General features: G+C 41.1%; 3 protein-coding genes and 5 non-coding genes across 9 annotated transcripts; 5 read left to right on the top strand and 3 right to left on the bottom strand.

The window, feature by feature from the left end:
• Window positions 1-10,546: 10,546 nt before the first annotated feature.
• LOC112430336 (uncharacterized) lies at window positions 10,547-12,932 on the top strand. 2 transcript variants are annotated; one of them, XM_076888804.1, is made up of 2 exons: window positions 10,547-12,077; window positions 12,765-12,932. In XM_076888804.1, exons 1-2 carry the CDS (start codon window positions 10,688-10,690, stop codon window positions 12,914-12,916), a joined length of 1,542 nt encoding a protein of 513 aa, XP_076744919.1. In that variant the 5' UTR covers window positions 10,547-10,687; the 3' UTR covers window positions 12,917-12,932. The 2 variants fall into 2 exon arrangements, 1 of the variants encoding a protein (XP_076744919.1); XR_013100417.1 differs by lacking the exon at window positions 10,547-12,077 and adding an exon at window positions 12,483-12,675.
• Window positions 12,933-45,975: 33,043 nt separating this feature from the next.
• On the bottom strand, window positions 45,976-53,257 carry znf346 (zinc finger protein 346). The gene is made up of 7 exons (XM_004561785.3): window positions 53,135-53,257; window positions 51,475-51,578; window positions 50,642-50,737; window positions 49,761-49,908; window positions 49,444-49,671; window positions 49,216-49,315; window positions 45,976-47,640 (listed from the first exon to the last, which is right to left on the bottom strand). The coding sequence occupies exons 1-7, from the start codon at window positions 53,190-53,192 to the stop codon at window positions 47,439-47,441; spliced, it is 936 nt and encodes a 311-aa protein (XP_004561842.2). The 5' UTR covers window positions 53,193-53,257; the 3' UTR covers window positions 45,976-47,438.
• Window positions 53,258-55,697: 2,440 nt separating this feature from the next.
• trnav-aac (transfer RNA valine (anticodon AAC)) lies at window positions 55,698-55,770 on the top strand. The gene has a single exon. It is a non-coding gene; the product is annotated as a tRNA-Val (tRNA).
• Window positions 55,771-56,440: 670 nt separating this feature from the next.
• trnav-cac (transfer RNA valine (anticodon CAC)) lies at window positions 56,441-56,513 on the top strand. The gene has a single exon. It is a non-coding gene; the product is annotated as a tRNA-Val (tRNA).
• A 699-nt stretch (window positions 56,514-57,212) lies between these two features.
• trnav-aac (transfer RNA valine (anticodon AAC)) lies at window positions 57,213-57,285 on the top strand. The gene has a single exon. It is a non-coding gene; the product is annotated as a tRNA-Val (tRNA).
• A 1,608-nt stretch (window positions 57,286-58,893) lies between these two features.
• trnav-aac (transfer RNA valine (anticodon AAC)) lies at window positions 58,894-58,966 on the top strand. The gene has a single exon. It is a non-coding gene; the product is annotated as a tRNA-Val (tRNA).
• Window positions 58,967-62,793: 3,827 nt separating this feature from the next.
• Window positions 62,794-62,866, bottom strand: trnav-aac (transfer RNA valine (anticodon AAC)). Its single transcript has one exon. It is a non-coding gene; the product is annotated as a tRNA-Val (tRNA).
• A 3,148-nt stretch (window positions 62,867-66,014) lies between these two features.
• On the bottom strand, window positions 66,015-69,874 carry LOC101476753 (15-hydroxyprostaglandin dehydrogenase [NAD(+)]). The gene is made up of 7 exons (XM_004561784.6): window positions 69,595-69,874; window positions 68,145-68,268; window positions 67,949-68,055; window positions 67,570-67,666; window positions 67,369-67,445; window positions 66,323-66,480; window positions 66,015-66,211 (listed from the first exon to the last, which is right to left on the bottom strand). The coding sequence occupies exons 1-7, from the start codon at window positions 69,685-69,687 to the stop codon at window positions 66,076-66,078; spliced, it is 792 nt and encodes a 263-aa protein (XP_004561841.1). The 5' UTR covers window positions 69,688-69,874; the 3' UTR covers window positions 66,015-66,075.
• Between the last annotated feature and the right edge of the window lie 1,787 nt (window positions 69,875-71,661).

The raw sequence follows: 71,661 nt of genomic DNA, 5'->3' as shown, positions 1-71,661 counted from the left end.
GGCAACATTTTAATCCATCGCTAAGAAGTGATTCAGCCGCAGCGCTCTGTGGACATGGGAAGCACAGCGGGTGAGCAGTTTGTGGTGGATAGATATTTCAGCTTGCAGGAAATCCAGAACCGCTGTAGGGTTATTTTGCGATTCAACCGAATCACTTGTCAGTCAGATCACGCAAAGTCAAAATAATTTATTCGATAAATACATTGCTTTGACCTCTGGATACATACCTCTGTTACTCACAGGCATGTTTGAGGGATTGAGGAAACTGAATATTGACGTCTGGTATCCCTTTCACCCTTTCCTAATTCACTATAATTCAGTCAATAAAGTTTAGAGGTAGATTACAATGTGCCAAAATATTTTCTGTAATTCAAGGCAGGAAACACAGCATCAGTATTTCAACATTAAGTGGCTTTCAGTCTAAAAATTACACAGTGCTCTTGGGTTACGTCTCCGCAGACTTACACATTTGTTCAAGCAAGCCTTAGTGTCATTTTTTTTGCTGACTGAAATTCCCATGTCAGAGTTTTCCCCTCAATTATTATGGATTGTCTTCCTCAACAGATGAAGATTTTCACATGCTTATGTTTTAAAGCAATAGCATTGTGCTCAAAGAAAAGTGTGACTCTCAAAAACCCCTTCATTTAAATCCTGTGCATAGCAAATACAAGTAAGGTAATAAGCACATCAGATGACCACATGGGGTACCGTTCCTGTGAGCTAACAAAGACTTTGGAGTAAACAACATAAAAGCTTGAATCCATCCTGCCTTGTGTCAGTGGTTCAGGCTAGTGGTGGTGTAATGATGTGAAAGAGTGAAATCAAATCAAAACATGTTATATTTTAGATTCTTCAAAATAGCCACCCTTTGCTTTGATTACTGCTTTACACACTCTTGGCATTCTCTCCGTGAGCTTCATGAGGTTGTCACCTGAAATGGTTTTCCAACAGTCTTGAAGGAATTCCCAGAGATGCTGAGCACTTGTTGGCCCTTTTGCTTTCATTCCACGGTCCATCTCATCCCAAACAATGGGTTTTGGTTAAGTGACTGTGGAGGCCAGGCCAGCTGGCCCAGAACTCCATCACTCTCCTTCTTGGTCAAATAGCCCTGGAGGTGTGTTTTGGGTCATTGCCCTGTTGAAAAATAAATGATGGTCCAACTAAACGCAAATCAGATGGGCTGGCATGAAGCTGCAGGATGCTGTGGTAGCCATGCTGGTTCAGTGTGAATTCAATTTTGAATAAATTCCCAACAGTGTCACTAGCAAAGCATCCCCACACCATCACACCTCCTCCATGCTTCACGGTGGAAAACATGCATGTAGAGACCATCCATTCACCTTTTCTGCATTCTGCGATCTTTCAATTTGGACTCATTGGACCCAAGCACTGCTTTTCCTTAGTAGTGATTTCTTAGTAGCTATTTGACCATAAAGGCCTGATTCATGTAGTCTCCTCTGAACAGTTTATGTAGACACATGTCTGCCACTCAAACTCTTTGTGGCATTTATCTGGGCTCTAATCTGAGGTGCTGTTAACTTGTGGTTTCTGAGGCTGGTGACTCAGATGAATTTATCCTCAGCAGCAGAGGTGACTCTTGATATTTCTTTTCTGGGGCGGTCCTCATGTGAACCAGTTTCATCTTAGCGCTTGATGGTTTTTGCAACTACACTTGGGGACATATTAAAATTTTTAGCAATTTTCCAGACTGATTGATCTTCAGTTCTTAAAGTAATGATGGACTGTTGTTTCTCTTTACTTAGCTGATTGGTTCTTGCCATTTCAGGTAACTACATCATGAAGCTCACTGAGAGAAGACAATCTAAAATAATGTAAAGACATATTTATTTATATTTATATTTTTTTTCTTTGCTACATAATTCCATATATCTTGCTTTAAATATTTGATGTCTTCAGGAGGTCATCTGCCTCCATCTCATCCTATCCCTTGAATCCTCCTCTGTCACACAGTTACAATCTGCATGAGCAGACTGTGTGAGCTGTGAATTGTGGACCCAAACACAGACACAAAGAGAAGCGGAGCTCGACTTAAGTTTCAAACGGAAAACGGGCCTTTATTATGGCTGATTACAAGAAGGCAAAACTAGACCTGACAAAGACAGACTAAATACACACAGGAGGTGATCAGGGGAAGTGGAAACACATGGAGAAACAGCTGACAAAAATGAACATCATGACGCCACAGGGAAAAGTGACAATTATGCACAATGAACATAGAAATAAGACTTTCAAAATAAAACAGGAAACATGACGAGATGCAGACATGACAACACAAGCTAGATAACATAAGACATGTAGACATGAAACACATGAAGGGAGACTTAAACACAGGGGTGAAGACACAAGGGAATTTAATGAACAATGAACTATAACAGCAACCTAGGCATAATAGAAATGAACTAGATAAGCTAAAATGAAACTAGAACATAAATGAACAACAAAATACAATGAAACTCAAAACACTGGGTCGCACGACCCAGGACCATGACACACACCAACTTGCATGCCCTCCTTCACTACATCTGTGAATCTTCTCTCTGGTCTTTCTCTTTTCCCTGACAGCTCCATATTCAACATCTTTTGTCCAATATATCCACTATCCCCTCTCTGCGCACTCCTTCCTCTCTCATATGCTTCCTCTAGATTCAGGAAAACGGTGCATCTTGTTCTGACCTTCTCTATACTTCTCCATCAACACTCTCAAAACAAACATCCCATCTGTAGAGCTCTTTGCTCCTTACGGATTGTGTTTATGGTTTACAAAAAGCCAAGATCTATAACAAGGCACCGACCACTCCAACTTGAGCAGGAGACATCATTTTTCCTATTGACTTGGCTCAATTAAATGAATCCATGTTGTAATTTCTAGTGAAATGGAGCACACGTGCTTTCTCAGTAGTGTTAATAAAAGTGAAAATGTTACATAGTGTAATTTGAACCCTGCTCTGTGCGTTCTCCTTAATCGCTCTCTCTCAGGTAAAGCGACTGTGACTGTTATCAGGCTAATTATCAGATCTGATCTTCCTCTCCACCTCACTACTCCTGCAGGAAAACAGGAAGGCAGGATTAGAGCGACGCGCTGCGCTGAGATCCGGAGAGGCCGGACTGTGCTCACTCTCTCTTTCATTCACACACACACACACACACACACACACACACACACACACACACACACACACGGAAAAAGAGAGACTTTTAATCACTTGATTAACAGTCTAAACAATTGCTATCAAATGCAATCTCTCTCAATCTACCGCACACCCTCATTAAATCCATTAAGTGTTCATGAACAAACAAATAGGACAAACAGCTCGAGGAAAACTCTGAAGGACTGTGAATCTAATAAAAATCATGGGGTGAGGAGGACAAAGAGAGAGCCAAGAAACAATAAGGACCTGAGTTTGCAGCCAAGAGCACCGCAGTAATGTTTACGACCTGCATTAGGGTTCAGACCCAGTCATTATAAAGAAGAGGTACTCATTATGGCCCTTTATGGGAGGAAACAAATAGTCTCCTGTGACTCACATTTTAGTTGAAATGCAAAGATGCAAAACAAAGTGTAAAAAAAGTTGTGGCCGCAGTTGGCCGAGAAAACACGCAAAGTTATCTTGGACAGATATCTGTGACCTTGAGCACGGTAATTGAGCGGAAAGGGGGATGTAAAACATCCGCTGGTGGGGTTTAGTGAGACTGTGTACACATACACAGACACACACAGCCACACACACACGCACACACAGAACAGCAGTGGCAATAGTGTTAGTCCCAAGCTGGCCTCTGTCTGGCATTATCTCATAGCCTGAGCACTCCCGCTCCTCTGAGGCCGGCCAGCTCTGCACACAGAAGCATTACGTGCATCTGCCTCACATTAATCGGCAAATTATGGCAAAACTGCGCGTCAAAAGACATTACTGAGGGTGAGGTGGTGGGATCCACACACACACCCACAAGATACAGCCTTACACTTTTCTGCACTCGTCTTTGCACCCACATTTAAAGTGGCTTTTTTGCAGTTGAGATTTTGGTTTATAATGTTTTTATTATATTTTGATTAATAAGAACATATCTTTCTATATATGTTCAAAAATAATAGTAAAATAAAGCCACAAGTGCAACCCCTCCACTCTCCATGTTCACAGCCACCTACTTCACGGGGGGCCCTTGTGACGCTTGTTGTCATGGATACCATTCAAAGCTATGACCACCACGTCCATGGGCAGCTAATAAGAAATTCACATGACCTCATCCCCGTGCAGGTGTTTTCTGTGCCATTTCTTTACACTGACTGCAAAGTGAAAACAGTGAGCAGGAAGCTACAGATTAGTCCTGGATAATGATGTCACTAAATTCAGTGAGGGATGACGTTTCTGCAGAGAAGTTCCTAAAAAACACTGTAAGGGATTCCTTTTCTCACGTGGGCCCTTTAGAAAAGTTTGCATCAACAGCTCCAGGGATTTCCGGGGGACTTCTGGACTCGGTGACTATAAACCCTTGTGGATTATCATGAGATTCATTGTATCACAGCACACGCAGCAGTCAAAATAAAAATATTACAGCTATGAACTCAGAGTTCTGTGTTAAGGTGTTCCGCTTGGCACTGTGGGTGGTGACATTTAGTCTGGCTATTGGGGCTTTCTCTGAGACCCACAGAGTGTGTATAAAATGCGTGAAGTCACTCATTGGTTGGTGACTCCCGTCTTGCAACCTTGAGCTGCCGCTCGCCATCTTGATGTTTTGAAACTGAAGGTGAAGAGAGAGGTGAATCTAGCTGTGAAACCCAAGGATGCTGCAAGTTCATATGGTAGCCACTTGCCTCTTGTACTTTACACTAACAGTACCATATTCTGTATTAGGTGGGACTATGATTAGCAAATGAAACTCATGTGGTATTCAACAACTGTGAAATACTGACATTTGGTTAGGAACTGTATTTTATAAAATTTTAATATCCATCCATTAGCACTTAGATTCCCGCTACAACCTCAGCAAGAGTTACCCAGGAGGGATCCTAGTCAGATACCCAAACCACCTCAACTTTCAACAGCGTGAACGAGAAGAGGCTCTACTATGAAGGAGAGAGAGCCAAGACACCCTTTAGAGGAATCTCATTTGTATTTTGATCACATTCTTTCAATCACTCAGCCGGAGCTCGTGGCCAGAGGTGAGGGTTGGAACCTGTAGATAAAAAAAAAATCTGCAGGTTTAGGCACTGAAAGTAGAAATTCAAATTGTGCATTAAATGCACACATTAAACAGCAAAATTCTCTCCAATTGCAGCAAACCTCTCACATGCTCTCTGGTTACCATGGTTACATGCATATCATGCTATGAAATTCCCAAATGTGGCACAATCTGTCAATCCTGGCTCTCTCCTCCATATAGATGACATTTGACGTCTTTGCCCCCCCCCCACCTGCCCTTAATGATGAGTTTGACAGTATATATATTAATAAAGATGCAATCTGACAACAATTTGAATAGGTTTCAGATTTTTCTGAAGGTATACCTAGCAAGCTCTAAAGGCAGCAATCACCTCTATAACTTCAGATGCACAATCGGCCAATTTGTCCTGCAAGCAGATCTGAAATATGGTAGAAACCACTCAGTTTAGAAAAGAGAAACAAGGATTATCCCAAGAAGGCATTAAGGGGTGAAAAGTTAAACTTTGAAAAGGTGCACACTGGTTAATAGTTCAACTATTTGTAGTGCAAGTCAGTTAATTTTAGTTTCATTAAAATGGTATTTCTTTACTACTATGCTAGAGTCACGATGCTGCATTGCTCTTTAGTCGAATTTTTGGTATTTCGTTTCCATCTTTGCCACTTTTCATGTCAAACTTTGAAGGGATTTTAAGTGCAACATGCAAAATCTTTGTGTTATTTATGTGTATACATCTTTAAATTTAATGCAGCAGGCCGTGGTGTCTTTTCTGGCTTTGCCTCTGCTCTCTCATCAGAACAAATATCCAGTGTCTCTGCCTAACCGCTGAATGTACTCAGTGGTCAGATCCCCCCCTATTCCCTCCCATTTCCCAGATATTTCTGTAATGAATAAACTTTCTCGCTTCTGACATTCACGCTCAGTTTGTGTTTGTCAGCACTTATGGTTTACCCAGCATCCCCCAGGGTCATGACTCACTGACTCATGTAGGTTTTGAAGCATCACTTTGTTGGGCAAGTTTTCGGATGACACCAACCGACCCAAGAGAGGCTCTTTGTTAGCATGTCAGAGTTTAGATATTAATGACTTGAGGTGGAGGGTAAACATGAGGACGTAACACATTTCAAAGAAACAGGTGTGGTACCAACATAGAGAATACATAATGAGTAAATGCAACTGTACATGTAACTGATCATCTTTGTGATAATTTCTCTGAGAACTGCTGTTGTTAAAATAATTTATTATATTGTTATATAATATGTTCTGTAGAAATGTTATATAATAAGAAAAATCCCTAAAAAGAAAAGTACCACATTGAAACTTGAGCTCAGCATCTCTCTTGCTCCACATCTCAGTTGTTGTATTCATAGACAAGTATTTTCACGTTAAGGCTCTCTACATCTTTTTTAACACCTATTTTGCAGATTCTTCCTCTTTTTTTATTAACAGGCTTTTTTGGCGCTCACAAGCATGCTTTCATGAGGCTTTGTTTTAAATAGGAAACATAAATTCTAATCCTATATGCAAAACTAGAATTAATGAACAGACTACGAACAGTTCAATCCCATGAAAAACTAATTATACCCTTACTGCTCCCAGTGTTGGGGTTGATTTTATTTTTAAATATATTACACATTACTTGTTGTTTCTCTTGAAATGAATGTAGTACATTACTCACCAGAGAAAGCTTTTTATTACACTGCTCCTTTTTACCTTTTTTGTCACATAATTACCACTTAACAATGTAAATCTGAGGCTACAGCCCCACAAATTCCTATCCTAATGAGGACACATACAATATTTCTTTTAGTTTTTAGGTATGACCATAAAACAATGTTGAAAACCAGTCTAAAGAGACAGTGATTTTGTTTTAAAAACATGAACTGAGGCTGTAGCCTGACTACAGCCTTTGTTACCTGTTGAAGGTCACGATCTGGCTGTTTGACTGGGATCAGCATGGGTTCTGGGTCCTTGGCTAGGTTTGTGTTAGCATGCTGTCTGTGCAGAGGCTTGCAAAGAGCCAAAGTTGTTTCTGTCATTGGATGCAGTTTGCATTTCACCTTCAATCAAATAGTAATGTCCTCAACGTCACTCCTCAAAAGCTGTAGACCACGCCATCCTCTTGCTCACCAACTGAAATTAGCTGGCTGTAGCACAAGAGAACAGAAGGAAAAATACAGTTTTTTTGATTTCTTTGTTACTGCTGACTTTGAACTTTTCAAATATTAAGAAAACTTAGTGATGAAAAGTGCAGTTAAACGCCTTTAAACTGGTAGAAGGGGGAGACACAGTGGTCTGGCACACTCAAGATCAAACTGGGCTGTCTGTGGCCCACAATGTAAAATGAATTTGACATCCTTGGCATAGCGCAATACATACACTATACATCTAGTTAGTACAGACATGCAGTGTTTTTATATTATCACTCCACAAAGTTATAATGCTAAAATGCCTTTTGAAAAGAATGGAAATGTCACCAGCTTAGCCAAACTTAAGCTAAAGTCAGTGTTAATTATTTGGTATCAATACTGATGTAATATAAAACAGAAACACATGATTATTTCTTAATTTTTTTTGTTGTATGTTTAACTTTGTTTTCTATTTCTGTGGGGTAGTGCCACTGGTGTTTTCTTCATCAGAAAAACTTCACTTCCCTCTCTGTCTCCTGCCATCTTTAAAGATTATAAATCCAGACCTACTTGGCTTCATATTTCACCCTCTCATTTACTCCCCAACAACACTTGTTGCTCATTTCCTGCAAACTTAGAAACGAGCTTTAATTTGCCTCGTAAAGGTTAAATGTGGAATGTATGCAATGCATGCGTGCCTGTTTGGATGTTTTCATGCCATCCAAGAACCGCAGTGAACACAAACTGCGATAATGATTTTAAGAGAGAGTGAGACAGGAAACCATGGAGAAAGTGAGTGCAATGAGTGAATGATGGACTGACAGATGTGGAGCAAAATAGAAAACTGGAGAGCAGCCAGAGTTTACGCTCTTTAGCTTTTCCTGATGGTGTTCTTCAGGAAGAAAACATTAAATGGGACTATTATTTTCATGAAAAGTTCCACATTTTTATTGTGTGACTGCACTAGAGAAAGTTTAGAGTAAGTCTGTTTAATGACTTGTTGCTAAAAGCTATTCTAGCGCCTCCAATCATGTAAGTGTAAACCTGCTAAGTGACTAGTTTGTCTCGTCATCAAATCAAAATTCATACAGGGAAGCACAAATTGCAGTCATTACACTATTTACACCTCAGTCAAGGTTCCATTAGTGATATAGGCTGTTTACATATATAGTCGCATAAAATGCAGTCATTAAGGAAACTAACATGGCCTCATTTGCCTACTTTGGCAATAACTAAATGCAAAAATACTGTATGAGGATAACTTTTTTCACCTAAACTCTGCTCAAAGGTTATTTGGTCCCATTTTTAATACTAGGCAAAAATAATTGGAACAATGTAATCTAAAACACATGTGTTTCTGACTTTACAAGCTTTATCTTTTAGCATTAGCCTAGCCAAAAATACAGCCTTATATTGGGCTTTCATCTAAAAACGTTCTCTATGAGCTGCATGAACAAACAAACACTTTAGAAAAGAAAGAAATTTGATCTACTGTTGTTTGTATTTTGTGCTGTTGTCTTTAGGAAACCAGTTTTAACTTTTTCTTCACAACCCCCCCCCAAAACTTTTTTTGGCTAGCTAGCTTCTTTTTTTTAGCAACCTCTAAAATTCTGCAGACCACACTTATGGATAGCTGTGGAGACATTTGAATCTGAAGGAGCAGGTGGCCCCACAGTTATAGCTGTGTGACTATATAAAGAAACCACTGCCAGTTTTTGTAAATCAAACCCAAGAGTAGAAAAAACTACCAGAAACCAGATTTAGAGCAGTCTTAAATTTTAGCTATTACTGAAGATATTTCTAGATACCCTGAACTCCATATGTTCAATTTTGGCCTTGTAAATTTACTGTAGATAGTCATTTTAATGACTATCTACAGTAAATTTATATCAAAAAACAATAACAATGCACAATTTCTACACTGAATACTGTCTAATCTATCTAAACAGCCACATGCCATGAAACAGATATTACAGTGACAGCTTTGGTTAGTTTCCATTAAGACACTAGGATGACTATATGTTTTACTTTAAAAACAAAAAAACTAGTGCTGTCAAAATTAACACGTTAGCACAAATTAATCCACCATCACGGTCAACGCAATTAAAATTTTTAATGCTATTAATGCATCTGGAGCAGAATGACTCAAAATCCCTGAAATTTTTCCGTCAACTCATTTCGGGCAGTTTGTCCAAGTAGTTACCTTCGCACTTGCGCAAATGGGCAGTTGATCTGGTAGTGACAGGGAGCTGAACCAATCCACTCAATATGGAAGATGATAAATGCACATTGGTCCTCTCGATGGGAAATTTGAGTATTAAAAAAATAACAAGACTGAACAATAAATCTGATTAAACATTTTAATTGTTTGACAGCACTAATATATATTATATATTAGTGTATATGTACCTATTTGTCACGGACCCAGTTCCAGGGATTCGGTGTCCGTGAGCAGTGTGGACTACTATTGTAGTTATTATTATTATTATTATTATTATTATTATTATTATTATTATTATTATTATTATCATTATTGTGGTTGTTGTTATTATGGTTGTGTCTGCTGTCCTGTTTTTCCGTGTTGGTGTACTGTCAGGTGTTTAGGGGTGTGTGCTTGTGTATGTGAGGGTGCGGTCGTGGCAGGCACTTTTAGGCCTGGTGGGTGTGGCCCTGCCAGCTGACCGGTCCCACCCAGGAATCCACACACACCTGGCGCCGATCAAGCCTCGTCAGAGGAGCTTCAAAACAGTGTGGCTGAGAGCTCCTCGACGCTGGATCGTTGAGTGACTTCCCGTCAGTCTTAAGTGTATTGTGCAAGGTTAGTGCAAGTCTACTGTTAGGTTTTGTACTCACGGCTGCCTTTGGTATGCGTGTTTCCTCAGGAGGAATTGTGGCGACCAGGAGGCAGCACACGGAGAGTACACAGGGAACGGAGACAGAGCACGGGATAAAGGAGAAGACACGGAACGGGAGTTGGGATCGCACGGGGGGATTTATTGTTGTTCGGATTGTCACCACTGTAAATAAACACTGTTGCACTGTAGAGTCCTGCATTTTGGGTCCTCCTTTCCCCACATCCCCACGGTCTGCCAGCGAGACCGTGACAGAACGATCCAGCCATTATGGGCCCAGCGGACTCAAGGACCGTCTCACAGGAGGAATTGCTCGCCCAGCTCTGGAAATACTGTCGGAGCATTATCCAGGCGGCAGATCCACATCAGAGGCACTTACAGGTCGTATTTTTTGATTCCTTCTTATCATCAATCACCTCATCTGTGAGCTTTTTGGACATTAAGAGACTAATTTCGATTATAACCACGCTGAGGGAAAGTTCCTGTTTTGAGCTGTTTGGTTTGGGCTGTCCGGGCGAGGAGGATATGGCAACCTCCCTGGGAGCCCTTGCTGCCTATTTCTTTTTTCATAGGCTGATAGCCTCCCCGCCGTCGCTTGCAGCTCGCTTGTTGGACCCTCCATTGCGGGGGAAACGTTTCACACGCCCTCTGCACCTCACCACATCTCCACTCACCTCTGCGGCACCTGCTGAGTCAGCAGACCAAGGACCGGCAGCTCAAAATCACACAGCTGCTCTCCTGTCCGGCCGGCTGGTGGAACCTCAGCCTGATACGCTGGCCCCGGCATCGTTAAAGAAGCGACGCTTGCGCCGCCGGCGTGCCTCACCGCAGTCAGACTCTAAAACTTTCCAACAGCCGGCTGTGGTGAGTCATATGGACAATTCATCTTCATTCACCTCATCTGTTTATTCACGGGACTGTGTGAAAGCTAACCTCGTAGCACAGCCAGCTGCCCAGCCTGTAGCCGTAGCACAGCCAGCTGCCCAGCCTGTAGCCGTAGCACAGCCAGCTGCCCAGCCTGTAGCCGTAGCACAGCCAGTCCAGTCAGCCTCTCGTCTTCATCCTCAGTTGGAGGCTGATATGCCTGCTGGAACTACCCTGCCATTATGTCACCCGCCTGTTTCTACATCGCTGTCCAGTCTACCACGAGTAGCTGCCGCACCATTATCACCTCCGCCCTTTGCAGCTACTTCTCCACCAGCGTCCCATCAGACTGCAGCGACCGCAGAACTCTCGACTTCACCATCCACATCACCCGCTCGACCGTCATCTTCGCCACCTGCAGCTTCCGCATCGCCATCTTCACCTCCGGATCAACGACCATCTATACCCGCGTCGCAGCCGGAGGAGCGGCTCAGCGAGCGGGAGGAGCCCGCGTCGCCAGCTGTGGAGCTCAGCGAGCCGGAGCAGCTCAGCGAGCAGGAGCAGCTCAGCGAGCCGGAGGAGCTCAGCATGCCCGAGCGGGAGCTCAGCGAGCGGGAGGAGCCCGCGTCGCCAGCTGTGGAGCTCAGCAGGCCCGAGCCGGAGGAGCTCGGCGAGCCGGAGGAGCTCGCTCAGCCGGAGGTCAGCGAACCGGAGGGACCTCCACGTCTAGCGCGGCCTCCACGCCATCCACGTCCAGTGCGTCCACGTCAGCGACCGGCGCGTCATAGACCATGTGCCACGCCTCGCTGTTGCTCACCGGAGCAGCGACGTTGCCATCGGACCCGTGGCAGGCCACCAGAACCGTTCCGCCGCCACCGGACCCGTGGCAGGCCGCCGGAGGAGCAGCGCCGCCGCCACCGGACCCGTGGCAGGCCACCAGAACCGTTCCACCGCCACCGGACCCGTGGCAGGCCGCCGGAGGAGCAGCGCCGCCGCCACCGGATCCGTGGCAGGCCGCCTGAAGCGTTCCGCTTCCATCATGGGGTTGGAGGTAGGCCGCCCGAACTGTTTTCCCACCACTGCCTACCCATAGCGAGTTTTGCCTGCTTGCGGTCCACTGGGTCGGCCGCAAGAACTGTTGTTCCCACCATGGCAGTGGTTGGACATTTGAACTGGGGTTTTGGGGCCCTCCGTCCGGGACCCCCCGCCGCCCGCCCGGGGTTGGTTGTACTGTGGTTTTTGTTTTTGGGTCGTCGGGTGCCGACCCTTAGAGGGGGGGTACTGTCACGGACCCAGTTCCAGGGATTCGGGGTCCGTGAGCAGTGTGGACTACTATTGTAGTTATTATTATTATTATTATTATTATTATTATTATTATTATCATCATTATTGTGGTTGTTGTTATTATGGTTGTGTCTGCTGTCCTGTTTTTCCGTGTTGGTGTACTGTCAGGTGTTTAGGGGTGTGTGCTTGTGTATATGAGGGTGCGGTCGTGGCAGGCACTTTTAGGCCTGGTGGGTGTGGCCCTGCCAGCTGACCGGTCCCACCCAGGAATCCACACACACCTGGCGCCGATCAAGCCTCGTCAGAGGAGCTTCAAAACAGTGTGGCTGAGAGCTCCTCGACGCTGGATCGTTGAGTGACTTCCCGTCAGTCTTAAGTGTATTGTGCAAGGTTAGTGCAAGTCTACTGTTAGGTTTTGTACTCACGGCTGCCTTTGGTATGCGTGTTTCCTCAGGAGGAATTGTGGCGACCAGGAGGCAGCACACGGAGAGTACACAGGGAACGGAGACAGAGCACGGAGCACGGGATAAAGGAGAAGACACGGAACGGGAGTTGGGATCGCACGGGGGGATTTATTGTTGTTCGGATTGTCACCACTGTAAATAAACACTGTTGCACTGTAGAGTCCTGCATTTTGGGTCCTCCTTTCCCCCAGAGATGGGCAGTAACGCGTTACTTGTAACGCGTTACTGTAATCTGATTACTTTTTTCAAGTAACGAGTAAAGTAAGGGATTACTATTGCAAAATCGGTAATTAGATTACCGTTACTTTCCCGTAGGAACGCTGCGTTACTGCGTTACTAAAACCGTGATTTTTTTTGCGAGAATGTCTCATGACAGTGACCTAAGCAAGTGCGACGTTGGTGACAGCAGCTGTGTGCAGATCAACAATGGATAATATATCGAGTGCGGGAGAGAGTATGAGCGTGCAGCGTTTAAAGTGTGGAAGTACTGACCTTACTTTGAGTTTGATTCCATAAAAAGTGACAAAAACATTAGTGTCCATCGTGCGTGGGAAGAAAACTCCTAAACTTCCAAGCAAGCACCGAGTAGCTACGACGTGATGGGAAACTCACAGAGACACTCGCGCGGATTCTTCAACTGACCGCAGCACACCTGCACCAGGGTAACCCTCCGCCTGCCCTGCTCCTGCTTTACAGGTGAAAATAGAGCAAAAGGACCGCTGAGTCTTTGACTTTATTTATTTTCTGCTGTGTTTTACTTGCATCTGTTTGAAAGAGTGAGTGAAAACACAAAAAATATTTTATTTTATGTGCTGGAATGTGTAGAAAATAGGTTTAAATGTTAAACTAATTTATTCAAGTCAGAGAATGTTGCATATAATTAAATGTTTTGCTTGATGCATAAAGTTAAAAGATTAAAACTGATAAAACAAGTTAAAAAAAGAGACTTTTCCATTTGATTACATTTTGTATGATGGATTATGTAGAAAAAGTAGAATTGGGCTGAAAGATCTATCACTTTATCACCTCTTCAGGTTGTAAATCGTGTTTTTAAAAAGTAACTAAGTAACTAAGTAACTAAGTAATTAATTACTTTTGAAAATAAGTAATCAGTAAAGTAACGGGATTACTTTTTTGGGGGAGTAATCAGTAATTAGTTACTGATTACTTTTTTCAAGTAACTTGACCAACACTGCTTTCCCCACATCCCCACGGTCTGCCAGCGAGACCGTGACACTATTAGTATATAGGTTTTATAAAAAGTTGTATTTCACAGGAGAGAACCTGTGCTAAAAGATGGAAGAAAACTATTCAAATGCTCTTTGAATTTAAGCACACATTCTTTGTGTTTATTCTGCATTTACTTCATTATATTGCATAAATCTCAGTTACAAGCTTAAATACAAAGTTGAAAAACTGCAATTGCAACCAGGCTTTTGATCAGTTAATTGCGATTAATTACAGAAACATGTGCAATTAATTAGGGTTTTTTTATTATTCTTTTGACAGCACTAAAAAACAAGTGGAAGCCTTGTGGCTTGAAAAGAAAAACTATCTATCTTCATTGACCTCTTGAGGCTTCCCACAAATTCCCACAAACTAAAATGCTAGCCTTTACACACAAAAAAAGCATACAGTTAGGTTAATAAGGTTTTGCACAATGACATGTTGTTTTGTCATTTTGCCTCTGTACACCACAATACGTTTTAAATCAACCAGTCGAGATGTGGTTGAAATGTAATCAGCTTTAATCAAAGGGCTTTAACAAAATTTTCACATGAACTATTTTGGAATTACAGCAATTTTCTTCTTTAGACATTAGAGCATTCTTGATTTACCAGGATGTTTAGAAAGCGGTTTTCTTCACCATGGAAACAATTCTGTCATCATCCACTTTGGTCATATGCCTTCAGTAGTCTTTTAGGCCTTTTGATGTTGCTGAGTTGGGCGGTGCATTTTAAAGAATGTACCAGATTTTTTTATTTGGTCACTTCTAACATTTTCACTATCAGCTTTTATCTGCTTTATTTGTCATCTAATAATGAGGACTTAAATGCAATTTCAACCAGGTATCAAAATCTCACCTCAGAATATTTACAAAAATCCAAATTGGCCACATGATAATCAGCTCTTAATAGTTGTTTTTTATTTAATATACTGAAGACCATCTGGTAACATAGGAGTGTTGATTTTGTTCCTATTTAAACTTGTTAATGGTTAAAACTTTGACTGTTTCCTGGATAATGAAAATGTCATTTTAATCTAAACATATGAAATTTAATTTGACCTTTTTTCACAAGTTATATATTCTATGTGTGGCCTTCAGCTCCTTTTGCATGCAGACAAACACACATCTACACACAATTGCATACACAAAACCGTCATTCATGGTAAATCGTCGGGTGGTGTAAACTGATCCCACCCAGATACACTCAGCCTTTTAGGAATTTAACAGGACTGTGAAAGTCGCAGTGTGAGGTTTAACATCGAATGAAAAATATCACTCAGGAGGGATTGAGTTAAATAAGCCCTACAACACAGTGCCTACACAAACTAGCTATGACGTGTTTGTTTTTGCCTCTGACATGTGAGAATTTGATGGAGCATTGCAAAATTTAGGGCATCACTTTGGCTCTCGGACGGACGTCAGCAAATAAATCAATGGTACATTAACCTGCATGACTTGCAAAAGTTGGTGTGTATCTGTAAAAGAATAAAACACTTTAGGAAAGCAAGATGAGAAAAAAAAAGCCAAAAAATTTAAACATAAGCAAAATGCATAATGAATAAGACCCCTCTGCAACACAGCCCCTTCATTGTAGACATTAAACCAACTAATCACATTCTAGCAAAGTTAATGAGCTTGAAAACATAACTGCTTTTAATCAGATAGCTTTATAAGTGCACACATTCATCCATTATAACTGAATGTCTGTTTTGCAAATTGGAATGAAATCTTGACCAAACTTGTTTCTGAAAGTTTAATTGTGCTTTGACTGTTTTATTACCTCCTGAGCTCCAGGTACTTGGCTTCCCTTAATTCTCTCAAGTGGTGTGTTGACAGTGAAAACAAGCCCGGCGAACAAACGCCAGGAGGGATCCAAGGATCTGATTGCACAGCCTCAAACCTCCTACTTGGCTCAGGCTGCGGTGGAGGCTTGGAGTGAAACATGGACAGCTATACAAAAGATTTGGAGTTATTCCAATGTGTGAGTACACCAGAGGTTTCTTTAAATATGACTGCTGGAACGCCGCCTCACAGAAAGCATTCATATTCACATTTATAAGGAAGTGTGGCTTGATAATTTTCCAAATTAAAACTAGGAGGATGAAGGGCTAAATTCTGACTTATGTTAAAATAGCGCTTATATTTCTGAAATGTTGGGACACAATTTAACACGTTGTTGTTTTTTTATTTTGTACTTTAAAAAAATATATGCATAATAATAATACATATGTTTTACCATTTTAAATTGTAAATGTAGTGACTTGCCTGTTGAAAAATGAAAGATCTGTTGCAATTTCTTTAGTTGAATCTATAAAAAATGATATGATGGTTTGATAGGTACAAACTGCTTTTCACCATGATGGGGATTCCCAAAGAGCTAGTATTAGCCACAATCTTGGAATATCACAGCAAGATGTATGTTCTGTATATGAAAGCCATGTCCTCAACAAATACGGAAAAAAAAATCCAGCAAGGACCTGACACAGCACCAGAGGGATGGTTCTGGCCCTTCAGCCGATCCATCTACTGTTCACTGAAGCGTAACCAGAAATGGTCTCAGTGCACGAGTGGATGTCAAAACAGGCATTTCCCATGTTCTTAGCAAAATATAAAGAAATCAGGAGTGGTTCTAAACTTTTGCACAGCACCCTACATATGTCTGATTCAGTTTCTGTGAAATAAGTTAACAGATACGCTGTAAACCATTTTAGCTTGTGGTTAATCGTACGCTAACGTGATGATGACTAACTATTGTTTTCACCCCATGATTTTGTGAAAAATAATCCACAATGCATTTTCGCAAGCAGCTTAGTTTTAAAAAACGTAACTTTTTTTTAAATGACGTCTAGCAGAGGCCCAAAACTTTACATTAAAGTGACATCGCCCTCTAGTGTTCATAGACCAAAAGAAGTAAGCCAGGCCCCTAAGACTTCATAGAGGGAGGAGGGTGGAGTGGATATGTGGGTTTGGAAAAATACAGGATTTTAACATGGGAGATATTTACTGTTTCAAACCAATAGACGATCGCTGTTTCTTTTAACCATGACCATTACATAACCCAAACTGTATGTTTATTTATTGTTGCTATGTTGGTCAAAACCTTATGATCACAATGAATAACCCAAAACATAATCTTTTTAAAATCTAAGTTCAGTACTTAGAGTCATTTTGTGGGAAGAAATTTTGCCTTTGTTTGGATAAAGCTATATTGTTTTTTATTCTTAGGATTACTGGGAACGAGATCTACAGCCAAAGCTAGTTTTGATATTTTTTTCTTTCTTTTTTTGCAGACAAAATTAAAATGTACAAAAAAAGAAGAAACAGCTACCGGAGGAAGTGATGGATGATGATCAAGATTATCCATTTAATTTATGCTTTGAAGACCTTGCTGTTGGCACCTTACACCACATTGCTGCAGTTTTGTTCCTGATTTATAATCTGAGTAACCTGGAGTCAAACCAGTGATCTAAGGATTGCTACTGTTTTTCTACCTTCAGTCATCCACTCTTGCAGCGAAGGGAATACATGGGATGCAGCATTCACTGCTGATGCAGTGGATAGATGATAAGTAGCTAATAGCCTATAGCAGCGGTCCCCAACCTTTTTTGTGCCATGGACCGGTTTATGTCCGACAATATTTTCACGGACCAGCGTTTAAGGTGTCGTGGCTAAATACAACAAAATAAAACCAGTACCGGTATCAAAAAAAAGGAGATTTATTCAGAACACACGGGAAAAGACCCAAGGAAACAGAGTTAATGATAAAAACAATTTAAAAAATAACGAGAAAAACCGATAAAACCCCTCAAAATCATAAATTTCACATCCGAGTCTCAACTCTCACAGCCCAGTACCAAACTATGGCAGCTAAGGTAGGCACTAGCCTCCCTGCAACCCTGAAATGGATAAGTAAAAAAATTATAAACAGGTAGGAGATTTCGTTTCACTTTTACTGACATTTCAGTGTCACGAAAAGTAACAGAGGATTCATTTGTTCTTGTATCGTAAACACAGATATTTTTCATTTTGCAACTTTAGCATTTGGTGTGGAATTTTCAAGTTAATAAATTTTCAATCTAAAAAAATTTCGACATCATCAAGCAGGAGGGGTGGTGTTTGGAAGGGTTAGGTACACTGGTTAGGGCATAGGCGGGGGTTGTTAAAAATAGAGATAGAGAGATGGTAGAGGGAGGTAATAGGGGAGGAAAAGGGGAAGGACGAAAAGCTCAAAAACTCTTAGGGAACAAAGAGGCACTTATACAGCATGCAGCAACAGCTGAAAACATCTTTAAGCTGGGCTAAGCTGAGAGTTTGGTCTGTTTGTGAGTGTGTGTGGGGGTGTGTGGAAGTCTTGAACCTGCACTGATTTCAGTGTTGCACTTGGAGCGTGCGTTGGCAGCACTCCTGATTTTAATTTAGGAAATGCAACTTTCTGAAGTCTTAGACAAATATGCAACCAATTAACAAAAGAGAGAGAGATAGCAAATTTTTATGACAATTAACCTGTCAAATTCAAAAAAGTATCTTCTGTGCAACCTGATCTGTTAGCTTCACAGTGATCCAATAGGAAAGCTCACAAAGTTGCCATATGGAAAGGCTTTAATGTCATGGGATTACTATAAATATAAGTAGTAAATTCCGTGACTAATTCAAGACATTTATCTATTGAGGGTAAAACTAAAGCAGTTGTTCAGAGGAAGTAAACAACAGTAGAATTTGTCCTGTGGAGACAAAGAATACATTAAAATATGTGTATTTATATTTTTTCACTCAACAAACTCAATGCAGCTGACTCAAAGTCAATATATAATGTGACCCTGAGCACACAGTGGGAGCATTCTGCATCCAAGTGTGAAACAGAAAGTTGGCGTCATAAGCAATGTCAGGATCATGTGTAGAACCGATGGTATGATGTAGCAAACACATGGATCATATACCGTGAAGAGCTCAGATATTCATGGGAAGCTTGTAGTAGAGCTGCTATTTCTTTGTTTTGAAAGCAACCAACATAGCTGGTTCATGTATATGACTTGGAAATCTCCAGGGTGCCTTTCTTTGGAGGGTTTACAGCATGTCCAGTTGGGAGGAGACCTTGGAGTAGACCAAGAAGCTGCTGGAACAATTATGTATCTCATCTGGCCTGAGAATACCTCCCCTAGGAGAGCTGGCAGTGAGACAGATGTCTGGAATACCCTCCTTAGCCCGGAACCTGAAATCAGATAAGCTGAAGAAAATGGATAAAAGTCTTTGAATTAGGAAGACTGAGTAAATGTGATCTTTAAGAATGTACATTGTATGTCTTTAAAACATGTCTATAGGGGAACACTTCAGCTGGTCAGAAAAATCTCTGTCATCCACTCTTTCACAATTCATAGTTGCATAATCCCCCCTTCCCACTTTCCATTCCCGAACCTTTCCTCCTCTCCTATCTACATCTCTTCTTCACTTCTTCACAGTCCCTCTCTCTCCTTCCGTCCTGCCCTCCCTTATCTCCCACGCTTCCTCCATGCCAGCTGTTGTTTTGAAGGCTGTGAGTAGAAGGTCTGTAGGTCAGGACCTGGGCAGGACCTCTACAGTCATCAGCCTGGATATAAGCAGCCATTGTAAGCGGAACAGAAAGTGCATGAGTCATTCTAAAAGATTACTTGTTGTTGATGTTGTTGTTGTTTTTTGTTTTTTTAATTTATATTGCATTCTGATTATTCTGATTTTCTTTTGAGGGTGTTTTACACATTCTAAAAAGGGACTAAAGGTATGTTGTGATTCAGGTGGTGCATGTTTTAAGGTTTGGGTTTTTTTTTTTTTTTTTAGAAAGCAATTTAGAAAGCATTTTATTAAATATACTACCATTAATCAAGCATAGCATTAGTGCAGGTATGCCAGAAGGTGAAATTCAGCTGCAAACCCTCTGATTAGCTTCCAACATCTGCTTATGGCTTAGATGATATTGTTCTGTACTTCCAATTGGCAATGTTCACATACTCCATGCTATTTAAGGTTACAGTATACAGTTACTGTATATCTGCAAACCACATTGCAACCCTCCTCCGTCCCAGAGATAATGCTGCTGATACCTGCTGTTTTCTGGACAGCTTTTACATCATATGCTGCTACCTTAACAGTTTGAAAGGCAGGGAGGTAGGGAAGCACTGAAAAAGGAGCAGTGTTTACAGTGTATAACTAACAAGACTAGACTGTAACTACAATCAAATACAACTGCCTTCAATCAACTCAACTGTGAAACACACATACAAACCACTACACAACAAATATGCGCCAATTTCTCTCAGGAGAAAGGAAGACGTGTTGGTGTACAGGAGATAGTAGTCCACCACGTTACATGACAATACTTTGATATACAGAGGAGTTCATAGTCGATTTAATGACAGCAACATGGTCATATCCTGTGGTTGCAAAACAAACCCAAACCATTACCCCTCCAATACTGTGCTGACAGTTGCTTTGAGATGTTTGTGCTGATATGTCATGTCTGATTTTCTCTAAACACTTGGTCCACTTTAATATCGTCATTTCAAAGAACATTGTTCCAGAAGTTTTATGGTTTATTCCGCTGCAGCTTAGCAAACCTAAACCACTCTGCTCTTTTTAGAGAGCGGAGAATTCCGTCTGCCAAGCCATACTTGCTCAGTCTTTGTCTAATTGTACTGTCATTAACTTTAACATTTAACATGCTAATTGAGGCCTGTGGAGTCTGAGATGTAGTATTTAGGTCTCTGTACAGTTTTTCTGAGCATTGCACAGTCTGACCTTTTGAATTTGTACTTAGTGTTTTTCAGGATTGCATATAGTCCTATTTTTTCTGTAGTGATGTTTTTTTAAGCTAAAGGTGAATTGTCCCAACAGAAAATCACTATAGCCTGAAAAGGCACTATCTGACTCTCAATGTGAGCTTTGTCCTCAGCATCAGGGTAGAAAAGGTGAGCCTGGCCTGTCTGAACATTGAACTTTGAACCTAGGGTCACATGTCCCTTGAAGCTATTTGGAGGCCCAAATCAACATATAGCAGCTGGAAGGTCTCCATGTCAAAAAACAGTAAGAGTACAGAACTTTTGTGAAAGTTATTCCTTGGAGGTCTAACCCCAAAGGTGAACAGAACAATAATGTGTTTCCCCTTAATAGCATTTTAGTTTGACATGGTCCCAATTTTCCCATCCATCCGGCCTCTGCTCGATGCTTTCTTCTTCTTTGGAGAGGTCACAGTTGCTATTGAGACCCAAGATATGGCATTGTAACTGAAAGTCCTGAGCTTACAGCACTTTAAAAGGCAGAATTATAAGAACTAAGAAACAAAACATTAAGAAAAGTTTCCATCCAGACTGAAAAAATGTCTTCCTCACTATTTGAACATTTTATGTACTTGACCAAATACATCTGCCTAAAATTAGTGGTAAGTTCAGAACAGCAGAGGCATGATTTTAATGTAACACTGGCATATCTTGAAAACTGTGACTGTGACACATTGAGTATTTGAGTATTTGTCATAACCTAACAGATAAACTGGTGAAAAGTCTGACTCATCCCCAGTGGGTGTTTGTCACGATTCTTACTATTCTTAGTTAGTGTATTGTCTGTCTTGTCTTAATGTTGGTTTAAAATGGAGCACTGTAACAAAAAATTATTTCCCCCAGGGATCAATAAAGTATTCTGATTCTGATTCTGATAATTTTTATAGGCAGAATTTTAGGCGGTGGAGCATCTGCACTTTGATGTCTCCGTGTCCCCCCAGATGAGCTGAAAGAGGAGAGGGACATCGCGGCTTCTCTGCTTTGGTTGGCTGGCTGGTGAGATGGATGGAGGATGGCTGGATGGATGGATATCAGGTAAGCTATGACAACTCAGAAAGACAAATAGTGGCCTTAAATGGTGAGAATCTGAAATGATGGAGGATTGAACTGAGATGCTGCACCAAGGGACAGTATATGACAGAAAGCCAGAGTCCACGAGTGAAAACGTGGAGCTGGAAATGAGCGTACTAGGTCCCCTTTAATTCGGCCATTACATAGATGCAATGAAAGAGGAAGCTTCCAACACACGACCCAGAAGCCTTCACTATAATGACCACAGCCTGAGAGTTCTGAATGGGGCTTAGACTTAAGTCACTGAGCACAGTGGTATGGCTTTGCTGCTTGACTTGGCCATATCCTGACGCAAAGACTGCTAGGAAAAAGGCATGACAGAATCAAAACATTATGGGGATCTGGGAGGGATTTCTTTTTGTTCATTGTTCACTCTGGGCCCCGTGGCTTGACTTAACAGCTTGAATTGAACTTTTTCTTGTCACTTCCTTCCACTGGTTATTGGACCACCCAGGCATTCGATTGATTATGTTTAATTGCCTCTGATTTCCCTTTTAAATAAACAGGCAAAGTCAAAATTATTTTGTCTTCTGTTGGTCCAGTCACACTTTGACATTTTCAAAATGAATATAAATTCCTTTTTTTAATGCAGATATCACCAGACAAAGAAATGTTTGTCAGAAGACCTTAGCATATAAATGCATGTGACTTCTAGGCTAAGACGGGGTTAAAGGTCAAGGCTTAGCTCCCTTTGTCTGACAGAATGACCTCATCATCAGTGCAGCTCGGGCTTTAATCTATACTTCAAGAAAGACAGGATCACATGGAGAGCGCTAAAGTTCACCAGAGCTAACGCTGCACACAAAAACAAAACAAAAACAAATCACTGGATGTTGCCATTGTTTATTTCGATCATTCTATTATTTCTATCATGACAGCAATAAATAAGAGCTGTTTATTTAGAATTAAGCTTCTCCTGTGTAGTTTTGGGCACATCCACCACCTTTCTCACGATCATCTTCACACCATGAGGGAAGATTTTGCTTTGAGCTCCAGAGTGAGGCCGATTGATGGTCATTTTCTTCCATAACTGTTGGCATGCTGCACCAACAGTTGTCACCTTGTCACCAAGTTTGTTGCAAATGGTCTCGGTTGAAGGTTGAATGGAAGAAATTGATCGATTGCTTGAACAATCTTCGACATGTGCTGAAAGTAGCTGTTATAAATGCACTCTGAGCTCATTTAGCTACATAAAGAGGCTGCAGCTAATTTAAAGAAGGTTGTAGATTTCAGCTTAACCTTTATGACACTAGTGTTATAAGATTAGCTGCCCAATACGACCAGTTAAATAGGCCAACTGAGTCACGAGGCTTTAAAGCGGATGCTGCGACAAAATGACACCCTGATGTGTAAGGTCGCAGCAGATGGAGGTAAGCAGAACTGATAACACACTGAGCAGTTCAGCTTTTTGTAGTTGCCATGGTTTTGCATTCAGATAGATATATGCCATCATGTAGTTGTCAGAAAGCCTCTATCTGGTGTATTTACAAAATGAATATCCCGCAGGAGGAGACGCATTTTTCAGGAAACCTTTCTGCAGAGAAACCTGCTGGCTAATTTAACTTGTTTCCTGTAGTGCACCATCATCTGACAGCAAAAGGGTCGGCTGGGGTGTTTGTGCTCCTTGTGCCTGTGTGAGTAACTCCAGGTATTCTGGTTTCCTGCATGTTAAATTAAACGGTAATTCTAAATTTGCTAATTTGAGTGTAAATGCTTGTCTGTCAGAGAGACAAGCCTGTCCTGGCTGTACCCACATCCCCCTGTATGTTTTATGACTGTAGGGTAATTCCTAATAGGCTTAATTGCCTTGACGTCTTAGACTGATGTCATGGAAGAATAGACATGGTACTGATGCCACAATTCCAGTCTCAGGTGCACAGACTTGCACCTGGTGGCGCCACCACTGACATATTTTGGCTTCATTTATTACAAAGTTTAGTCATTCCACAAGCAACACTCAGACAACTATTAACTGTTGTACAGACAAGTTAAACATCTACAACTCCACTGCATTAGCTGCTGCAACTAAAGAACAACTAACACTAATGTTTCTGTGTTAGTCTGTTTTGATTTCTCCAGCCGTACATCTGGTTTCCTCGTTTTTGGTTTTTGTTTTGCTTTGTATTGTCTCTTATATCAATCTGGATATTCCAGAAGTGTTCAGGCTAACAGTGTGAAAAATGTCTCACCAGACTTCTGTACTACTGTGCTACGTTAGCTGAATAACACACAAATATCCTACCAAGCTGCTAGCAGTGGAGTAATGTAGCTGTCAGAATGTGACTGGGAATTTCAGATTATAATTCCTGCAGGAGAAATTCAGTTATATTATGAGGGAATTTGAATTCAAAGCTCTTACTGTAAAACAACTTTAGACTTTAGACTAAAATGAATGTGACGTACCTCCGGTTTTCTCAAAATGTTATTGTGTTTACTTTCAAAATAAATTGAAGTTGTTTAGATTTCAGTACTGTGTCCTTCTGGTTTTTGTTACAGACTTTAGAATCATCCAAGACAATACAAACACTCTGACGCGTGATGCCAAGAGACCATCAGTTTTTTCCCCGATGACCGATACTGTGGCTTGTACTGAAACTCGAGGCTGACATCCTGCTATGAATAATGGTGCTAATTAGATTTAGCCTCTGGTTGTTGCCGTAATCAAATCTATCCGGTGCTGCGGGCCGAGAGGCTGAAACTTAATCTCAAGTCCAAAATATGCACTCGGACTGTTTCTTCAGTCTGTTCCCTCTCGGCTTCTGGCATGCTGCACTTAATTCCCACTGCAAGTGTGTATGTGCAAGAATACTATACACACGTATCTGTTATTGTGAGCATATGGGGACTATTTGGGGGGGTTGGTTTATAAGTACAGAGTTTTATTCATGTGTACTGTGGAAAAATACTACTGTGTTGTACTTTGTTAGCCATGAATATGTTAATCAGTTCCCAATAAACTAATTTATATTGAACGTGAAAGAGTTTATCAGAGAGAACTTTGGAACTATACTAATGCTTAAAGGTGGACTCAAATTTTAATATGTCTTGGTTTAATAGACACAAAATATAAAGGTTACAACTATCAACAACTATCTGTCTGTGTCTCTGTCCAACCCTCCTCCAAAGTTTCTTAAAGTTTCTTCTATAGCCTTACGCTCAGCTCACATGCATGCATTCCATTTCTCTAACCAGTTTCCATTTTTCTTTTACATTAGAACAAGTTGCTGTTTTCACTCATTTAGAAGTAGTTTCTCAGTCTTAAGCGAACACGCATTTCCTCTTCATTAAGGTAGTTTTAATCATCTTCGATAAAAATCTGCAGTCTCTTATTGGGGACTTTGAATTGTCCCCGTTGGCCGCAGATTCAACAGGCAGCAATAGAGAGTGACAGTTTACTTTGTACTTTCCTCTTCCTAGTCATTTGATAAAAGACAGACTTCTTTGTCAGACAGAGGTTTATGTTCTGCAGTGTTTCCTTTTACAGACTAGAGCAGTTCAGTGTGCAAGGCACAGTAATGCATCCAATAGTAATACATCCAGTATATATGTAGTTTTTTTTTATTATAGAATTATTATTATTATCTTGGGTGAAGACTGGAGTACACCAAAAGCAACGAAGAAGAAGAAGCAATGACTATAACTGAGTAGAGCTGGTTAGAGACAAGTATATCAGAGCAGAAAAACTAAGAAGTTAGTGGAGTAAAGAATAAATCACAGCCCTCTGCAAAGGCCTTCCCAGGCCTTCCACCTGTTCCTCGTGCACAGAGCTGCTTCCTGATCCGGATGTGGGAACGTGAGAATATGGATGACTCTGCAAGGAAAACAAGTTCAGTTTTTTTAATGTGTGGAGTCTCTCTTATTATTCTCCGGATGGGTTTTGTGGTGGAATGCAGCAGAGCTGAAATTATGAAAAGACTTGCTATGCCTCTAATATCCCAGAACAAAGCGTGTGCTCGCTTTTTGTGTTTTTGTTGGCTTGTATTTTCTTGTGTGTTTTGCTGTCAAATGCAGTTTTGGGCTTCCTGTTTCGAGGACATAAAGTAGACCTCATAAATTACCAGTTTCTGAAGAACAAATAAGTCTTTAACAAAAATGTATCAAACAATGCAGAGAAAAGGCAAAAATGATTATAATAAAAGGTTCTACATAAACTTTCTATGAAATATTCAATTTTTTGGGATGTAACTTTTGATATTGGAGTGCGATGAGGGGCTGTTAGGAATGTCACCATCAGCTGCAATTAAATGTAAAAATACTGTAAGATATTATATGTCCAAAGCTGCACAGTTATCCATCAAAACATCCATCCTTATCAGGGTCATGGCCTGGACAATTTGCAGAACCATTTGGATTCACACCTATGGGCAATTTAGAATCACCAATTAACCCCACTAACTGCATGTCTTTGGTATGTGGGAGGAAATTGGAGTAGCCGGAGAGAACCCACACAAACAAAGGGGAGAACATGCAAATGCCACACAGCTGCTAACTGTGATTTCCAGTTACAGCTATATAAGCTCTATTTTTGAAGAAAGGTTTATGTGTAAAGAAAGATATTGCAGGGCTTTCAGACAAAGAGGGGTAGATAATGAGGGACAGCGAGCAGAGGGATTGCTGTTTCTATTTTTTTTTTTACTGGAACTGGGGAGGGTGAAGGGTTGAAGGTGGTGGTGGTGATGGTGGGAGGACCAGATTATGCAGAAAACCACTTCCAGAGGAAGTGTGTTTTAATGCTGACAGGGTTCCTGTGGAGGCTGTTATGCTAATCTGACCCCCTTGTTAAACACTGCAGAACGTCTCCTATGGAAGAGGGGAAATGCACTATGAAAACCTACAGCTGCGGCCCACAGAGAGAGAGAGGGGGGGGGGGAGAGGACACAGAGCACTGGAAGCACACAGGAAGCAAACGCGGCGTGTTTTTATCCCTTCAGTGCCAATGCTTCTATACTCTTACCCACTCTGACCCATCCGAGGGGGGGTTACATCTTGTTTTCAGAGTGAATTGCATCCGCCCTCATAACACCCACACCGCTCATAGACACACACACACAAACATGCACACTTAACCACCACACCAGATTTTACAGCTGGATGAAGAGTATCAATGGGTGCAGTGAGTGAGCAGCCAGACAATGGACACCGCGTCCAGGCCAGCACGCCAGCCCAGGATTTCCTGGCTTAAACCACAAAAAAAATCAGACTTTTCCGGCTGCAGAAAAAAAAAGAATGAAACTCTTGTATGTACCAGAAAAACGAGCATGTTGGGTAATCCCCACAATCCAGGGAAGTGGTGTTCCTATCTGCTTGGGGGGTTTAAATGGGCAGTTAGCGGGGCAGATATCGTAGGTAGTTTGTTTTTGACTGTCACTGTGAGTTACTGGATCGGTTTGCCTGCCCCAGCGCCGGTCAGATAGGGCCGTCTGACACAACAGGGCTTAAAAAATCCAAACAGAGCTGAAATGAGCGGTGACTTCAAACTCAAGCGCCACCCCAACATCAAACGCTTTGAGTCTGACCCGATCCTCGCTTTCACTGTCGCATGAGCCTGCATGGAAGCTGTCAGGCCTCGTTAATGGAGGGACACCCACCGCCAGTCTGTCTGCCGTCCCAGCCGTCCCAGCCGTCTGACTGTCTGGTACCAGTTTTCTGTGCACGCATCTTGTCCCTGAAGTTTCTGGAGCGCAAATGTCAGCATGAGGGAGGCTGGAGCGGGGATGAGGGGAAGGGACCAAGCATAGATTATCAGTTTGTCCCAGAACAGATTAGAGCACATTAGCCAGCAATGTCATCTTAAAATCTTAAAACTGTACTAGCACATCTGTATGACTGGGTTTGGCATTTGAAGAATTTACTATGAGGTCATTTGCATTTGCACTTCATTGCACTAGTAAGATTACAAGCCTTTTTTGAGCATTTGATCAAGACTTAAGCTGCGCAGACACTTTGCCGATTAAGCCCGATTTTAGCCGTAGATGGGTCACCCCCCACTAACTTTAGAATCCGGTCAGTCTGTAAGATTAGTTGATGGTCATTTTAAGGATGACACGATTGTAAAAATGCGCTGATTGCCTTCTCCTCAGGTGCTTCCAACTACATATTTTCCTCTGACAAAACTTATACTCACTGCTGCAATCACCTTTCTTTTCCTGTAAAGTCCTGTGATCTCCTGATGAGCATGACATTGGGATTCCCTCATCCTTCCTGCCCTCTCATTCTCTCTCTCTCCAGCCCCTTATCCTTTACTTCCTTCTTGTCTTTGCAGGGGAAGATAAGCCTCTTATTGAGGGGGTTTAGGGAATTTGAGTGGCCCACAAACTGTTTACAACATACTGCTTTAAAAAAAAAAAAGTTTGTGTCTGAGAAGGAAACAACAAATCTGCCAAAAGTCTGGAGGATTTTCTCTTTTCTCGTGTCTAAACTATAAAGAAATCCAAAGTTCTTTCCTCCAAAACCTGATACTGTTTTTTTTTCCCACTTTTTTAAAATAATGTTGCAGATAAAGGAAGGAGTGAGTAACCAAAGAACTGCTGAACCACATGACAGCTGACCGGCACTGGTAAAAGCTGAAAAGACCAGAGCAGCTTCTTCCTCCTAGAGTATAAATCCAAGCTTACAGGTGGCTCAGTCTCACCCCGGGGAGGTGAAAACTCTCCTCTGAGAATAAGGAGGCAGACAGGGGAGGTTTTTGTGCTGAAGGGAAACGAGAGAAGCCGCCGATTATCAGCACCAAAGGCAAAAAGATCCCTTCATTCCTAAAACCCTCAAACAAGGCTCTGAAGTCTACCATGCTCTTTTATCCCTCCTGATTTGAAACACAAAAGCGTCTCATGAGTGTGACTCCGAGGGAGAGCTGGAGATGTGGAGAGGTATATTGTGAAAAAAAAAAATCCTATTCTCGCTCTTAATTTCTCAAAGTACAGTTGAGTGTTTTCCTTTTTCCCCCCTACCTTCATAGAGACTTTTTGTTGAGTGATAACGGGAATTCAGTGTTAAAGATAAATGCAGGAATTCAAGTTGACTCGCTTGTTGTTCTGGGATTTGAAAACTCTTTCAGACGTAGTTTAATCATCGAGTCTGCAGGTGATCAAACAGGTCTGACAATATAAAAAGTCAAATCTGGCAGGAGGACGGAGAAAAATCCGACTCTAACCAACCAGAGTGAAAGCTGAGGCATCGAGTGGACCTGTTTTCTTTCTATTACTAAGCCAGATTAATGGGTTAACAAGGTAAACTAAGCATAAAGTCACAGTTTTCAGTATCATGAAGGTGGCTCTTTTTTCACATCCTACTTCACCATGGCAACATATGTTGAAGACATAACCTGATCGGGACCACTGGGTTTCCATCCATTCATCCATCTTTTTAACCACTTAAATTAAAGGTCATGGGGGTGTTGGATAGAAGGCATCCCAGCTGTCTTGAGGCGAATGGTGGGATACAGCCTGGACATGCCACTTTTCAATCACTGGACTAAACATCCTGTAGCATATTATTACAGCTCAACTTCAAGAATTCAAAAACACTCCTGCGACTTTAAAATGACTGTTTACCTTCATCATTCTTTCCAAACTGTGTTTTTGAGTTCCTGAAAAGACTCTGCAGGTTTACTTGCACTAAGAATCCATTCATCTCTAATATGGGATATTCGATATCTGCGGTATCATAGGTATCCATTTATGTAAGGGGAAAAAAGCAAAACATCTGCATTTAAAGAACAAGGGTCACTCTATGGAGGGGAATGTTCACATTATGCACTAAGAAAAACAGATTTGAAAGAGGAGTAAAGGAGACCATCTACATCCACTGTGTTGAAGAGAAGAGGCGGCTTATGACACCATCTATCAGCCACCTACAATGCAGTCTTGTGATCAGTTCCCAGGTGCTTCAACCCCCCACTCATACCTTGCCTCAAGTGACCTCAGGAGGCCATATGATGGAGTGGGGCGATGTCTCACAGTGCTTTCACCCTTAACCCCTGGTGATGGTAATGACCCATGCCTTTTTTCACACTTGGCTCATGTGATGACGCACATGATCAATACTGGGTCAACAACCCTCAGGACGACATCCAAGGGGACGACCCCCACTAGGGGTTAAATACCTGGGATTCTCCACCCTTTGTTTTTAGAACTGAAGACGCCCCTTGAATGAGACGGGAAACGTTTTCACAAACTTGAGTTGAGAACCTGCAGAAATCTCTGCATCTGTAAAGTTTTTCACAAAGGAGAACTTGCTTTGTTTGTTTTTTAGACATATTCACCAGATGACTTTAAAATCATTTTACAGGACTACACATGAAGGACTGTGCAGTCCTTTTCATATATTTAAAAGTTCCAAATCTCTAAATTACATTTTCATGTGTTAGCTATAAACTGTGAAGTCCTGCTTTCACTAAAAAAAACCTATTTATTTAGATAGGAGTCTTTTTCTCTCATTTGAACAGTTTAAATACTTCTTCTACAAGACAAAACAACCTGCTTATGTTACTTTCCACAATCTAAGTCTTGTTGAACTGAGGATTTGATTCATAAGTGGCATCTCCAGGTATTTCGCCGGCATTTAATCCCTCTTCCAGGAAAATATCTCCACCCACAGGTGAGGCAAAGATGCCTTGTGCAGTGAGCGGATGTCCGCAGACCATCGACCTGAAAGCGGGGAGGGAAGTGAACCATGGGTCTTTAAACACGCAGAGGTCAGACAAAACAAAGGTGTTGTATTCAGGTGAGGCTTCATTTCACCACAGCATGTTTAGGGCTTGACTAAACTCTGAGCTGCTGCCTCCTGAAAGAAAGCCATTGTACTGTATGACTCGAGAAACCTGCCTGCCTCTCCTTGTGATTGTTTTCACTTTCATCTAGTACTAATCAGTAGGATGATAAAACATGCCAATTTTGAAAACCCAAAGTTACAACTCTGTAATATAAATTACCCTTCTTTAATACAAAAGAGTCTGTATTTTAAGTTTGATCTACAAACTAAGTAAAGTGAATTATATATATATATATATATATATATATATATATATATATATATATATATATATATATATATATATATATATATATATATATATATATATATGTATATATATATACTGTAAAAAGATTTTAAAGTAAATTACTGGAATCCGGGAAGTTGCTTAGGGTACAGAAATAATATCGGTATGCTGCTGGAAAGCATACTTTGTCTTTTGTTTTTTTGGTGAACACATTTTAATGCTGTTCTCTTTTTCACTCTTCATGCACTCACTCACTCACTCACTCACTCACTCACTCACTCACTCACTCACAGGAATGGACATATATTTTCACGTATTTATCCTCAGAGCCTCACTGGTCATATTAACTGCCGTTCAGCCTCGCCTGGGATCTGCTTCACATTGAGAAGATCAAAGCCTGCAGTTGGGGGGGAGAGCTGTAAGGCAGTAATATGTTTCCACAGGGGAGTCCTCTCTCTGGGAAAGTGCAATAGGTTAGAATATCAATGAGACGTGCCCGAGAGCGTAACCGCTCACCTGTTGTCTGACTGCGGCTTTGGCACTGTTTCTCTGCGGTCAGGAGGGCGCCTCAGTTTCCTCTTGACTTTGTCTGCCCCGTGTTTCCCGGCAAACAGTTTTGACACTGAATAAATCATGAAAACAGGGACTGAACTGATTGAACAAGTGGAGCAAAGTGTATCTTAGGGAAGGCAGATCATGTTATTAATGTCTACAAGAAGAAAGAGAAGCAGATAATTAAAAACAGTCCCCAACTATACACAGTCAGTTAGTACATAAAGTGGTGTCAATTATTTAATTAATTAACAATTTATTGGAAAATTAAAATGATTAAAACACACATTGTGTAAATAAAAGCAACTACAGTTAAACACTGATGTTTTTAAACTGCTTTTAAATTGACATTAGTTGAAGCGATTACTATTTCAAATAATGTTTTTTACAAATAAAAAACATTTTGGCTGTTACCAAGTTTTGTAGCAAAAAGTGATAATAAAAAAAGATATCCACTGATGCGCGCTAACTTGGTTATTCAGATACATTACAATATTGCACTGACACAAATATTTGCTAATTACTGCTAACAAAGTCACTAAAGGTTAGTTAGAATTTTACTCGCTAAAACTAAAATACAAGCTTCTTAGACTAGAATCCTATTTTATTTCGTATTTGTCAGATATTCCCAATGAGGGAACAAAAGCACAAATGTAGTGGTTCAGTGATTTTAGTTAGACGAGGTCAGACGAAGCAGACAGCTGCCAACCACAGCTGCTTTTGTCAGCATACTTAAGTCTTAACAAAATTCAAATCAGTGAGTTATTGTATGATGTACGGTTGCTATGGCATTTTTCTCCTTTACCACAAGTTCCAAAACATGTTTTAATACAGAGGCATTTTAACACCATCAACCATGACACAAGTGGCTGTTAGAGGAGCTGCACTGTTTAGTCATTTTGTTCAAATAAAATGTACCTATTTAACCTTTAAATCAAATATAGGTGATTTAAGCTGAGAGATGTCTATTAAATGCTTATTTTAGCAACATAGTATCATTTTTGGGACCTAAACATCTTTTGAAAAGTTATAGTCTGCAGGCTAAAACTTTCAAATACACATTTTTGCTTCAGATTTCAAAATTTACATATTCGGCATGTACATATTCAGCAGATAACTTCAATTCTGGCTATAAAAGGCTCTAAATCTAAGTCAGAAACCTCAACATCTGGTAGAATGTAGCACGGCATGTCAGTGTTAATCATCAACCATCCTGTGGTGGACAGAAGTTAGCAAAACTCGTCTCTCCCTCCTAGAAACAGTCCTGACAAATCTGAGACAGGAAACAGAAAACGGAAACATTCAGTTGATCCAGCTGTTTTCTCCCTAGCTCCCCTTCCTCCTCCTCTATCTACATCTGTCTTACACCCTTCTCCCTCTCTCTACCCCACATATCAAGTATCCGGGGGGGAAGAATTGGGCGAAGAGGAGGAGGAGGAGCAGGGGGTCGGGGTTCAAACAGGTGTCTGCTGACAGCCCCAGCAGCCTGTTGGATGCAGGTTTTACCTCGTGCTCCCAGCTGCTCTCTCATGCACACACAAACTACCACCACCATTTGTCCATCTGTCACAAGAATTAGATCTAATCCACAGGAATTTTCTGATGCCATAGAGGGAGAGAGGGTTGGTGTGTGTGTGTGTTTGCATATATGTGTCTTCTTGTGGAGATATGAATCTGTTTACTGAGTCACCATATTGGAACAAAAAGAATGTTCCCATAATACCAATCACTGATTATTTACATAATGTCCTCTGAAAGGAGGAAAAGCTACTTTCTCTGTTTGTGTGCGAGTGTGTGTGGTTGAGAGAGAGAAAGTGTGTGTACTGTCAGGGGGGTTGTAACGCGACCACCCAGCCACCTGCAGTAGATGGCTGAGAAATCTCAAGAAAAAGAGGCCTGACTGTAAATAGAGATTTCTCACGTGATGTCATGCGCACATTGAGAGTTGCCTCCCATATTTGACAGGATACAACCAACGGGAAAATGTGTATTCTCCAGCTGGCTGGCGAGCGGTTGCCGAAAGTTTCTGGCTATCGCTGAGTGAAACAAAGTCACAAAGAGGGTGCTGCACTACAAACCTTTCTTGTTATTGCTTTGGTCGCTGGAAGATTGCCACAGTCACCTGTAGTTTGACTGGAAGACGTCAACTTGTCTGCAAACACTTGCCAACCACCAGCCGAGCTGTAGTAAAACCTGAAAAAAAATGTGCCAGAAACCGGAAACAAAGAATATTTACCTTAAAAAAAAGCCAACACATTTCAAAAAGGGGTAGCTTTTACTTTGAAGGCAAACTCCTTTGTGTCACGCACAGTTTCACTATGCTTAGAGAGCAGCTGGGGAATGTTTGTTGACAAGTTGGCCTGTCCATGCAAACTACAGGAGACTGCAGCAGTCTGCAAGCAACCAAAACTCGTGCAAGAAACAATCAAAGTGGTCATGACTCAACCACAATGTAACCATCTGCAGGAAGAGGCAAATTGATTTCCCAGCAACTTCTATCAACCTCCAGCAACCACTTACCAGCTGGTTGGGGAATACACCATGATGTGGACAAGTTATTGTCACATGGCAAGCAGTCACATGTCTGCAAAACCTCAGCCAGCTTGAGTAATTTGGATGAACTGCCCCTTTAAATAAAGCAGAAGGAGAGATGACACTGTATAATTTCCGTGAAGCCTAGACCAAGTCAGACTTTTAATTCATTTGAAAGCCTGATGCTTAGCCTTGTCCACCCCAGCTGTAAAACTCAGAAACCAGTCTTACTTGCTATCATCTATCGTCCACCTGGGCCTTACACAGAGTCTCTGTCTGATTTCTCAGACTTTTTATCTAATTTAGTTCTGAGCTCAGATAAAATAATTATTGTGGGTGATTTTAACATTCATGTAGATGCTAAAAATGACAGCCTCAACATGGCATTTAATCTGGTATTAGACTCAATTGGCTTCTCTCAAAATGTAAAAGAACCCACCCACCACTTTAATCACACTATAGATCTTGTTTTAACATGTGGCATAAAAACTGAACATTTAACAGCGTTTCCTGAAAACCCTCTCCTGTCTGATCATTTCCTGATAACACTTACATTTACAATAATTGATTACACAGCGGTGGAGAGTAGACTTTATCACAGTAGATGTCTTTCTGAAAGCGCTGTAACTAAGTTTAAGAATATAATCCACCCACTGTTATCATCTTCAATGCCCTGTACCAACACAGAGCAGAGCAGGTATCTGAACGCTACTCCAACAGAGGTCGATTATCTTGTTAATAATTTTACCTCCTCACTACGTACGACTCTGGATACTGTAGCTCCTGTGAAAACTAAGGCCTCAAATCAGAAGTACCTGACTCCGTGGTATAATTCTCAAACACGTAGCCTAAAGCAGATAACTCGTAAGCTGGAGAGGAAATGGTGTGTCACAAATTTAGAAGATCATCATTTTGCCTGGAGAAATAGTGTGATGCTTTATAAGAAAGCCCTCCGCAAAGCCATCTTACTATTCATCACTGATTGAAGAAAATAAGAACAACCCCAGGTTTCTCTTCAGCACTGTAGCCAGGCTGACAAAAAGTCAGAGCACTGTTGAGCCAACCATCCCTTTAACGTTAACTAGTAATGACTTCATGAACTTCTTCACCTTCCTTAACCTTAACCTTCCTTTCATATCAAAAATTCTTGAAAGAGTAGTTGTCAAACAGTTAACTGATCATCTGAAGAGGAACGGCTTATTTGAAGAGTTTCAGTCAGGTTTCAGAGCTCATCACAGCACAGAAACAGCTTTAATAAAGGTTACAAATGATCTTCTTATGGCCTCTGACAGTGGACTCGATACTGTCGACCATAATATTCTATTAGACCAATTAGAACATGCTGTAGGTATTACAGGTACTGCACTGCAGTGGTTTGAATCATGTCTATCTAAAAGACTCCAATATGTTCATGTAAATCGAGAGTCCTCTTCACACACTAAGGTCAGTTATGGTGTTCCACAGGGTTTGGTGCTAGGACCAATTCTGTTTACACTATACATGCTTCCCTTAGGCAGCATCATTAGAAGACATAGCATACATTTTCACTGCTATGCAGATGACACCCAACTCTCTGTCCATGAAGCCAGATAACACACACCATTTAGTTAAACTGCAGGAATGTCTTAAAGACATAAAGACCTGGATGGCCGCTAACTTTCTGCTTCTTAATTCAGATAAAACTGAGGTTATTGTACTCTGCCCTGAAAAGCTTAGAAATATGGTATCTAACCAGATTCTTACTCTGGATGGCATTACCTTGGCCTCCAGTAACGCTGTGAGGAACCTTGGAGTAGTTTTTGACCAGGACATGTCCTTCAACGCACATATTAAACAAATATGTAAGATGTCCAAAAAACTCCCTGAAAAGCCTTCAGTTAATCCAAAATGCTGCAGCAAGAGTCCTGACAGGGACTAGAGAAAGAGAGAGCATATTTCTCCTGTTTTGGCTTCCCTTCATTGGCTTCCTGTTAAATCCAGAATTGAATTCAAAATCTTGCTCCTCACGTACAAGGTCTTAAATAATCAGGCCCCATCTTATCTTAATGACCTTGTAGTACCATATCACCCTATTAGAGCACTTCGCTCTCGCTCTGCAGGCCTACTTGTTGTTCCTAGAGTATTTAAAAGTAGAATGGGAGGGAGAGCCTTCAGTTTTCAGGCCCCTCTTCTGTGGAACCAGCTTCCAGTTTGGATTCGGGAGACAGACACTATCTCAACTTTTAAGATTAGATTAAAACTTTCCTTTTTGCTAAAGCATATAGTTAGGGCTGGACCAGGTGATCCTGAAACCTCCCTTAGTTATGCTGCAATAGGCGTAGGCTGCCGGGGGATTCCCATGATGCATTGAGTCTTTCCTTTCCAGTCACCTTTCTCACTCACTATGTGTTAATAGACCTCTCTGCATTGAATCATATCTGTTATCAATCTCTGGCTCTCTTCCATAGCATGTCTTTATCCTGTCTTCCTTCTTTCACCCCAACCGGTTGCAGCAGATGGCCCCGCCCCTTCCTGAGCCTGGTTCTGCTGGAGGTTTCTTCCTGTTAAAAGGGAGTTTTTCCTTCCCACTGTCGCCAAAGTGCTTGCTCATAGCGGGTCATATGATTATTGGGTTTTTCTCTGTAGCTAATATTGTACAATCTACTGTACAATATAAAGCGCCTTGAGACGACTGTTGTTGTGATTTGGAACTATATAAATAGCCTCCACAGACCATCTGCCACTGGTATACAAACAAACTTTGAACTGTTATTTAAGCAACACGTACAGAATATGGGGCACTTGAAGCTTTATCGGCACAGAAATTGGCAGCTTCAAACTCACACTGGGATCACAGCGAGGATAGAAGAACCTTCCAAAGAATCCACAACTGCAGAGAATAATCAGACAGCTTATCGAAAAGGCTACAAGCAGATGACGCGAGATGGCAGCTGGAGTCACAGCAGTTGCATCAGCAGTGGTGCCAAAGTGATCAATTAATATTAACTTTTTAAATGAAAACAATAACTGAATAAACAAACAACCCTTTCAAAGCAGCCAAGACGCTCGTGTTGCCCTTTTCATTTCAAAATTTGCCTTTCCTGGTTCATTTTGGCCCATTCATGAAACATGTAGTCCAAGTATGTGCACTCTACAGCTGCACTGTCACAGTTATTAAGTCCTGCAGTATCAGCCTGAGCATGAGAAGGATCTGCTTACTGCATGAGCTGAATATGAAAAAAGGAAATCGTGATGAACAGCTGTTTTTATTTTGCTCTCCTTGGGTGGGGGGGGGACACAGTATTAGGTTTTAATGCACAATCGTGGCTTTAAACAGAATTAACAGCAACTGTGTTGTTGGGATAGCTATAAAAATTATTCATGTGTGTGTGTGTGCAGGACCTCTTTTTAGCTCTTTTTTTGGCGAATGAATTAGCCACACTTTTTGGTGTCTTATTGTTCAATGACATCGTGTTTACGCTTAAATATTTTATTTATAAAATATCAAACGTATTATTTCACACCTTTTACTTTTTCACTGTTACTTCTCGTCGTCGCTTCTATCAGTCACACTCAGATTAACTGTGACAACCTGACAACACAGCAGATGATCTATAATCTATAATCTGTGCACGAGCAGCTGTCATGAGGTATCAGGTGTTGAAGTGTTACATAATTGAGGTTTTTTCACATTAGGGGGACTCTGTACATCGTGGGTACTGGTCACGTCCTTAAAATGAAACTGCCATGAGAAACAAAGTCCAACAAGAAACGGTGAATCTCTGTAGAGCCTATGACCGACGTAACCTAGCACAACCTATGTTAGTGGACAACATCATTGCTGATATTTATGCTTGTGCTGGTGCACTATGTGCTAATTACTGTGTGCTTATGTCCCAGTTTTTATATTCGTTGCCAGCTGATAGAAAAAATAAAAACTGGGACTCTTTCTCTTCTGGGTCGTCGCTCTTTGTTGTGAATGTGTCATTTTTCAGGGCCAAACATGTTTGTCTCTCAAACTTTTCTTCTTTGGATAGTTCTAACAATCTACCCCCGCCCAGGAATTTGCTGACATTTGTGAGTCCTTATATTGACATTGTGGCAGACCACCAGGTGGCTCCACTCACACCCAAGTTTAAGGGAAGTGTTGGGTTGGAGATTCTGGCACTTTTTGTATGTGGAGTTCTGGTGAATCCGTTAATAAAGTTGGAGTGAGACACTGAGACCTCTCCTGTCGTCTTTACATACCTCCACAATGTTATGATTATTATTCCCTATGACAGTGACTTTTTTATTTTATATTCAACTGCTGTGAAAAACAGCCAGAAATGCACAGGAACAAGAAAGTTTTCCAATCACAGCAGCATGATGTGTAGGTGCATTTGCATGTCAGGTTATGTCGAGTATGTTGCTGGAACAGACGCATAACTCCAACTAAATGATACTGAGAAATTCAGTGAAAGCTGGTTTAAATCTGGAAAACCACACTGTGTTTGTAAAGGATTCATAAACAGTCACACATAGAGAGTTGGTAAAAGAGACAAAACATCAACACAGAGACACAAATACACACCTAGACACATGGATGAAGTGTTGAAATTACTACCGAGCAGACAAAACTTCACACACTACACCTGTGTCCCACAGCTTCTTCTTCAAGGCCAAGACCTAGATGTGGGTGCTTCCCGTCTGTCAGTAATAGATTGCCTCACTGACTGATGGCTGATGGGAAATATGCCTGGTGCATGCTGGGGAATGAGCTGCTGAAAGCCTGAGCCACCCACCTCCTTTGATTGGCTGTTTTCTTTCTGCAGTGTGCACGAACGACAGTGCAGCAATACAGGGGCAAAAAAAGAGTCCCACATGACTGTGCACAAATATAATATGCAAAAGTGTGTCTGAAGTGGCAGAAAGAGTTGTGTACTCTTAAATACTGTCAACTTGTAAACCTGTTATAGATAATAACCACTGGGTGATTGGTTGATGGTTAAGTTTAAATATCCATTTAAAGTTTGATCATTATTCTTTCTTATGAACATTTGATTTGAGAAATCGTCTAAAGGAAAAATCTGGCTCTTCATTTTCTAATGTCTGACTATGTTTACCAGCCACTGCATGGGAGGCCGTCCTAGCAGCTTCTTTAATATAAGAGAAAGTTAGTAATAAACTAGAGGTGCATCTACACAAACAGTGTCTCAATGTCAAGCATATGTAACCTATTACTTTTTTACTATGGCTTCTAATCCCATATAAACTTATAACAGTCCCATTGGTTAAGAAGCTGAAAAACACCCATGGTGCTTGAGTTTGATGACAGCAACCAGAGACTGTTCAGTTTAACTTCATGGTACCAAAATTGTCTGAAACTAAACTATTTAAACCCACTTTAAGACAAAAACCTCAACCTTTATTTTATCTTTTGCAAAATGCGAACAATCGGTCAGACTTGTTATGAGAGAATAGTAACGATGTTTAGTTTTTGCCATGAAACGCCAACATTGTGCTAAAATCTGCTGATTGTTTGGGTGAGGCTTAATGACTGAATCCAACAGGATCCCCTGAAAGAATACCTGAAGGAACATTTATGGATCATAAGAATTTTTATGTTTTTATATTTCAGTAAGATGGTTTCAGGCATGGGGGCTGACTCAGTGAAGTCCTATTAACATCCCATAAATGAGCGCTTATAATTTTTCCATGTAAAACATCCTAAGCTATCTCCTACGCACTCGCAAACTACAATAGCTGGATGTTAACTTTGCCTGGCTGCTGTGTGGTGCTGATCAGCGTGCAGTGTTCTGAAAAAGATTAGTGAGAATTTAAATAACACTTCAAGATTTAGTTCATGGGTGGTAAAGCTCTCTGAAGCGCTGAGCAGATCTGGTAAAATTATGAGGGGAGTTGTCATTACAAGCTACTCCTTTTACATTCATTGTTAAATAACTGAGTATCATTTTAGTGCATTAGCAAATTAGATATGTTAAAGGGGGCTGGTACTTATATAGCACATCTCCACTCAATTTGAGCACTCAAAGCAGTTTTCTTACCACAAGCCTCATTCGCACATTGACACACACATTCCAAGTCCTTTACCTAACACTCACACACACTCACTCACACACACAGATGCATCGTGATTCAGTATTTTGCCCAAAGAAACTTCCCGAGCTGCAGAGATTGGGATCCAGGATCAAACCAGTGATCATATATTGGGTAGATGACCCGCTCTGCCTCCTGAGCCACAGCCACCTGGTTGAGATAATTCAATCAATTTTCTTAATGGATATAAAGACTAGGCTGAAAGCCTCACGCTTGAATTGATTAGAATGTTAAATACCAAGTGGAGCATCAACTGCAGAGATAATTATTTTATAGCCTTGGCAGTAATAGAGGAAAAGTACAATCTACCACCTTATCTAATAAGAATTCATCACCCTAATGCAATCCCGTTATGTGCAGTGCAGCTCCTGCACCTGTGCTTCAAAAAGAGGATTTTTTTTCTTTTTTGTTCGTTGTTCATTGAGATGCATTCGGCCTGCGGATGGCTCCATTTAAAAAATCTTCCGAAAGCTGTTACAGAGTGCAAGCCCGCAGTCTGCCTCATTCTGCTCTTTGACACTTTTTGGTCTCTTTGTGCTTCTTTTTTATCATTTTCTCTATTCTGCTCTTAGAAGTTTAGTGTTTAAAATTTGAAAAATGATTACAACAACATAATATGCTCACAAAAACTCGCAAACAAGCTATGCAACAAGACATGTAAAGCCATGAAATACAACATTTCTGTCATAGAACAAACGGACTTTAATGAAGGGAACAAAAAATAAATAAATAAAAGCAAATCTTTTTAGTTATGGTGCTTGGACCTTCCTAAAAAGCTCTACAGTGACGCTAAACATGCAGAGTATCTCCTGCTTCACAGTGTCAGAGGGAGGGAAAAGGGGTCTGTTTTAAATATCTAGAGTTACATCAGGATTTTGGAGGTTTATACTCTTCCTTCCTGAGTGTGTAGTTCTGCGTGATTAAATAAAACAGAGTCAGACACTGATGTTTTCTTTTGTATCTGAGATGTAAATCAGAAACCCCCATCCTGCAAACAGAGGCAAAGATCCGATGGCAGAAAACCTTCAGCAACTTTGCCGGATTGATTTTTCTTTTGATCCTTTGAGGACACGGCTTACACAGTGCAGGAAATGGAACAAGACACCAGATTGGGGGGGGAAAAGCCACATACTGTACTTTCTCCCTCCATTTTAACCCTGAGACATGAGCTGCTTCTCACTGCATTATTTAAAAGAAATTATCAGTAATCAAAAAGTTATTGCTTAAATGCAGTAATAAGCAATAAATACAAAAAAGTCCACATAGATAAACATTAGCCTTTTCTGATTGGACACCTCTCTCAGTGACGCACAACCATATTTTCAGAAGAATAGATCTATTTAGTGATGTCACATTCATTTGTTTGGAGATAAATCATCGTTTGGATTAAAAGACTAGCCCACTTTTGCCAAGCAAGCTTTTGCCATTCTGGATATTGCAAAAATTTAATATCTTATGTAAAATAAAAATTATACAGGAAACAGGAAGGAAACAGTAAAGTTTTGTTTTTAGACAATTAAATCCACCAAAGTCTACTTGAAATCTAATTTATGTCCTGACAATCAAATTACATTAGTCAGGTGTAATCAGAGACTGTATATAAAAAAAATGGATGAACATCAATGCAGAAGTGACTTAAAACATCAGCAGGGGTCACCGCTAATTTTACCAATTCTCCTGAGTAAAATGCTTTTGCGCTGTTAGACCAGCTGAGAGTTAAATGGGATCAAAAAGACCACTACGCAATCTTTAATTTAACTTACCTGCTAATAAACACAGAGTTGAGGGGAGCCACTGATGCTGCAGGTTTTTAAATATCACCAACAAGCTCAGCCAACTCATATCTTGAGTCTAAGTATATACCTTTACAGGTAAATGTTTTTGGTATAATAAATAAAGGAAACACAGAATTCCAATTAAACATTAATAGGACTTCCACAATGACTTTTCTCTACCACACTACTGATAGTTACCCTGTCCATGAAAAATCAGGCTCTATATTATTGCAACCAGGCAAATTATGAAAATATTGTATATATTTTTTTTGTTTGTTGGATTGGAGATGATATGAAATGTCAAATGTGAGTTGGTCTTGATAACCACCCAAAGGTACACGCACCACTAATATGCCAAAAACTACTACTAGTGTCATATTTTATATTCCCTCTGTCATCACATACCGAAGCAGCATCAGAATAGTCATTTCTGGGTCATGTAAAAACAAACCAAAGGGCGCTGTGTCCGCCCCTATCAGACTTACTTTGACATGCTGTACGGTGCTCTAATTGCATTCACCGCACTGTTCTTCTCTGACGCTTCGATAACTGGAGCAACATGCAGGGAATTTCTGTTCTTTTATTCTCATCGCTAAACAGAAGACAGTTTTATGATACAATGAGCACTCTATTTGTAGCTTGCTGATGCTGAACTCCTAATCCAATGCATCTGTTTCTCTCTAAAGCAGAAGCAACATCTGGATGCAACATATGCTGCACTTAAAATGCAAATCAGTAGAAACCCGCATTGTGTTTACATACAGACAATGATGAAATTTAGAGCTCCAAGGCAGCTAAAGTGTCTCTCAAACACAATCTGGCAACCAGAGCATTTTTAGGGCAAGTAGACAAATTTAACTGACAATAAAACACAATTTATTCAGCATTGTCTGTTGGCGGATGCTGTAAAAAAAAAAAAGAAAGATACAGATGCCATATACAAACCAGACTGGGAGCATTTTAAACTGACATTCCTCTTTTAATTGAATTACAATGCTGGTGAAACCCATTCAGCCTGCAGCGGACCAAGACAAATCATCTTGTCTGGCAGCTCTTAGACATTATCCCGATGTCACCCTGTGTGCTCCACATATTGTATGCGAGACACTCATACGTACTGTACAAACAGCTGCAGTGCTGCACTATGAATGCCTTTCTGAGCATCACATTTACGCTGGTAAAAATGATACAAATGCACAAAAGGGGAGAAGGTGATGCTTCTTGTTTCTGCATTGTTCAGACGCTGAGTAGCAGAATTGCATGTAATAAATTATTTGATATTTATTACATTAATAAGTGATTAATAGAAGATTAGTAAGACTTGTGATATTCATCAACTTAGGCCACTCGCAACTTTGTTTGTTTGTTATAGTTGTATAGTTTCCTTAGGCTTTCTGTAACTTCCAGAGTGCAAACCTTTATATTTCAAATGTCTGTCTGAAAGGACTTTGGAGACATGCAGTGCATGATTTTTGTCTTTGTAGAAGCATTAATTTACATTTATTTTACTGCAGGAAAATGTTTAAATTCGTGCCAACCTGACCTCCTTTGCATCAGGACCAGGTGAAAAATAAAACAGCATGCAGGTGTTTGTTCAAAATGTGTCAGTGAAGTGTCCTTTCTTTGGGATACATTCATGGCAGGTCTCACATGACATAGCTGTACAAACCTGTCCTTTTTTGACTGGGTTGAAGTGTGAAAAATCTGGATTTAAACCCAAATAAAATAATTATTTTGGGTTGTTTGGTTATAGTTTTATAGATTCTGTCAAACGATATGCAAATCTACAGGCTGCATAATCAGAATTTGTTAGTTTGTGCTTATGCAGAACCAGGAAATTGCATAAAAATCCTGCGATGATGTCAAATTAGAATTGAAAAGAAATAAAACAAGTTGCAGTGCATTAAGGAAAACATTCATGTTTGTTTTTAATTTCAAGTATTTTTCTGGAACCACTAGCATTTTTCCTTCTTTTTTATGGAAAAGTGTCTCATCTCATTCTGACCCAGCACTAGCGAAGAGCAAGTGCGCCACCAGGTGGGTGAAGTCTTGCATATAATCTTGTAGGAAGCTCACAAAGGTTGGGACACAATTTTCTCAAGTTATAAACACTTGATCAGTTTTGAAGCACAGATTCTGTTTGGCCTTTGGTTTTTTACCTTAAATGTTTCAGTTTTATTCTCTTTGTTTTTATTATAATCCTTAAAATAAATCCACCCATGTGTGAGAGCTAAACTTCTCCTTCCAAAGACAAATCTACTGTCTCAACAACCACACAAGTGTGAGAGAGGTCAAACTGCTCGAACCGCTCTGGATCACAGTTTCTGTGGAGACCGGTCAAGCTCTTTCACATCAAACTGGGAAATTATCAGCAATAAAAGTTCAGCGGGTGTCTCATTGTAAGTTATGGAAAGCTATGCATTGAGAAAGATAGGAGATGATCTTCATCCAGTCTGTTCCACCTCCTCAATGTAACACAAAGGATGTAATGTCAGTCTCCTGAAACCAGTTTATTTTTCACAGTGATGGCCTTTAAACGTCTAAAAACAATTTAAACTTTATCTAAATATACAAGAGAAAGGCCTCTCATCGCCTGGGTGGACTTTCATCACACCCCAAATGAAACCATGGACTTTATCCATGCTAAAGAGGAGAATGAAGCACATGATCAACCCCTGGAACAAACTTCACCTAAAAGTATGTTTTCCTCAAGGCCCTGCATGTTTGGGTCCTGTCGTATCTTAAAGGCATCATATTATATTACCCACTAAAGTACTTTTCTCTCAGACTGGTTCAGTAGAAACCCAAAAAGATCTTTAACACCATCTCTATGTATAATTATGGCAGGTTTAGGTGACCCTGAACTAGTCCTTAATTTATAGGCTCAGGCTACTAGGGGACAGCTATGATGGACTGATGATTTCTTCACCTCTTTCCACTCCCCTTGTGTTGACATGTTACTGCTGTATGTCATTAACTGTAATGTATTCTGTTTTCGGTTGGTTTTATCCTCTTTTAAGCTTGTGGTCTTTTTTCTGTTTTAGTGGCCCAGCTGAAAACTAAAGGGGGAAGGAGCATTTGCAGTCAGGGCTCAGAGGCTTGGGAAGAGCCCGTCTGTGGAAATCAGGTCAGTCGACTTGTTCGCTTCTACTCAACCTTGTTTCTGCCACTGAAAACAAACAAAAAATTTGTGCCAACCTAGAGTCAAAATTTCAGATTCCTATTTCAAAACTGTAACTTTTGGAAAAAATGACTTAAAAGTTGACTTAAAAAGAATATACTTTCAAATTTTGAGTCATACAAGTGTGTTGTGTATTGTCAACATATATCACATTTGATCTGGGATCTGAAGGTCAAATTTTTATCTTTAAAACTGTACCTAAAATTCTCCCGTTTTCACTTTTGCGGTTCAGATGTGCCTTTCTTTCAAGATGACCACAAAATGTGTGACATCTTTAAAGAAAGGATTGTCATGAGCTGCCTAGTTAGAGATATACTGTAGTCTATTACATAATAACTTATTCATGTCAGTATTTACAAACCAATACCCATTATCCATTACCTACTCCTACATATGTTTATATAATCAAAATAAACATAAGTCATGCTACCCTAAAGTAAATACTGGCCACAGAGTGAGCTGCCTTGGCAAAAGTTCGCGATCTCGGAGTGCTTCCTGTTACTACTGCTTTATTCTCTTGCCCTTGTAAAGCACTTTGTACAATGGAATTTGAAAAGTGCTTTATAAGATAAAGACTTTCTTTTGACATTCATCTGTTAAACAGATTCATATAAACTGATTGAGCGTGTGGGTGCATATAAACATTACAGACCTTTTTCCTTTAATGTTCCCGCTCTACTTCATAGATATAAACTATTAAACTGAGCCTGAATTAAACTCCTTCCTTCTTTTAGAGTGGATAACAGGGTGCGAGCCACACTGATGCTGCCGGTCTGTGAAGTCTCCAGACACTCGTCTCCCTTGTGATTTTGTTTTTCCCCTACCTCACCTCACACCTACATGCACATTTCTCCACTGAGCCGTGCCCTCACACATCACTGATTTTGCTTTTTAGAAGCAGATGCATTTAATCATTTTATTTCCCGACATTAATCTCCTTTGTGTTCCTCCTTCTTGAAAAGACTCATGAAACTGTGAGCTCTTTTAAAACATGTCTCTACTTTATACACACCTTTGCAGCATTTTTTTGTACCCTCAGCGATACATAACTTATCGAAAGCAAATCTTAATCACAAAAACACAGAACACTCAAACGATGAGGGTAAAAACAAAAAGCCCACGTTTGTTGTTTTCTTTTTTGCTAAATACAGGATGTACTGTACAGTATGCACAAGCCCTCTTGGTATAAATTACATCCAAACAAAATCTTTTTTTCCCTTTAGCCAAAAAGTTGAAGACATTCATTATTAAAATATTGAACCAATTCTTTATGAGGAAAAGCAGACTAATAAAACGTTATTGTCATTCTTATGTTGACATCACTTTCTAATTTGACATCACTCTTTTCTTCTCCGTGGTAAATACTGTGATCTCTGCTACTGACAGTAGTTACAGAGCTCAGAAAGCATCTATCAGTCTCTACAGAGTTTGGACACTTGGGATAATTAATAACATCACACTCTTAAAGAAAATTAGACTTTAACTAAACAGTACAAAAAAAGAAAATTATACTTTGTTTCAAAAGTCAGTGATGATGTTCAAACTTTGCATGATAACATTTGTATGCTTAAAGTCTAGAGAGATAATGTTTTATAAAACAATAATAATAATCAAATACTTTGAATACAATGGTTGTTGTTGTTGACACATTTGGATACCATTTGAAGTACTAAAATTATCTAATTGAGGCTCACCTACTCTTGTGTTTTTACAGTAAAAACTGCAGCTACCAAGACAAGGGGAATAAAAAAGAAAAACTGTGGGCCACTTGAACAATAATATCAGCTTTGTCCAGGACATTAAAACATCAGCTTTAGTCTGTTAAATCCAGACATAAAGCCTCAGTTTGACTAAGTTACTGTGTCTTGAGACATGAAAAAGGCGCGTGTCTCAATAAATGCATTTACAGGACCTACAAACCAAACCGAAGAGGTGACATGAGAAGTATGAAGCTGCTTTGCTTTGTAGAGTTCACTGCTTGCATGTGGCTCAGGTATGAGATGTTAATACGGGTTAGTTTAGGGATAAACATGGGATGACTGCTGCCAACCCTTAAGACAAAAATTTCAAAGCAGACTTTCCCCTGTTAGTGTTTGGTGTTTGTACACTAAGCCCGGATGTTGAACTACACTTCCTTTATCACGCACTGAAGGGTTAAATAACTTTCCACAAGTGAAAAGCTTCTTTTTTTCCATTTAAAGAGAAATAAATAAAAACAAACAAACAAAAAGAAAAAAAAAAATCTTTTCGGTGAGAAACTCAAAATGTTGTTCCAGTATCCAAAGCTACATTACTCTGTTCCAGGGAAACACCTACTCAGAAGAGACTGACAGGAGCTGAAGGTTCATAGAGGTTGATTTTTTGTTAATACGTTAAAGGGGCTGGTTGTTGTGTGTCATTCCAAGTCCTGACTGAAACCTCTTTAGTCCATCCCAGTCCAGCCTCAAGTGTACTGGTACTCCTCTGTGTACGCCGTGTCCTCTGGAGCATACTGGTTATTTCCGCCTACGTAGTTGTCGTCTCTGCCAAACTGCTCCTCCTCGGGCGGGTACTGGTCATCGGGGGCAGCATACTGGTTATCGCTGCTGTACAATTGATCTGCCGGGTGTTTGTTCTCTGTGATCTTCAGGCTCGATTTCTTCACTCTTTGAAATAAAAGAAAATTATTTTTAGGACATTTCTCTTTTTCCAGAGGATGTGTTGTCTACATGTTTTAGCTGTGCACCATCAACTTGGGTCTCAAAAATGCACTTCTTCATGTGGGTGTTGGTGCTTTAGCTTAGTCCCTGCCACAGAGAAGACAGGGTCCACAATATGTAAAGAACTTCTTTGTGGTCAAGTAAAGAATGGAGACTGTCCACTGTCTTCCATCTGTGGTTTGATGGTTTTGTATTTATTTTTATTTTTCAGTTTACTTTTAATTTCTGTGCCGGCTTTACTCGTTTCAGTTTTGTTACTATTGTTTCAAAGGGTCAGATGGCCAGCCTCAACAGCTGGATCAGGCTGCTATGGCATCCACCCTCAGCTGCCACCTGACACACACTGCACCCTACCCCTACAGCGCCCCCTGTGGGTGGTGGGGCTTCAAAAGGACGGGCCAGGCCACCAGATGCTGCTCCCTCCCCTGGCTGAAGGGTGGGGTGGGGGGCTGGTAACCCTATCCCAGGGAGGGTTACACTGGTAAATTTGAAAGGAGCCAGCTGAGATGGATTGGGCATCTAACAAGGATGCCTCCTGGGGGAGGCTCTGGGGTAGACCAAGGCCAGCCGAGAGCTGGAGGAGGTGGCTGGGGAGAGGAAGGTCTGGGCTCTTCTGCTTAGGCTTCGGACCCCACAAACCAGATAAGAAGAAGAAAATGAATGGATGCTATTATTAGGCAAGAGGCAGGGTACACCCTGAAAGGGTGTCAGTCTATTTCAGGGTTAACACAGAGACATATCAGATCTGGTAAGTTCGAACCAGAAACATTCTTGCTGTGAGGCTGCAGCGCCAAGTTAGTTTCCTATATTAATATTAGTCTCACCGGTGCCCTGATTCTATATCTGAAATTCCAATGCAAAATACAACGATATATATCATTTTGTATAATATGTTTCTATACGCCTGGTTTCGGGCTCAGTTTCAGTGTCTGTAACTTTAACTCAAACTGGAACAGCTGCTTGCCTTCAGGTCTGTTTGTAACCCTGAGATGCAGCCAACGGGAGCTACTCAGCTCTTTTAGTATATACTGCCACACTTAACTGCTATGGCTCCAGCTCCATGGTGTGTTAACTTTCTCTTTGAGCAATAACTTTAATTTTACATACAGCCCAGTTCTCAGCAGTCTTTGTTTTTAACACATGTGAGTGTAGGGTTTGTCTGATGTCACAGCAGAACAAAGTGGACTAGTCAGTGTTATGGCGCCCTGTAGTTTCTGGGCTGTGCTAAAATATAAATAAATAAAAGAAATCAATCAATCAGCATTTCATTGTCATCTTGTTTTCTGACAACAGGAACAGAAAATGTGTATGTGATAAAAGATTTATTGTGAATTCGACTATATCAAAATGCAGAATGAGTGAGAGTAGAGAGTAGGAGAGAAGCAAACATGTACACAGCCAACAGAAAAGTAGCTATGTTATGTTCTGTTTGCTCATTTGAGGACTCTGTGGACTCTTTGTGGTAACCACATGGTGCCAAAACGTTCTGTTTTCAAAACAAAACCCCAGTGTTGTACTTACTGATTCTTATGCTTGGCTCCGCTGATATGCGACTGATACTGCTCCACAGAGTTCAGTTCAATGTTGCAGATGGTGCATGGATAGCCATTTATTGTGGAAGCTGTAGATCAATGAAAAGTAGGGAATAATTTCAAACAATGTGCTCTTATTGCATATTGAAAGTTTAGTTGTTGTTTTTTTTTAAAAAACAAAACAGAACTGCACAAACTCATGCTTCTGCAATCGGACCTGGTGCTGTGGATGGCCCGTACGTCTCCATCAGTTTAAGCTTTGTCATCTGTTTTCTATGCTTCTTGCCTACATAGTGCTGCTGGGCCATGAGCGGGTTGTTGAATGAGGCCTGACATATGGAGCAGAAACGGTCTGGATTGTTGTTGTTTCCTGTCACTGGAGTGCCGCTTGAATCATCTGCAGGTTTCTTCTTTAGTTGAGGAGTTGGCGCTATTTGGGAGTTTACTGCAGAAGAAGACATAGAATTTAAAAAAAGACTTCATAAAGGGTAACATAAAGGATACACACAGGAAATAAAACCAAAAGCTAAATACCTAGAGCTTGAGGTCCAACTGCTTTCAACCTCAGGTTCTTGGCGTGAACTTTGCCCTGATAGTGAGACTCAGCCACTACTGGAGCAGAGAAGGTCATGTTACATACATGACACACCTTAAACCGGTCTGTGTCTCCATTGTTACAGTCCTGCACAGGAACATAAATCAATCAAATATTACTGCAAAAAAAAAGCCTCAACCTTCAGTAGATTATCAGCAAGTTTAATTTCCACAACTTGTATGACTTAATAATTGATCTCTGAATAAAAGATCCACCTATCTACCCATCAACCCTTATACAGATTCAGGTTGTAGAGGCAGCAATTTAGGCAGAGATACTCAGATCCTGTACCCCAGCAACCTGAGCATTCCCAAACCAGCCGAGAGACATAATCTCTATAGAGTGTCCTGTCCTGGGCCTCCTACCGGTGGGACATGGCTGTAACTATTCCCCCAGTTCATGAGGACATCCTAGTCTAGTCCTAGTTTAGGCATCCTGATGGTGAATGAAGCAATCATGAAATAATTCTCAGTGTGTTCCACGACTGCTGGGGAGCTTTTCAGGATAAACTATTTAGACTGTGTTAAATTCATCTGAATAATTTCATCACAATTTTTGAAAACCTGACAGCCCCAGCTAGCTGATGTGAGCAGGTTTTATATAAACTGAAGAGCAGGCAGATATGACTGGAACATTCACTGATGGTCTTAAAATACACAAACCTCCCGCTGAAAAAGTGCAAGACACACTGGGAGAGCCAACTGCTCAAGATCAAAGATATCTCTAAAAGTACTTTGTTTCAGATTTATCGTTGGCGAGGTAATAGTGACTCATAAAAAGTTTTCTTCGTGCTGGTTTGAGTTCTCTACTTTTTACTCACGCTGTCAGACGTTAAGGGCTTCAGCTTTTTGAGTGCTGGCTCTTTTTCATTTTGGATGGAAAGATAGCGCCGCACTTTGTTGGCATGCTTCTTGCTCTGAAAGGACAAGCACAATGTTTATTCCACAGTGGACACAAACATTCACTGCACATTTCTAACACATTTATGTCTCCAAACTTTAACATATCAATATTTCAACTAAAATATAACTGTATTTAATATAACCATTTCAGTGTTGCATTTATGGATCGACATCAATCTACTACTGCTAATTTACTACACAATAAATGCCAAACACTGCAACTACACGGTTTTAGATGTAAGTATTTCCTTCTTTTCTTCAGTTTGGTTCTTTGCAATGAGAGCCAGCAATCACAAATGAACGTATAAATCAAACAATGTCCAACCATTTTACTTAAACTAAATATTAGTATTTGAAAAGCTGTTTACATCTGCAGGTTTGTCAAAATTTAGAATAACTTAGAATTGTCTCCTCTTCATCATCCACTTTACAGCAGGGAAAAAAAGAGAAGTGCATCACAGTAAACATCTGGTCAACAGTGTGGCCAAAGGTCCACTTACTCTCAGCTGGTTGGACAGCCCTTCTGCCCTCTTTTGCTATATTTGTGATTTACTGGACAGCCTTATGATGATGTGCTATTACAGCTTAAATAAACTTTTAATGTAGTGCCAAGTCTATTCAATAATAACACCTTAAAAAGTGATAAGTGTGCACTTTTTCTCTCGTTCCTGAAAACTGTAGCACCATCTAATGAAAGCTAAGTCCCCTGACACCAACACAGCAGCACGCAGCAGACCGTGGGCTCACTGACCTGATAATGAGTCAACTTCTGAGATTCAGAAATTAGGACAGCACTGCAGACTTTACACTGGGAGTCAGAAAACAGGTCGCCATGCTCCTTTATCATCTTATTTACTGCAAAGGAGAGGAAAGGGAGAGAGAGAAACTTCAAATCAGGTTATATCATCTGGGAAAATGCAATTATAACACAACGTGAAGAGACTATTTGTGGCAGCAGTTCAAACAACATATCTGCTCGAGCTACTCCTTTTACTTACCAAGGATGTAGGAGCTTAAATGCACTATTTTGTGTTGGTTTTATTTAATAGTGTTATGGAAAATACAAACAATTTTCTGGATTAACTATTATCTTGCCTATGGGTTTATGGCAATGCCTGTGCAAACATCTGTGAACAACATTTTTAGTCTTAGTCATTCTTGGCTCATACCAAGCAGATCACTAATTCACATTGATATCTCAAAAGTAAAATATATATGTATAAATAATTTTTTTTAAACAGGTGGTGTATTATCGTGACAGGCAGCCGAATTGGTTGGTTACAGCTCTGTAGGAGGATGGCATGACATGTCACGTCGTCTTTACACATGTAGGAGCACAGTGTATTTTTAAGCATTTACAATCTGAATGTGTCACATTAGAGGATTCGGAATCCTGTTAAAGTCACAGCTTTTTGTTATTCAGACTTGGGCGTCTTGTTATGCAAACACTCCTCACAGCTTTGAACATGACAGGACCTCAACAGAAGACGCTGCAATGCTCATGTGGAATTTGGAACCAAAATGGAAAAAGGATCAGAAGGGGAAAAAATGCAGTTTTTTTTTTATTATCATTTCATAACCAAACTGTGGAAAGGTTTTAGGAATTACAAAGCCAGTCTTTTTCGAGGCATCAAAATTAAATGGACAATTGAATCTGTGGTTGGATCGCAGTCACAATTTCCATTTAGGCTGCAAAGAGTGTATAGTGGGAAGATAAGTCGCCCAATCAACGATTTGATGTATTCCGAGACTGAAAGAACATACTGGAGAAAAAAATCTGTATGTCCACCAAAGAAAACACACTGGATGGTCGTGGCATCCTTTCCAAAGTAGAGGGGGGGAAACAAACAAAACAGACTCTCCAAGACTAACATAAAGAGTATGTACACTAAGGTCTACACCCTGGATAACTATCTGGAAATACATCGAATCGGATATTGACACGCATAAATTTAAAACAAATACTTTTACATAATTCATACACTTGCGGTTATGACACTGTCCCGAGCTGAAATCTCACATGTATCTTGCTTGCATTACTAAACACACAAGCAAGACCAGCAGAAGTGCAATCCGCATGGCGTGAAAGACGCATTTCAGTTGATGCCAAGCCAAAGATGCCTCCCTCTGTCCATATTAGTAACCATTCAGGCGAAATGTTTCACAGTCACTGAAAAGCAACATCGGATGCAGACGTGCTCTTGTCGACCTTGGAGCCGAAACGGCTACAGCTAGCATAGCACATTTTAGCAACTCGATGCGCTTATTGCTTAAGTACCGGCTAACGTTAGCTTTGCGAAGGTAACAACAGCGCCGGTATTTTAAGCTATAACAGGGAGGGCTTTTACACAGTGCAACCGCGCCCTTTTCTTCTAAAACACACGTCAAACTGTTAAATAAACAGCACATACTCTCTGCTGGTCCCGAAGGTAAGTAAGGAAAATCGTCGGTCTGCATCGCGACGGCCATAGATTCTACTCACAGCCAGCGGCGTCCTACTACGCATGCGCAACTCGCAGGCAGAGGAAAAGGACTTCCCACTGTGGTCTGTTCTCTATTTTTTTTTCTTTTTTTGCCTGTCCCGTTTGGCTCTTTTACCATCAGAATTATTGTCTAAAGGCGAAGAAAGATGCCCAACGGATTTACTTTACCAAATTGACCATCCCAGCCTTGCCGTAATGGTCCATTTGATTCACCTTTTATTGTTTATGTTATTTTCACTTGCTGAATACGGGACAGACTTGACTGAGGGAAAGAAAAACAGCAAAAGAGGGCAAAAAACAAAAACCAACAGAATAAGCAGAGAAAAAAATGCATATATAGATCACCTGGATCACCTGTTGAGAAAGAAAAAAGAAAACAAGCAGAAGAAAACGAGAGTAATAGAATAAACAACATCACAATGATATATGGCAATATGACAGTAAATACTAAATATTAAACATTATTGTGCAGCACGTAAGATCGACAGCACACAGTGTGCTTTGAGGTAGGAGCCAAAAAGGGTGTAGTTTGTATGTGTGAGCACCCGTGTGTACACCTGTGAGCATGGACGCGCTTGGTTTTTTTAAAAAGGTTCCTTCATGTAATGATCTGCTAGAGGGTGTGGGGGAGCCACTGCCCCGTCCTCCAGGGCCATGAAGCAGGTATGGAGGAGATCAAAACTCCAGACATCCAGAGGCCCCCAGAACACAAGAGACCAAGGAAGAACAACAGAGGGGCAGCCACGCCACTGTCCCAGAAAGAGCTGAGGAGAGCCACAGATGAGGGGTCACTCAGCAGCCACGGAGCAGAAGCCAGGGGGGGGGTTGCAGTGACGTGCCCGTGAGTTCCGCCGGCAGCCAGCTGTGCCTGAGTGACCGAGCCCCAGGCCGAGAGGCCGGGGACACCCCACCTCCGAAGTGGCCCGAGCGAGCCCCAGGCTCCAGGCCCCGACAAGCAGCCACCAGGAGTGAGCCGGTGTGTACCTGGACGCCCATCCCCGGACACAAAGAACAACCAACGCACCGATGTCTGAGGGAGTCCGCCACCAGCAGGGGAAGTGGTGGTAGGGGGAGATAGGCCTCCAAACCTTGGAGGGCCCGAGATGTCCCCAGAGAGGTGGCGTCTGATACCCAACCTGACATATAGACACAGACATACAGGCACACACAGATGCAAACATCCATTCCCACCCTCATGCTCTCATATGCACTTACTCTACACTCAACCAACGTGGAGACAGACATAGAGAGACACTGTACACACAATCACACTCCCCAAGCGTACTCTACGAACCGGGTCTAGGTACCCTTGCCCCTGGAGGGGGGAACTGCACCCAGACCCAGGTGGTGTTACCCTTTTCCCTGCGGTGGGGAGAGAAGCAGACCGACCCGACTCCGCAGCAGCAGGGAGGCCCCACATTCCAGACCCCAGTCGGACGGCCAACTCCTCCTCCTAGCCCCCCACTCCAGCAGGCCGCAGAGAACGGGGGTGAGAGTAGACTCCAAATCTCCCTCCACCCGCTCATTGTAGTGTTGATGCATGTGTGTTCTAAGGTGCATTTAAAACCCAGGAGGGCATGGAGCTACCTGCCAGAGAGCAGCAGGTAAGCGCATAGCCCCTCCTGCTAGCCCTCAATGTCTACGTGTATTTAAAATTGAGAGGTGGGCAACGACGCCAGGGGTGAGGTGTACACCCTGATGGTAATTTGAATTCCGTGTAGCATGTCTACCCCCAAGATCCTATATGTATGTGTAATGAGAGTGGGAGTAATGTGAATGTCTAAGTTGTGGGATAAAATTGAGGCAGAGGCAGCCAGAAGGGGACAGGGGGGGGGGGTTGCCTCCTCTTCAACCTGGTGACACACCCCTACTCCAAGGCCCTGCATGTGTGGATGGTTGTGGTGGAGCAGGAAGAGGGAGGCAGCTGGAGATGGGGAGGGAAGGAAGGAAGGGAGGGGCAAGTGACCCCTCCCTGGGGCCAGCTCCCCCGCTGACCCCAGTAGGCATCCCCATACTCCGCGACCCGCCAGGGAAAGGGGGCCCAGGCCCATCCGGACCGGGGCCCAGTGCAGCAGCGCCGCCCGGCCCCACATAGCCCGGGACAGTCCACCCAACACCACCACAGAGAAAACTTCACCCACCCCATCATCCACTCATCTTCCAGACTACATAAGACACATAAGTGGTCTGTTCTCTAACAGGCAGCCAGCACAGACAGTTTTCAGTGCATTTGAGCCTGTTTCTTAGCTGTCACACTCAGTTTAGACTTGCGTATATCCGTACTGGAGTACCACTTGTAGAAATACCTTTTATTCACATCTCATGTGGGAATATTTCCCCGGTAGCATACAGACCAGGCAGTGGTCTCCACAATGGAGAATGATTTGTTACAAATGACAAGGCATTCGATGCTTTTTCGGGCCATTAAAAAACAAATTTTCTGTATGTAGTATTCGTTTTTGTGTGTTTGTTCAATGGCTACGTAGTAGAGGTTTCCGTAGTGTAGTGGTTATCACGTTCGCCTAACACGCGAAAGGTCCCCGGTTCGAAACCGGGCGGAAACATGTCAGGTCTATTTTTTTTTTTGTGTGTGTGTTGTATCGTTTCTACGCAAGAGGATTAGGGTCCCAGGGAAAAGAAGGAGTGGGAATGTCTTTTTTTTCTTACCAGAATTCTGAGATTAAAGTCAGAATTCCGACTTTTTCTCCCAGTATTCTTCTCAGAATTTCTCTCAGTATTCTTCTCAGAATACCAAAAGTCAGAATTTTGACTGTGAACCGACAGTTCTGACTTTAATTTGAGAATTCTGAATTCTGACTTTTTTCAGAATTCTGACTTTTTCTCAGAAAAAAGTCAGAATTCTGACTTTAATCTGAGAATTCTGACTTTTTTTCCTCAGAATTCTGCGAAAAAAAAGTCTGAATTCTGAGATTAAAGTTAAAGTTCTAACTTCAGGATTCTGGCTTTTTTCTCAGAATTCTGGAAAAGAAAAAAGAGGTGCCCACCTTTTTTTCCAGTGGACCTAATCCTCTTCTGTAACGACTTGTATGACTTGAATGACTTTCCGGTTCGAAAATGTCTATATAACATGTCTTTTGGACTGTATTTTCGCAACAGCAGGCCTGTAACTTTATAAAAGTGAGTATTTTTGCTTGTCGCCAAATCATGTGTGACAATATTAGATCGTGACATGTATATATATTATTGTAAAATGACAAAGTCGTATCATAGCGAGTTTCCGTAGTGTAGTGGTTATCACGTTCGCCTCACACGCGAAAGGTCCCCGGTTCGAAACCGGGCGGAAACAGTACTGCTTTTTCTTTATAATTCTTCACATTATCAAGAAAACACAAAAATACTAAACAGCCACCTGACAATTTATTAGGTACATATTGCCTTCAGATCTCCCTTGGTTCTTCATGACATCAACAAGTTCCTGGAAACACACCTCGCAGATATTGGGTCCACACTGGTCCTAAATTGTTGCTAGGACAGATCCATGCTTTCCATCTGTGTCACAGCAAATACTGAGACTACACAGTAAGCACAGTTTATATCATATCTTATTGTCTGATTTTCTCCAACATTCAACCATTTATACGATTTGTTCTTAATGATCGCAGTCACACGTGTTTCTGTTGAATCTGAGTCAGTCACTAGGTGGAGACAAATAACTATTAACAAAAAACTCAGCGGAGACGGAAGGAGAGTTGCTGTAGAAATATACTGGTTAATGGAAACTGCATTTGGAAGTTTCCGTTGCATAATTTCTGCAGCATCGTGCAGCTTTACGGTGATATGAGTTTTAGCAGTATACAGTAGTGTATTAACTCTGCGAGAAATAAAGTCAATTTGAGCAGTCCGTATGTGCCGACGAGATGAAGAATGAATGCTACAGACAGGGTATGACTATGTAATACACAGGTTTAGTAGATAATACTTTAACTGTGAGCTTTTATTTTTATACTGACCTGTTCCCGGTGACCTCTTGGAGCTTTTACGAGTGGTTTCCGTAGTGTAGTGGTTATCACGTTCGCCTAACACGCGAAAGGTCCCCGGTTCGAAACCGGGCGGAAACATATTTATTTGGTTTCCCTGAGTCACACTTTTCATAAACATTACGTTATTAACTGAAGTAACAAGCCATATTTGACCCACGGTCACCCAGTGGGGATTTACTGAATTCAATTCCCTCATGGAAGCCTTTTAAAATATCCTCGATATTAATATAGCACCCAACGCCTGGCTATGAGAAACTAAACATTAATCTTTAAACACATGCAATACAGCACAATCCAGTATACTCCAAGCACACCCCCAATCTTGCATAAATAGGAAGGGTTGTGTCAAAAAATCATATCCAAAAATCTTAGCCAAATCAGACATGCAAATCATAAAGAAAGATGCAATCTTGAACAACAATAGCCACTATTGCTGGCTAACAGGGTGTTGTAGAAACTATACTGCTGGTTAAAAATAGGTAAGAGGAGAGGAGGAAGGTATGCTAGGAGATGGTAAGAAAGAAGGAAAGGCAGGAGTGTGAGGTGCGATTAGGGACTCTAAATTTAGGGATACAGTCCCGAACAAAAGTTCAAGACCATTTGAAACCCATGGTTGGATCATAACGAGGTTCGAAGTAGAGCTTCAACATGCAACAAGAAGAAGTGGAAGTGAGACTAAACATTTTTTGAGCATGCAATTTATTGAAAATGACGCTTAAAATGAAACGGGTTGTTTGACAGCTGATCAAAAGTTTAGGATCGCATGCATTTGAAAGGTCAAATCTGTTCAAAAATGTGGATTCATTGTCATTTTCTTTCAGGTAGTCACACTGTCATGACATTCTGATGGCAAGGCAAATAAACCTTTCCTTTTTGAACGTACGTTGTTGAACACCATATAGTCTGAGTGCTTTTTCCTTCAGTAGAGCCTCAAGAGGTGCAGGGGCGTAAAACGGCCGCTGGCTGTGTCCAGATGTTGCAGAGAGCATCACTCATGACTGAGGGCCCTCGCCTGTGTGGTAACGACTGGGTTTTTAAACAGGACAATTCTACAGTACACAAGGAACTTCTTTGAAGTGAATAACATCACTCTTTTGGACCACCCTACGTGTTCCCCTGATCTAAATCCAATTGAGAACCTTTGGGGGTGGATGGCAAGGGACGTTTACAAAACTGGACAACAGTTCCAGACAGTAGATGCCCCATCTTTAACACGAATTGTATTCCCTCTCACGTCATGGGAACGCAGATACTCAGGCTATCACAGCACATCACAGTTCGCAGTCACACGTGTTTCTGCTGAATCTGAGTAAGCCACTAGGTGGAGACAAATAACTATTAACCAAACACTCAACGGAGACCGAAGGAGAGTTGCTGCGGCAATATACTGGATAATGGAAATGCTTTTGGAAGTTTCTGTTGCATAATATTTTCTGCAGCATAGTGCAACTTTACGAGGCTATACAGAGTTTTTATAGTGAGGTGATTATTATGGCCTCCTACTATGATATGCAGTGTATTAACAGAGCGATAACTAAGGCAAATCTGCGCAGTCCGTGTGTGAGACGAGATGAAAAATCGAAAATGAATACAGCAGACAGGGTATGACTATATAACATACAACTGATCAATTTTCTTTAAACGTTATTCATTTTCTCAAAATATCCCTTCACGAGAGCTAAGCTGGTTTCCGTAGTGTAGTGGTTATCACGTTCGCCTAACACGCGAAAGGTCCCCGGTTCGAAACCGGGCGGAAACATATTTATTTGGTTTACTTGAAAGAACTACAGTAAAGTTTCAGTCTTCATAAGTATTCCATGACGTGAAATGGTAAATCTCCTAAGATGTTGTATAGTTATTAGCCCCTAAGATAAGGCTTAGAGTTTTCACAAGATTGTTGGAAACCTAAGGTATCAATCTGGTAACTCTCCTAACAAAAACTTGTCTCAACCCCTCACTGAAGTCAGGCCAGTTTCTTCCACCTCTTATTCTCTTCCTCTTTTCAATTTCCAAAGTCATCCTACAGCTGCCTACATACATTCTCACCCATCTCTTTCACATTGCACCTTCTGCATAAGATATCCTCCTGTGTACACCTTCAATCACTCTTCTGTGTCACCTTGTGTTCCTTCTTCTTCATAAAGGGCATGTTCACCACAGTAATTTCCATCCTTTCTGCAAAATACAACTGGCCCAGCTTGACTTCTCCACTGAAGGAAGAGCGTTCACCCCTTCAGAGATCAAGACCTCAAGACCCTCACGGCCCCCCTCCTGGACCCCTGCAGTTTGCATACAGAGCCAACAAGTCTGTAGATGATGCTATCAACATGACTCTACACTTCATCCTGCAGCATCTGGACTCCCCGGGAACCTACGCCAGGAGCCTGTTTGTGCCTATTTGTTTCAAAACCATGCTTCCAGACCATCTCCAAGACAAGCTTTCCCAGATGAATGTGTCTGATCCCATCTGCCGGTGGATCATTGACTTCCTGACAGACAGGAAGCAGCATGTGAGGCTGAGGAAGAATGTCTCGGACTCCTGGACCATCAGCACTGGCTCCCCCCGGGTCTGTGTTCTTTCTCCTCTGATCTTCTCCCTGTACACCAACTGCTGCACCTCCAACCACCAGTCTGTTATTAAGTTTTCAGATGACACCACTGTTATCGGACTCATCTCGGACGGGGATGAGTCTGTCTACAGGAGGGAGGTTAAACGTCTGGTGTCCTGGTGCAGCCACAACAACCTGGTGCTGAATGCCCAGAAGACAGTGGAGATTACTGTGGACTTTAGGAAGCACACAGCCCCACTCTCCCCCATCATCCTGACTGGCACCCTCATCACCACTGTGGACTCATTCCGCTTCCTGGGTACCACCATCACCCAGTACCTTAAGTGAGAGCCCACCATCACCTCCGTCATAAAGAAGGTCCAGCAGAGGATGTACTTCCTGAGACAGCTGAAGAAATGCAACAAGCCAACACGGACGATGATGCAATTCTACTCTACAATCATCAAGTCCATCGACATCTTCTCCATCACCATGTGGTCGCTGGAGGGACAAACAGAGACTGCAGCGTGTTGTGTGTTCTGCTGAGAAGGTGATTGGCTGCAGAATCCCATTTCTGCAGGACCTGTACACCTCCAGGACACTGGGGCGTGCAGCTCGGATCACAGCTGACCCTTCTCACCCTGGACACAGTCTGTTTTACCTGCTCCCTTCAGGCAGGAGGTTTGGTCCATTCGGACCAGAAACTCTTGCCATAAGAACAGTTTCTTCTCCTCTGCTGTTGGACTAATGAACAATAACCATATGACTCTTCCCACCACAAGCACACAACCCTATACTGTGTTCTCTGCATCTGTTCCATTTTTGCACTGATCATTACCTGCGTACATGTATATATCAATCTGCTTAGCACTTTTAATTTTTATTTTTATGAGTTATTTAAGTGTTTGTCTTACAGTATGTTTTGCACTAAGCACCGCAGCAATTTCCTAATGTTGTAAACCTGCCCAACATTTGGCAATAAAACCTTTTCTGATTCTGATTCTGAGCGATTCAAAAGTAATAAATCAAAAAGCTGAAAATTGCATTTCTGGTTGACAGAAAAAAAATGTTTTTCTTTTTTTCTGTGATGCAAAACTCCATTCTGCTTTTTAAAAATGTATTTTTATTGGGAGATCTGTCTTCCTCTCCCTCTCTAGATCTCTCTATTCAAGAACAGAAGCCACAAGAAGATTAAATGGAGCATAAATAGAGTAGTGATTTTCATGCTTGCCTGACATGTTAAAGGTCAAAGTTGAAACACACTTTTCCTTTTCTTCATGCTGGGATTAAACGGTGCGGGTTTCCCAGAGCTCAAGCAACATGTTCAAACTTGATCATGCACACAATATACCAACACCCACAGATGTAATGCCTGAGTAGACTTGTAGTCAAGACCGCCTAATCCGAGACCAAGACCAAGTTGAGGCGAGACCAAGACCGAGACCAAGACCGGGACAAAAAAGACTAACTTTTGTGTGCTTTTGAGGGCTGACATGATGGTACTGACTGGCCCCAAAGTCATCTGACAAAACAGCGATCACCTCCAACAACTGTCTAAAGAATGGGAAATATGTAACTGGTTTCAGTTATACTTTATATATAGATAAAATTGCAACATCAAACTGAAGATTATAATCCACAATGTGGAGGGATTTGAGCATGGCTGAGCCACTGTGTGTCGCTGCGTGACAGCTGAGCAGCGCAAGGAAATTAAGTGAGGAGCCGGCTCTCGCTCAATGGGAGTCGACTATTCTGATTCACTACAAAGCACTCTCTAAGCACGGCTCTTAGAGCTAAAGCTTTTGCGCATGATGCATTATCGAACGTTACGCTGTGTGTCATGGATACTGTTGACTCCAAATCTCCTGACCACTATGTTGATCTGAGACAGCAAGACCGAGACAGCGAGACCAAGACAAGACCGAGACCAAAGTCCGTCGAGACCAAGACGAGACCAAGACCACGTAAAAGTGGTCTCGAGACGGGTCTCGAGACCAAGACGGGTCTCGAGACATCCAACTCTATGCCTGAGTAACGTAATACATCAAGATTCTTTATTACAGGATGGTTTCTATTTACACTCCGGACACTTTTTTTTATCTGCACCCTGCTACCTGAACCTCGTCTTGCATTCAGAACTGCATTAATTAACCAGACTTGTAAGGCGAACATGATACCACACTACAGACACTGGTGGAGTGTCACTCTGGGGTCAGTTTCTGCCACAGACATGGGTTATAGTTAGACTGGTTTTGATGTTGTAATGTTTTTGTAGCAGTCCTTTAAGCACAGTTTGAAGATAAAAGACATTTTATGAAAATTTGGCCTTATTTGACCTTGAAAGAGGGGTCAGAGGTAAAATGTGACATGATATTAAAAATCTTTATGGGGTACTTTCTATAAGTGTTTACATACAGAATAATGAGACACAATACCAAAAACATAACCTTTTTGGCAAAGAAGGCAAAACCAAAAGAAAACATGATTTGAGGAATTTTTTGTTTGTTTTATTTGTTTGGGTTTTTTGTTGCTGTTTTTTTTTCCAAGCATCTGCCAAATACCTAAATAATGATATCAGATATTGACATGAGGCTTAGCTGTCCCACTCCCATCTCCCCATACTCACACTCCAGACACTGAACCAGTCCCACTGATATCTGAAGAAGCAGGTGAGTTTATTTATGTCAAAAAATGTGTCTAATTGCAGGAGGATGCTTGGGAATTTAATATGTTTTTCTACACACTATTTATTTTGTAGTACTAATACCCATTGTCACTAAAACTTAGATAAAGAGAGAATTTTTGGAGAAGTATGTATTGCTGTCTATCACTGTTGTACACTGTATCAGATTTGCAGGTGATGAGAGTAAAATCAGATTAAAACCTAAACAGAATAAAAAAAAAACAATGGTTTTTGTAAATCTCAACACTGAAACAAAGTTTACAATATTTATACACTGCATTCTCGCTGTATATGTGAAGCCATGTTTGAAGAAGAAGAAAGAAAAAGAAAAAAGAAAAAAAAAAAAAAAAAACATGTTTCCGCCCGGTTTCGAACCGGGGACCTTTCGCGTGTTAGGCGAACGTGATAACCACTACACTACGGAAACTACGCATGCGCCACTAAAGGGTCAATCGGAATACAAATGCAGCACATGTAAAGAAACAAGCGAATATGATGCATGTTTTAATTGTACAATATTATATTATATTAATGATATGCAAAATTGTCATATGTTCTAAAATAAATATGATTTATGACAGCATCCGAAGAAGAAAATGATTAGATAACATTAAAAATGTCATGTGTTCTAAAATATAAGAATAGAAGTCGCAAAAATGTTCTCCCAACAATGACAGATAATATTTTATTGAAAATGAGTCAAAAGAATCTAGTCTTGGCTGTTTGTTTGTATAACTTACATTATTTTCCCATGATACTTAATAGTGTATTAGTAGAGGATTTTTTTTCTGCCTGTCCCATTTGGTTCTTTAGCCGTCAGAATTGTTGTCTGAAGACCAACAAGGATACCCAATGGATTTATTTTGCCAAATGGATCATCGTGGCATTGCCGTATTGGTCCATTTGATCGACCTTTGTTTTTATTTTTTATTTTATTTTATTTTCAGATGTTACAGACGGGACAGACATGAGTGAGGGATAGGAAAGGGAGAGAGAAAGAGGAAGGAAAAGAAAAACAGAAGGGGAGAGGGACAGTGAGAAAGGGATAAAATAAAATAAAATCTCCTGGATCACCTGTTGAGAGAGAAAGAATAGAAAACAAGCAAAAAAAACCCAAAGCAACATACTAAACACAACACCATCGCATTAATCTAGCTAAGTGTAAACAGCAATAAATACTAAATATTCAATGTTGTTGTGCAGCACGCAGGACAGACAGCACACAATGTGCTTTGAAGTAGCAGCCAAGAAAGGTGTAATTTAAGTCTACAAAAGTGAACACGCGTGTGCACACCTGTGTGGATCAGCGTGCTTGTATTCAAATGGTTTCCACATGTAATGGTCTGCAAGAGGATGTAGAGAGCCATAGCCCCGTCCCCCAGGGCATGAAGCAGACATGGAGGAGATCCAGGCCCCAGACATCCAGAGGCCCCAGAGTGCGAGAGCCCAAGGAGGACCACCGGAGGGGCATCCGTGCCACCTTCATGGGAAGGGCTGAGGATTCCCAGACGAGGCGTCACCCAGTAGCCACCGAGCAGAAGCTAGAGGGGGCTGCACCGGCGTGCCCGCCGGCTCTGCCGGCAGCCAGCTGTGCCAGAGTGAGCCAAGCCGCAGGCCAAGACGCCGGAGCCCTGAGGGCCCCCTGCACCCCAGAGGAGGCCTGACCGAGCAACAGGCGCCAGGCCCCGCCAAGTAGCCACCGGGAGTGAGCTGGTACATACCTGAGCGCCCAGCCCCGGACACCAAGAACCACCAATGCACCGACCCCTGAGGGCATCAGTCACCGGCAGGGAGTGTGGTGAGGGGAGATAGGCCTCCACACTTTGGAGGGCCTGGGAGTTCCCAGAGAGGTGGAGTCTAAGACTCGACCTGACATATAGACACAGACAAACAGGCACACACAGACACAGACAAACAGCCACACACAGACACAGACAAACAGGCACACACAGACACAGACAAACAGGCACACACAGACACAGACAAACAGGCACACACAGACACAGACAAACAGGCACACACAGACACAAACATGCATTCCCACCATCATGCACACATATACAAACACTCAGCACTCACCCAACGTAAGGATTGACATAAATGGACATGTACACACAATCACACTCCCCAAACATACTCTATACCCCGGGTCCAGGTACCCTCGCCCCCAGAGGGGGAAACAGAACCCAGACCCAAGAGATGTTACCCTTCCCCCCGGGGTGGAGGCAAGCAGACCATCCCAGGCTCCGCAGCAGCAGGGAGGCCAATCGGAGGACTTTAAGCAGTTGTAGAGATGAAATATTATTTTACTGTTACTATTCATAATCATTATTATTATTGTTGCATCACTTATGATTTATCATTATCATTTCATTGACACATTTATTGAAACTGTTGATGTTACATTAAAGTCTGTATTTCAGGTGTTAGCATAAGCACATAATCTTTCATTGCAGGTGCAACTGTAATCATGTTATACACATATTGCTAATTAAAGAGTTGAAGCTAGGTCAAGTTAATTAATGGTTTGAAGCTACGGGCAGCGCGATGTCTGGCCGATCAATGGAGCCAAGTACAGCTATTGAAAGGTTGCCTACATGTTTACAGTACAATTTACCACATATTATACATGTTGTCTAGAGATGGAATAAAGGCCTGTGTGGGTGCATTCAGCAGCCTGCTGCATTGGAGTTTGCCTGGTAACAGATGACTCAAACGGAGTCAGGAAGTATACTTCTAAAAGGTCTTTGTTGAGTGAGGTCATGTACTGAGGTTAAAACACAGACATAAGTCTGCCTGCACACAGACTTGTTTTGCTTGTAAATGGCATGCTCAAGTTCTGTTCTGAAGTGCAGAGGGTGGAATAACAGGAAGCATCTGGAGAAACAAAGGAAGTAGCTGTTCTTTTTTAGAATATCTCCTACCTGGAATTACTGGAACATGCATCTGCAGTGATGCAGATTACTGGTCATCATATGTTATAAAAAGAGCCCATCTTCACCACATATATGTGTTTTAATAAAATCATTCTTTTGACGCACTATGGACCTTCAGTTATATGTCTCTTTTCTCAAATAGGAATCAGGACACAGTTCAGAAGCCTCATTGTTCATGAAGATTGTTAGTTCACTGATCTGAAACCAGACTTTCTTGTGTAAGGTGAACATGATACCACACTACAGTCGTTTAAGCATAGTTTAAAGATAAAAGACATTTTATGAATATTTTAACCTTATTTGACCTTGAAGGAGAGGTCAGACATCAAATGTGACATGATATTTAAAATCTTTATGAGGTGCTCTAAGTAATAAGGATTTTTGCCCATTTTTAACCAACAAATCGTTAAGTTGACCATGAAAACCTTGTTGGATGTAAGCCAAATTTTAATAGGTTGTTGACATGACCCCACTCCAAACCCTTACAAAGTTTTACCAGAATTCATTCAAAACTTTTCAAGGTACAGAATAATGACACACAATACCAAAAATCTTATGAGGGGGACAAAACCAAAACAAAACATAGTTTGAGCAGTATTTCTTTTGTGTGTGTGTGTGCGCGCGCGCGCGTGCGCGCGCGTGTGTGTGTTTTAACTTCAAGTATACTTAAAGAATGATATCAGATACTGACATGATGATTTTATGGTTTGTCACTGCTCTTATCCAGTGTTGGGAAAGTCACATAAAATTTTGAGTCCTTTACGACCACGAGGGCCTCTCCATTTTTGGTCTCATCTGTTACCAGCTCAAGGATGCACTCTGCTACCTCGGTTGCACTGCGTCAAAAAGATACAATATGCATTTTAAGATGATTTTAAATCCAGTTGTAGAGGGGGAAACCCCCCAAAATGTTGATGTTGTAGGGGTTACTACAAACAAAGACTTACGTTAACACCCCAAGATTCTCTCGCATCTGAAGTCTTGCATCTACCAGGTGGGCAAATTGGCCCGTTTGAGATTTCATTTCAGAGATCAGGTTTGTTTGAACAAAACCTGGGCAAATAGCATTGACCCGTATACCATAGTCTGATGCTGCAAAGGCAGCCTATTGGAAAAAACAACAACACATAGTTAGGCTTTTTAAGTTACATTTCATCTACATAGAAAGCGTAGTGTGAGGATAAACAACAAGTGCTCTTTGTTTCAACATTTGCATTTTTGAAGTTCAGTGTCCAAAGATTCCAAATTTAAAGATGAAGTCTGAAAGATTCTGCACATATCGTGCACGTGCACAATGTTTGCACATTTTTCTAATTTTGCCTCTTACACCTCCACACTGGATTACAAATTTAACCATCCAAAGAATTGTAGTAACCGTTTAGGAACATTTTCAGACAAAAGTAATTAAACAAACTACCACAAACTGTTTGCCAGTGTAGACGTAAAACCAGAGTCAAATTTCAGGCTGTCTGTCCAGAACCAGTACAGGTTTGTTTAAAATGTGTTCATGGAACGGGACAATGCTCCCAAGCAGCAAATCTACAACAGAATGGCCCAAACAGAAAGTAATGAAGGACTTGCAGGCAAAGAGATCAGTGCATAGACAAATACCTGCAAACTTCCATAAACCTGAAAAAATGTTGTAAAGAAGAGTGAGTTAAAATTTCTCCCCAACAATGGGAGTCATACGTGGATGGTTACTGGATATTATTGCTGCTACACGGTGGCTCTACAAGCTGTTGAATAATGTGGTGTTTTTCACTGCAGAGTCCTGTGAACGCTTTCTTTTTCACTTGATGTTATGTGCGAGCGCTGCCTCAGACTGAACTGTGAGGTCAATGTGCAGGAAATGCCAAACAATAAAGTTAAAAATGAAAAAGTAAGGCAAACATTTTATTAGTATTAAATTTGCTCTAGTTTCAATTAATTTCTGCAGAAATTTGATAGATTTTTTTTAAATCTTCTTAAACAATCTCATGGGAGAATCTCTTACTGCAATGGATCGAGTGAATCCGACCAGCCCGTGTTTAGTAGCCGAGTAGACAGGAGCTGTAAGCAAAGGTCCAAGACCTGTAGGATGGGTTATATCAATCATTGTACAGGGTTTAAGTTTAGTGTTATTAATGTAATGACATTTACAATCCTAGTCTGGTATGTCTCCAATTTGTCTCCAATTTGAATTTACAGTATTTACCTGCCAAGGATGAAACATTGATGATGACCCCTCCTTGACCTCCCTTCAATTTGTTCATGTGCTCCAGAGCCAAATAAGTTCCCCTAATAGAGCCCACCTACAGGAAAAAAAAAAACCCGTCATTTTGGCATCAGTTCATACAGTGAAAATCTGTTTTCTCTCTGTAAACACTTCAAACAGTCATCTGCATACAAAACATTGTGATGAATAACAGGAAGAATAATGTAACCCAAGCCTACTAAATTTGGACTTTCTCAGGTTGCCAATTGTTTATTTCAGACTAACTAATAAAAGGAACAACATCTTTCTGAATGAATCAGCAATTCATAAATTTGAGGTATTAGAAATATAATTAATTGTTGTGCTTTCTCTTTCTCACAAGGTTTGTGGAGACCATATTCTCCCACTCAGACTCATCGAACATGCCGGCATTGTTGCACAAGATGTCGATTCCTCCAAAGGTTTCTACGGCTTTCTGAAAGGCAGCTGAGAGAGGAGAAAACAGTGCTTTACAATTATGCTAACCTTTGTACCTCCAACATTTATAATCTGATTTCCAATGTCATGTGTTTTACCTTTGAACTCCTCATCTGATTGTATGTTGCATTCCCTGAACAGCATTCGATCTGGTTCGTACTCTTTGCTCAGGGCTTCGACCAAACTCTCCCCTGCGGCTTTATTCTTATCCAGAAGTACAACCTGTTGACAGAAAGGACAGATATGCTGTCAGTTTGTTAGGTACCCATCTAGGCTATTTGAAAACATATGAACTACTTTGACAGACTTGCAGTAATTAAAGGGTGTTGGTAAGTTCCGACACCGCCTTGTGAGGTCGACCATTTTTTATAAATCTTACTTTATTTTTGTGATTTTGCCTGTAGCTTGGTGAGCTGTGATGAAGCCCGGGTTGGGCATGCAGGCCACTGTTACTGTTGCTCGTAGTTTAATTCTGCACGTACACATAGTTAGATTTCACACCTACATCTCTGAATCTTATTGCACACATATATTTGGCCACGCTATGCCTGAGTATATTTAGAAGTTGTTTGTGCAGACCAGTGCGAGGCCGGTGCAGAAATGGGGAACTATGGGCTGGGAGGTAAGTTAATATGCCAATTTTCATGACAATTGATCTTTCACTATGCAAATGTACTGTTTGTAGGATTGGGAAAAGATCAGACTGAAGAAGTCACTTGGATGAGTGACGAAACGTGTCTCCCACTGATACGCTACGTCCAGATGAACAGAATCAATTCTTACTTTCACATAAGACTTTAGACTTACGTGAAAGAAGCACAGTTCTATATATAATCCTGTGTAATAATAAGTAGGTTCATCTTTCAGGAAGTTGGCTACAGTGAACTGCTTGCAGACTGACTGGTTTTCTGATTGAAGGAGAATCCATGTATTTGTTTTGTTTGAACTGCTTGAGGCAAATAAAGATTTAAAGACTAGATTGAGGCCATGTCCCTCTTTTATCTCAGAAGTAAAGAATCACATTCAGCCTTTTAGCCTTTCTTTTAGCATGATATCATAAAAAAAAACAAACTCTTGTTTGGTTGTTTTCTCTGGGAAAATCATTCAGTTTAATTTAACTGCACCACAACTCCACCACCCCCCACCCGCACCCTCGCAGGTTGACAACCACTAAATCAACTTTTTTACTTTTCACCTCGCTTTTGGCATGATGTCAACAACAACTTTCTTAGTTGTTTTTTCCAACTAAAGGGTGTTGGTAAGTTTTCTGTGGAAACGTACACCACCAATAAAGCTGCAGCATCTTCACGTACAGTTGAGATTAGTTTAATAAGATGATATCTTTATCTATGAAGAAAACTAATATTGATCCCCAATGCCCTTTTCCTGAGCTGATCATATGAGCTGTAACTTAGTGTAAAAATATCTGAATCCAGGCAACTTGCTTAGTTATCTTTAGTTATCTTATATATAATAAATATCTCTTCCTACACTGTTAAATGATGATGTGTCTACCTTTTCAGTCAATGCCTACAATGCCACACGTACCTTGGCACCATTTTTTAGAAGAATCTCCGTTATGGCTTTTCCTATTCCCATCGCAGCTCCAGTCACTACTGCAGTTTTACCGCTCAGAGCCATTTCAGTAGAAGAAGGGACTGAGAAGGTCAGCGTCCGTATGCCTGCAAAGAAATAAGAGAATGTGAAACAAAGAGAAGTTGCTGGCTTTTTATTTGTCACCACCCATCAGGAAGACTAGCAGGTTCTAACGTTTGACATGCAAGAGAGAGCAAGTGAATGTACAAGCAATAACAATGTGTCAATCAATCAATGGACCACAGTCAGCAGACTTGTCTTGTTCTGGAGAACACAGCTTGGCCAACTATAGTCTAACTGAGCCAAATATGGCTTGCACTCATTTTGGGGTGGACTTTCTTGGGCTGTTTAGAGCTGCCAGTGAAGAATGTGCTTTGTATTTGAATCCATTTATTCTAAAGCTGCAAGATTGCTAAATAAATTAGACTTCACAATTTCCACAGAAATTACGGTGGGAATGTTGCTTCTGCCACACTTGATCTGTGGCTTGCTGCTGAAAAGAGGAGGCAAACAGGCTGGCCAAACAAATCTGAATAGAGACAGCAGTTGATACTTTTATTGTCAGAGGTTCAATTAAATTTAAAAAAAAAAAAGTAGACCTTTAATTTCAAAAATCTGATACATTAAAGCATCTCCACTGGCAGAACACTTTTATCTTTAAAATTAGACGTTTCTGGGAATTGTGTTCATAAATTAACATGAGATTTTGGTTATATCGCACAGCCCTATCTGAAGGGTTGGGTGTTTTGAGAGTCAGTTCTGTTTTCATCCACATTCTTCGTTTGTCAGAGTACTGTAGCTCTGCTGGCTCGGTGCGGGTCATGATTTAGTTGAAACCGGACTGTGTTTAACACATTAAGCTTTAGAAAAAGGCATTACAGTCACGATATAAAGAAAGTGCACTCTCCTGAGTGAGAATGTATAATGTATATGTAACCGAGGACAAGGGATGAGTAAACGGGGCAAAGAAATAAATTGATCATTTATTTATTACATGAGTTAGACATACAAATTCCCAGTCATTTCCAGACAGGACTTACAACACATCCTGCTGATATCCCAGCTGTCCATGAGACTTACCACACAAACTGTGCGAAAATAACAACACTGCAACCAGAGGAGGAGCCAGACATTTGAAACACCCGGGGCTTAGCCCTAAAGGGTAGTATGCATGTGGGATTTTTTTTTTTTTTGAGGGGGGGGGGTGTAGAAATGACTGAAAGATTAATAGGCTCTGTTTTGAGTTTTGTTCAAAAAAGAATGACTTCATATAGGGAAATATATATATCACACATGCAGGACACCTTAAACTAGTTTTTTAATTGAGCAGCAAGACAGAACGAAGTCGGGGCTGTATCAAGACACAGGGACTAAACCCCAATTCAACCAGACCCAGAACTGATCCAGAATTAAAACAGGACTACAACAGTTCAAAAGCAGGATTACTGAGGACTTAACCAAGACATAACCACAATCAGAACTAGATGATAGTAGCACTAAAAATCATCATAGACCTGCACTACACTTATTTTTTTAATTCTACCAAAGTACAATATTTAGATTGAGAAAAGTTTATATAATTATTTAGCCTTGTTGTGCAAACAAGCCTGCAGAACTTAATAAATATAGAATTTGAAAAATAGCAAACCTAAAAAGAAACACTAGGTACGAGATACATGAGTACCTATGATACAGTGATACTTTTAGTAAGCAACCATTTGACTAACATGTGTGTCTCACCTGCTCTTGTTCATCTCTGTTCTGTCCTTATTCTCCTCTCTCCCTCTCTGTTCCTCTCTCTCCCTCTTTGTGCTGACAATCATCAAATATACAGTTGAAACCAGATATTTACAAACTCTTCAGATCAAAACACAAACACTTTTTTAATTGTAACATCAAATCAGACTAAATGTTTATTTTTTTAGATTGATAAATATAAAAACATATTTGTTAACTTTAAGAGTAAAGAGAGAAACTGTCTGTGTTTTTTAATTGCAAATGGCACCAAATTGTATTCAA

This window comes from Maylandia zebra, linkage group LG10 (assembly GCF_041146795.1).
Source record: "Maylandia zebra isolate NMK-2024a linkage group LG10, Mzebra_GT3a, whole genome shotgun sequence".
Classification (NCBI taxonomy): Eukaryota; Metazoa; Chordata; class Actinopteri; order Cichliformes; family Cichlidae; genus Maylandia; species Maylandia zebra.
The sequence above is the reverse complement of the archived record's forward strand: the minus strand, read 5'-3'. Positions and strand labels throughout refer to the sequence as shown.

Excerpts from the sequence above, each read along its gene's own strand:
- znf346 (XM_004561785.3), bottom strand. The coding sequence starts at position 53,192 with ATGGCCGTCGCGATGCAGACCGACGATTTTCCTTACTTACCTTCGGGA. Across the intron at positions 50,738-51,474 it reads AGAAGTTGACTCATTATCAG|AGCAAGAAGCATGCCAACAA; the intron begins GTCAGTGAGCCC and ends TTGTCCTTTCAG. Across the intron at positions 47,641-49,215 it reads GGAGCCAAGCATAAGAATCA|AGTGAAGAAATCGAGCCTGA; the intron begins GTAAGTACAACA and ends TTTATTTCAAAG.
- LOC112430336 (XM_076888804.1), top strand. The coding sequence starts at position 10,688 with ATGGCAACCTCCCTGGGAGCCCTTGCTGCCTATTTCTTTTTTCATAGG. Across the intron at positions 12,078-12,764 it reads CTTCCATCATGGGGTTGGAG|GAGGAATTGTGGCGACCAGG; the intron begins GTAGGCCGCCCG and ends GTGTTTCCTCAG.
- LOC101476753 (XM_004561784.6), bottom strand. The coding sequence starts at position 69,687 with ATGGCTCTGAGCGGTAAAACTGCAGTAGTGACTGGAGCTGCGATGGGA. Across the intron at positions 66,481-67,368 it reads GATTCACTCGATCCATTGCA|GCTGCCTTTGCAGCATCAGA; the intron begins GTAAGAGATTCT and ends TTTTTCCAATAG. Across the intron at positions 66,212-66,322 it reads GAGAATCTTGGGGTGTTAAC|TGCAACCGAGGTAGCAGAGT; the intron begins GTAAGTCTTTGT and ends TTTTTGACGCAG.